Source organism: Rhinatrema bivittatum, chromosome 8 (assembly GCF_901001135.1).
Source record: "Rhinatrema bivittatum chromosome 8, aRhiBiv1.1, whole genome shotgun sequence".
NCBI classification, from domain to species: domain Eukaryota; kingdom Metazoa; phylum Chordata; class Amphibia; order Gymnophiona; family Rhinatrematidae; genus Rhinatrema; species Rhinatrema bivittatum.
Genome location: NC_042622.1, coordinates 225,968,609 through 226,040,697, shown reverse-complemented (window position 1 = coordinate 226,040,697; position 72,089 = coordinate 225,968,609). Strand labels below are relative to the sequence as shown.

Here is a 72,089-nt window from a genome sequence, read left to right as displayed (position 1 = left end):
CATCTTTCAAAAATGAAAGAGTTTTCTGGGGCTCTCCCCAGGCTGTAGGGCCACCCATCGGAATTGTTGCCGAAAATATTCTGCTCTCTGTAGTCTGGCGGCCCTGACATGCTTATAGGAAGCCCTCTCATCTGGATTAGCAGCCTGGAACGCCGCTTGACTTTTGCAGGTGAGAAAATTAGCCAAGTAAGTTGTCCAACTGGTCTCCGGCCAGGCCGAGAGGCAGGCAAGCCATTCAAAGTTCTTTAGAAAGACCTCTAGGTTCTCTCCTCCCTTCATCATAAACAGGATATGCAAAAGTGAACGTGCCTGAGGTATTCTGGACATAGCCATTCGCAGGGCCTCAGCTAGCTGAGTTAAGACTGCGCCTTGTTGCGTCAACTGGCCATGTAACCACTGTTGTTTATCTATTTGTGTTTGTACAGTGTTTTGCAGCTGTTGCTGTCCTGCGGCCAAGACTTGTATTAACTGCTCCATTTTATTTCCCTTTGGGGCTAGCTCCCAAATGGATAACTCATACAAGGTGGAGAAAACAAAAAACACCTGCTGGCTTGTCTGGCCCTAACTTACTACATGACTTCTGACTGCTCATGCTGGGATAGCCCCCTTGGCCTACTCTACTAGAAATTGAAGTCAGAAGACCCCAGAAAAAAACTCTGCAAGGAGGGTTTTTTTTCCTTCTTCATCTTGGAGGTTGTGGGTTTTTACTTGGGCTTTCCACTTAAGCAAAAAAAAAAAAATCCCTGAACTGACACCACATGCAGTGTATTCAGGCCTGCTGCGGCCACAGGAAGTGTTCAGAAATACAGTAAGACTGGACCAGCTTAGTTATGGTGCAGGTATTTATTTACAGTGCTTCAAAGATACAAGAATCAAAAGAATAGCTCACCTTGCATCAGGCAGAACTGACAGGTAAACATCCATTGACTGAGTATATCGTGAGGACCTACCAGCTCCCTGGGGTCTCTTGTAGGCCTGGACTCTTATGGCAGGGTGAAGGGACCTTCTGCCTTAAGGAGGCTTGGGTTAAAAGCCTGAACCGGGCTCCTTAAGGTAGAATGGGGGAATTGCGGGGGTACCCACAGATTGCGGGGGTACCCACAGATTGGAAACACGGAAAAGCTGGTAAAAGACCTGGGGGAGTCCAGGCCTCAAGAGACTGCCAATGGACAGTGGCAGAGGAGCGTCGAGAAGCTTTCTTACTTGTTACCAGCGGAGATCAGACAGTATAGATCCGGGAGATATGTTACCCCCTCAGAAAACTAGGCTACTGACATCAGTCCACACCTTTTCTGGGAGCTGAAGGAGTCAAGAAGGAAAAGCTCAGAGTGCCAGGGGGACCCAAAGCTTGAAATCAGGCTATGATGGGTCCTCTCCTCACCTTCACCAGTTTGGCATAGTTTTAAAAGGAGTGGACCTGCATTACATAGTAACATAGCGAATAACAGCAGATAAAGACCAAAATGGTCCATCCAATCTGCATAGCAATTTATTTATTTATCTTTTTTTATTAGTTTAATTTTAAGGTAGTAACAACTGCCACTCTGTGCAAGCCACTCCCAAGCCTTCTGTTAAGGGCAGTAGCAGATGCCGCTCCATGCAGACCACCCCCAAGCTTAAATGTAAACTATAGGTGTAGCCAGAGCCATAGTGTGCCTATGGCCAATATGGCCACAACCATAGGCGCCAAAAGGCGCCGCTACCGCTGCCATGTGCCGAGGAGAGCAGTGCGGCCGGCATGTACACAGCAAAAGAAAAAGCAGCGTGGCCCCATTGAAATCAATGGCGTGGTCGGCACGGCCTTGGTAAGTGTAAAAGTAGGGCTTCCCCGCTGGCAATGCTGCTGATTCTGGTGGGGCCGTGCTGATTTTCCACTTACTAATGCCCGCTTACCAATTCGTTGATTTTGGCAGGGCCGTGTTGCTAAGGAGGAGGAAGAGGAGCATACCCTGCTGGAAGTTAGTCCAATGCCCTGTGGCCGGAAATTGTTCACTTGGCCACAGGGCTGAAGAAGGAGACTGCTGCAGCCTGCTAAGTAAAGGAGGAAGTGAGAGAGAGAGCATGTGGGCTTGTGTGTGGGAGAATGAGAGTAAGAGCATGTGGGCTTGTGTGTGGAAAAGTGAGAGAGCATGTGTGCTTGTGTGAGAGAGAAAAAGAGATCATGTGTTCTTGTGTGTGGGAGAGTGAGAGAGCCTGTGTGCTTGTGTATGGGAAAAAAGAGAGCATGTGTGTTTGTGTGTGGGAGCGTGAGAGAGCCTGTGTGTTTGTGTGTGGGAGAAAAAGAGAGCATGTGTGTTTGTGAGTAGCAGAGTGAGAGAGAGCATGTGTGCTTGTGTGTGGGAGAAAAAGAGAGCATGTGTGTTTGTGTGTGGGAGAGTGAGAGAGAGCATGTGTGCTTGTTTGTGGGAATGTGAGAGAGCCTGTGTGGAGAGTGAGAGAGAGCATGTGTGCTTGTTTGTAGGAAAGTGAGAGAGCCTGAGTGTGTATGGGAGGGAGCATTTGTGTGCACAATTACCCCATTTCCTCTCTGCCTGCTAATTCATGACAATTTCAGGGCTTCTGGAAATCAAAAGTTCCAAGGTATGGATAACAGGGAATTTTTTAAAATCCTTATTTTAATTTTTGGGTGTTACTTGTTGTGTCTATTTTGAAATATTTTAATGATGTTTGGAAGATTTTTATATGAGTTTTTAATTATTGAATATTATTCTATTCATTAATTGTTTTGAATTATTCTTTTTATTGGTATGGTTTTATTAATTTTGTTTTATGAGGAATGGTAAATTTCTGTTTTTTACACTGGTGCAGTGCATACAGAATTTGGCTTATTGTGATTTCCAGTTCAGTTTTTGTCTGTCCATTTCTATTTGTACTGTATGGTCTCTTTATTCTATATATTATTTTAACTCTTTAAGAACAATTTTTCCCAACAATACAATGTGTGAAATCACATAATAATAAAGCATCCATCATATCACAACTGACAATGTGGTCATTACAGAATAAGAAAACCCCCTGCGCTTGCCGCCTAGTGTTCCCCTGAACAACTCCATTACCGCACCTCCCTCCACGTCCAATATACCCCCCAGAATGCCTCATATTTCTCTCTTTGATTTTGTAGAAAGAGGGTCAGCTTTTCCATAAGTGCAATGTCTAATAGCTTGGATTTCCAAAGGGTGATGGTGGTCGATCCTTTCCATTGATGAGCTACTGTGAGACATGCTGCATGTAACATTAGTCCTACCAGCTGTCTACATCCCCTCATTTCCCATCACGTAGACCATCTACCCAACAGAAAAAGTGCTGGGTCCACCCTCAATGTCTGATCACAAATCAATGAGATGAGGTCTGCCACCTGGTTCCAAAATCTTTGTGTTATAGGGCACTCCCACCACATATGATAAAAGATCCCTGAAGAGCCACATTCCCTCCAACAGGTATCATTGGCATTACTAAACTTAGTGTAACAATTAGGGGTGTGGTGGATTCTATTCAGCAGTTTATATTGCATCTCCTGTCTCTTATAACACAATGAAATATGACTTGAGGCTCTCCATATAGACTTCTACTCTTTGCTCTCCAGAGCCATGTTTAAATCTTCGTTTCATAACCGGATAAGCTTGGGAGTGGTAGCCTTTGCACATAGAGTAGCTCGGAAGGTCTTATATAAGACTCCTATGAAGTGGGATGGAGGCTTCCTACAACTCAATAGACCCTCTACCTCTCAGCTGCCTCAATTTCTGGCGTGTCTCGTGCTAAAACTGAGATATCTTTCCGTATACAAAAATATAGGCATCGGGTCAAAGGCGGAATATCAAAATCCTCCCTCAGTTCCGTAAAGGATTTGATACGACCGTCATCCACCAGCTGACCTAAAAACCTCAATCCCATCGAAGTCCAGGCGTGAATATCAGGAGAGAATGTGTGTAGCGAGAGGTGTGGATTGCATACCAATGAGATGAGATAGGACCAGTTAGTCGCTTGAGGACAGAGATTGTGAGTGGCCACCCTCCAGACCCTAAGAGTGTGAGCTATAATGGGATGTCGTCGGACTGCTCTTCTATAATGACCTGCTGATGCAGGCATATGCAATAGGGAGGCCAGGCTACACCCAGGTACACCATCTTCCTCTAAAGAGAGCCATGCCTTTGCTTCATCCGTACCTACCCAAATCCGGAGACAGGCTAGTCGACAGGCTCAATAATACCACATAAAATTTGGAAGTCCAAGCCCTCCCACCTCCTGCGGCTTTACCAACAAGTCATATTTTAAGCACGGTGGTCGCCCCTGCCAAATAAAATTGATCAAGTCCCCCCTTAACTGTTGGAAAGCCATGCTTGGCACATCACATGGGAGGTGCATAAAGGAATATATCAATCTCGACAAAATAGCCATCTTAATCGAATTAACTCTACCCACAAGGGACAGGGGGAGAGAGATCCAGCCTCTTAGATCCAACCTGATTCTTTTAAAGATAGGAATATAATTGTCTCCATTTAGGTTTGGGTAATCTTTTGATATCCTTACTCCTAAGAACCGAAACCCCGGTGAGCCTCCGGTGGCCGCCTACGTGTGGGACCCAAGAACATTAGTTCAGACTTTGATAAGATATCCCAAGAGATTACCAAAGCTAGTAATTAATCTCATCAGCACTGGAAGGGAGCGGGATAAGTTAGTGAGATACACCAAATCATCATCAGCAAATAATGAGATTTTATTCTGTATTTGAGGGTCTATCTGTGTTTTGCATGTGTGACTGGAGTGAGTTATTCCATTAGTGTGTAGTTTTTATGTAGGGATCTGTAGCAGCTTGGATTGTTCTGTTTTCCTAATAGGGGTTTTGTTTTTATTTTAGGCCTGGTGTAATTTTTATAGTATTAACTTTCTTAGGTAGGGTTGTTGCTCTTTGAATGGCTCTCTGAGGGTCATGCCCATGCCCAAGATGCATTACAGTAGTCCTAATACTATATAGATTCCATGCATCTCTTGCTTTTTTTTTTGGTTGGCACCTCAGCAGTGCATGTAAATATAATATACATATTGTAAGTGATATTTTTACCTCAGAAAACTGTGCTTTGAATGTTCTTTTTCATGTAAAATCTGTTATTATAAATGCATACATTTTAATTGTGTGTGAGGCGGGTGTGATGGGGTGGGGGGTGTAAGGCTGTAAAGTTTTCCTAGGGCACCTTGCACTGGCCATGGGCATTGCTGTATGAACATTGAACAGAGTCTCCCAACTCGTGGTGTCATGGGTTATGTAATGGGTCAAGGCGCCGTTTTTCACTTGGCCATAGGCGCCCAATTGCCTGGCTACAGCTCTGGGTGTAGCAGAAAAGTTATCCCGTTTCTTCATTTCCATTCTCAAGCCAGCTGTGTTTGTCCCTCGCCCTTTTGAATTTCATTACCATTCTCGTCTTCACTACCTCTTCCGGGAGAGCATTGCATGCATCCACCACCCTTTCCATGAAGAAATATTTCCTGACTTTGTTCATGAGTCTTTCCTCTTGGAGCTTCATATCATGATGACCTCTAGTTTTACAACTTCCTTTCCATGGGAAAAGATTTGTTTTTTTGTGCATCATTAATTCCTTTTAGGTATTTGAAGTCTGAGTCATTTCTCCCCTGTCTCTCCTGTCTTCCAGGGCATTTATTTATTTATTTATTTATTTATTTATTTATTTAGGGGTTTTATATACCATTATTCCAAAGCAAGATCACAGCAGTTTAGAAAAGCAGTATTCATATTTTTGGTTGACATTTGCATTCTGGTTCAACCTATTAAGCTCCTTCAGTCTCATCTCATATGGTTTTTCATGCAGGCCCCACACCATTTTGGTTGTCTTTTTCTGGACCACTTCCATTCTGTCCTTATCCTTTTTGAGATAAGGTCTCCAAAAGTGAACCCAGTACTCTAGATGAGACCTCACCAATGATCTTTACAGGGGCTGGTTATGACACTCTGTATGCAGCCCAGCATCTCTCTGGCCTTAGCCACTACCTTGTCACATTGCTTTGCTACCATAAACCATCAGATGCTATCATCCAAGGTTTCTCTCCCGGGATGTGCATGTCAGTCTTTTGCTGCCCCAAAACATATGTCTCCTTCAGATTGAATCCCATCTGACAAACCTTCTACCCCTTCTTGACCTTTCCTAAGTCACTTATCACAGACAAATGGGTCCTGGAGATTATTTGGCAGGGTCATGCCCTCATATTGACTGCCCCTATTCCAGAGGCTTATGTCCAGTCCCCTTGCAGACTCAAGAAAGCCATCCATTCAAGGGACGTTAGACTGACTGCTCCAGTTGGAGGCTATAGTGCCAGTTCCCGAGAGGGAGATCAAGAAAGGAAGATGCTCCATTTACTTTGTAGTTCTCAAGAAGGAGGGCACGTTTTAGCCAGTCTTGGACTTAAAGCATGTCAACAGGGCACGTTGAGTGTCCTGCTTTCGAATGGAAACTTTAATGCTAGCGGTAAGGAAAGAAAAGTTTCTTATCTCCTTAGATCTTTCCAAAGCATATCTTCGTGTCCTCATCAGGAAAGAATATCAGAGATTTTGAGGTTTGCAATATCGGGTAAGCACTATCAGTTCAGAGCAATGCCTGTGAACCTTTACTAAGGTGATGGTAATGGTGGCAGCATTCCTGCGCAAAGAGGGAATATTATTCCACCCTTATCTGGATGAATAGCTAATCAGAGCTAAGTTGAAGCAGGAGATTTGGAAGGCCACAAACAAAGTTCTTCAGCTCCTGCAAGCCCTAGGTTGAGTACTCAACAGAGAAAAAAGCCAGCTTCACCCAGCTCAGTCTATAGTTTACCTGGGAGCCCAGTTTGACAGGAGATTAGGGAAAGTAAGTATTTATGAAGCCTGAGAGAATAGCCAAGCTGCAGGCACGGGTGAAGGAGCTGTTGACCTTCAGGGCTCCTTGAATAAGACTGTATCTACAGGTATTAGGGTCAATGGCCATGGCCATAGATGTGGTTTTCTGGGTGAAGGCCCACTTGTACTCCCTGTAGAGACCTCTGCTCTTTCAGTGGTTCTCTTAAAGGCAGGACTATGAATGGACTCCCCATACCAAGAGAGGCCAAGAACAGTCTGCAATGCTGGCTGTTAAAGGCCAGTCTAACAAAAGGAGTGGATCTGGACCGCCCAGATTGAATCAAGGTAGTGACAAATGCCAACCTGGTAGGCTGGGAACCCATTGTGGGAGTCAGGTAGTACAGAGCCAATGGTCAACCTTTGAAGTCTCATGGATGATAATTTAAAGGTGACACAAAATTATTCAAATAGGTTAAAACACGAGCAGGTTGTGAGAAACTGCAGGGGAAACATGCAAGACTAGGTGTCTGGTTATCTAAATGGCAGGTGAAATTTCATGTAGAGAACTGCAAAATGATGCACATAGGGAAAAATACAGGTACATAATGCTGGAGTGACACAGGGATTGGTTTTGGAACTAATTCTATTCAATATTGTGATATTCATATAGTTAATCTAAATCCCGCAATCTATAAATCCCACTCCCAGTTACCCCTGGTTCACTCCCCCCCCCCCCTTAGCTATTGTTCATTGTAATCAATCCTGTTCCACTGTAAAGCAACTCTGCTGCCGTTATGTTTCAGTGTAAACTGATGTGATGTCGCCAACGAATGTCAGTATAGTAAAAACTTTAAATAAATAAATAAATAAACTATATTTGTGAGCGACCTGGCGGAAGAGATAGAAGGTAAGGTTTGTCTATTTGCAGATGATACTAAGATCTACAACAGAGTGGACACGCCTGAAGGTGTAGAGAGAATCAAAAGTGATTTAAGAAAACTTGAAGAGTGGTCGATGATTTGGCAGCTGGGATTCAAAGCCAAGAAGTGCAGATTCATTCAGAGTCATGCATCTGGGATGCAGCAATCCAAAAGAGTGGGGTGTGAAAGACTAATGCACATGGACTGGGAGAGGGACCTTGGTGTGATAGCGTCTGGCAATCTGAAGATGGTGAAGCAATGTGACAAGGCGATAGCCAAAGCCAGAAGAATGCTGGGCTGCATAAAGAGAGGAATAACTAGTAAGACAAAAGAGGTGATATTGCTTTGTACAGGTCCTTGGTGAGGCCTCACCTGGAGTACTGTGGTCAGTAAGGATATCCTCAGAAAGGATAAAGTGAGAAGAGAGGTGGTCCATAGAAGAACAACCAAAATGGTGAGAGGTCAGCATTGGAAGATTTATGAGAGAATGAAGAATCTGAATATGTACATCCTGGAAGAAAGGAGGTGCAGGGGAGATATGATACAGACCTTCAGATATCTGAAAGGTTTTAATGATACACAATCGTCAAACCAGGGAGGACAACTCAGAACCAATGTCAGGAAATATTTCTTCACAGAGAGAGTGGTGAAAGCCTGGAATGCTCTTCCGGAAGAGGTGGTGAAGACAAAAACAGTCAAGAAATTCAAAGGGGCATGGGATAAACACTGTGGATCCCTAAAGGCTAGAGGTTGGAAATAGAGAAAAGAGTGCTTGGGGTTAACTGGGATAACTTGCTGGTGTAGCAGTTGCTACCCGTAACAATTAAGCCTTGATACTGTTAATGCAACTCCATCACTGCTCTCTGCTTCAATGGCAGTGGGAAAAGGGGAATTGGATTCAGACAGCAACCAACGAGGGTCCTGCCTTTTACAGTTTGTGGAACAAATAAACATGGAGGTAAATAGCTGCTGCAGCGCATACCACCCTTAATCACTACACCTGATACTTTGCAACTCCAACATTGCTCTCTGCTTTCATGGCAACGGTTAAGGGAAATTGGATTCAAACAGCATCAGAGGGCCCTGACTAATTTAGGGTCTGGTAAACTGATAAGCATGGGGGTAGCCTGCACAGGGCACAGTCTGCCCAGCATAAGCTTGCTGGGCAGACTGGGTGGATCATTTGCTCCTGTTTCTGTGGTCATTTTCTATGTTTAATTTCAAACAGTAGTAGGATTAGTAGACACTCCATGAAACTAAATGGTAGCAGATTAGAAACAAATTGAAAAAAGTATTGTTTCAGTCAATGCTGAACAATCAAACTGTGGAAATTGTTGCCAGAGGATGTGGGGGGGGGGGGGGGAGATTAATAGTAGAGCTGGACATGTTTCTGGAAGACAGGTCCATTAACAATTATTTGCAAGGCAGATATAGAGGGAGGCCCACCTCTTAATTCTGGACATGAACAATAGGGAATTAATGCTCTTCCTGTTAGGATCTGCCAGGTACTTCCCTGACCGGGACAGGCCACTGTCCAAGGCAGGAAGCTGGGATCCATGCGCCTGCAGTCTGTTCCTTGCCGCCTCCCCTGGCAGGCGGGATGAGAGTTGCCCCTGACAGTTGTGTGCACCTCTGTGGCCCATTTTGGGTTATCTCTGTGTGCCTTGCAAAAGCGGAACTAGGGGGGGGGTCAGAGTTCAGTCTGAACTTTCACCAATTAAAATGTGTAATATTTCCACTCAGGAGAGTTTTGGATATGAGTAATTAGTCGTTCGTTGCATCTTGTCAAGAGTGTGGTGCTGGTGCGAACTTCAGTCAGGACTGTCCAAGCCTCCTTTTGTACAGTATTTCCATCTACCTGTCTTCAAGTGGCTAAGGGGAAGCTGAATTGGTTTGGGAGGGATTAGGCTGGTTAATGAAAGCCAGAGCTCGCTCGCCGGAGGAGTGGGAGTGAGGGGGGAGGCCGGGGGTATCCCTCACCCCAGGGCCAGGACGATCTGGGATCCTTACTAGTAGGGTGGAAGCCGTGGCTCCACTGTGGCCCGGGAGGGTTGTTTTGCTCCGTTTGCAGGTAACGTCCTCTCATTTTCCTGAGAACCTTTGCCTTGAACATTCCCGATAGCCCAAGTGGATAATCCCCGGGGGGGGGGGGGGGGGGAGGGAACACTGCACAGTGTAGAAAGTAATTGATGTGCAGGAGATGGTCTGCATGGATTTACAGCCCTTTCTGCCTGAGAGCTGGGGGCCATTGTTCTGGTAGGTAAGCAAGTGGTGACAGCTCGGTTCACCGCCTCATACCTAGCGGAAAGAGATCAGGTTTCAGCGCATGCCAAGCTGCTTGACACTTCCCTGTAAAAAAAAAAAAGCCCAGTATAAAAATAACCCGTGTAATTATCCCGGGGTGATGAGCCTCAGGAGGAGAAGGCGCTCTGCAGAGTCTCATAATCCCCATGTAATTTTGGCTGTCTGTCCTGACAACTCCCCATCCTCCCAGCAGGCTGGGAGTTTGCTGCACACTCCTACCCCAGATACTTGCATCGGCGTGCTGTGTGCCCTAGAAAAGGGGAAAGGGCAGGGCAGGGGAGCTGGAACCACAGCAGCCTTTTGGGAAGTGAAACTATTGTACAGTGGCAAGAATGACATTCAGTTGAGATGAAAGGTGAAAAGTAGCCAGGGCACTGCATTGTGGGGGATGATTTTTTTTTTTTTTTTTGGACCAGTGATAAGGTCGTGTCAAGATCTTAAAGACCAGAATTGGCCATCCCTGCCCTGCCCTGTCCAGGCCGTTCTCCATCCAGTCCTGGTTTCTGTTTCAGCTCCTTCCATTGCACCCTTTTCTTGCTAACGTTTTTTTCCCAACCCTGTCCTGGGGACCCCCCCAGCCAGTCGGGCTTTCAGGATATCCACAATGAATATGCATGAGAGAAAATTTGCATGCACCGCCTCCATAACATGCACATTTAGTAGAGAAGGACCGGAAGGCTCATCTGCATACTGCTCCCAGCATCCCCCGGGAGAGGAGTCCAGAGGTCACCGCAAGCCATCCAGGGATTGACTTCCACAGCCCCAGCTTCCAGAGGCCCCGCACCCTTTGCAGTAGAGGAGGACCGAAAGTGTGCGCTTAATGGCGCGCGAATCTCAAACCCTTCCATTAACTGAGTGAAGATTCCTTCAACGGTGGTTAAAGAGGATTGGTAAGATTAGCTCTCAGAAATTTTTGGGCTTATAAAATTTTGGTGAAAGGTGAAAGGTGAAATTAAGGGATATATTCTTTAGAGTTTGTGTGTGTCTGAGGTAATAAGCAAGCCAGAGATAGTTAATTCTAGTGTCTGTCTTTCCCACCTACTCAACCCTTAATTTTTAGGCACGAGACACTTTCTCATTAAAAATCAATCTGGGTCTTATCTAAATCATACTATTGTACCAGCCTTTATTGAAAATTTAATCATCCCCTTGTAGGATACTAGCTGATTAATTAGTAAATTCACCTGTAAATTTAAAGTACTCTTATTCCAACTCCCATAGGGGTAGATTTTCAGAGCCCTGCTCGCCTAAATCCGCCCAAAACCGGGCGGATTTAGGCGAGCAGGGCCCTGCGCGCCGGGAAGCCTATTTTACATAGGCCTCCCGGCGCGCGCAGAGCCCCGGGACTCGCGTACATCCCGGGGTTTTCGGAAGGGGGGCGTGTCGGGGGGCGGGCCCGGTCGACGCGGCGTTTCGGGGGCGTGTCGGCCGCGTTTTGGGGGCGGGTATGGGGCGTGGCTACGGCCCAGGGGCGTGGCCGCGCCCTCCGTACCCGCCCCCAGGTCGCGGCCCGGCGCGCAGCAGGCCCGCTGGCGCGCGGGGATTTACGTCTCCCTCCGGGAGGCGTAAATCCCCCGACAACGGTAAGGGGGGGGTGTAGACAGGGCCGGGTGGGTGGGTTAGGTAGGGGAAGGGAGGGTAAGGTGAGGGGAGGGCAAAGGAAAGTTCCCTCCGAGGCCGCTCCGATTTCGGAGCGGCCTTGGAGGGAACGGGGGGAGGCAGCGCGGCTCGGCGCGCGCAGGCTATACAAAATCGATAGCCTTGCGCGCGCCGATCCAGGATTTTAGTGGATACGCGCGGCTCCGCGCGTATCTACTAAAATCCAGCGTACTTTTGCTTGAGTCTGATGCGCAAGCAAAAGTAGGCTGTTCGCGCGCCTCTTAAAATCTACCCCTTAGTATCTTAAACTTAACTAGGAACTCAATAAAACTAAGATGAAGGCAGCAGTCCAGCAGCAAGAGGGGGACTTTCCAGTCTTTTGCATTGAGTGTCACATGTATGATTTTTTACCCGACGGTGAGAGCTTGTATGTGTGCACTTGGTGCAAAGAGCTCCTGGCTCTCGGGGAACGAGTCCAATCTCTGGAAGCTAGAGTAGCAGACTTGGAGGAGCTGAGGGAGACAGAGAGGTACATTGATGAGACCTTCAGGGACATAGTAGCCAAGTCCCAAATCCAGTCTGGCAGCCCCAGTGCTGCCTTGGATCAGAAAGGTCTCCCAGTAGGAAAACATCACCCTGGTGTAGCAGGAAGTGATCCTGTAGCAAGGACCTGCTCTCCAGGTGATGTATTGTCCTCTCGCACTGAGGACAAGTCTCCCAGGACTACTGCCCAGGAGGGAAGGGTTAGGCCGGCCATCATAGTTGGTGATTCAATTATTAGAAATGTAGCTAGCAGGGTGGCTGGTGCACGTGAGGACCGCCTGGTAACTTGCCTGCCTGGTGCGAAGGTGGCAGACCTCATGCGTCACCTAGATATGATTATAGACAGTGCTGGGGAGGAGCTGGCTGTCGTGGTACATGTGGGCACCAACGACATAGGAAAATGTGGGAGAGAGATTCTGGAAGCCAAATTTAGGCTCTTAGGTAGAAAGCTGAAATCCAGAAACTCCAGGGTGGCATTCTCTGAAATGCTTCCTGTTCCATTTGCAGGACCCCAGAGGCAGGCAGAGCTCCAGAGTTTCAATGCGTGGATGAGACGATGGTACAGGGAAGAGGGATTCAGTTTTCTAAGGAACTGGGGAAACTTTTGGGGAAGGGGGGAGACTTTTCTGAAAGGATCGGCTCCACCTTAACCAGAGTGGAACCAAGCTGCTGGCACTAACTTTCAAAAAGGTGATAGAGCAGCTTTTAAACTAGAACAAGGGGGAAAGCCGATAGTCACTCAGCAGTGCATGGTTCGGAGAAATGTATCCTTGAAGGATACTAATGAAACAGGAGAGTTAGGGCATCCCAACAGAGAGGTTCCATTAAAAGCAAACATAGTCCATATCCCTATATGTAAAAAATTACCAAAGCTAATGATTTCCGAATTATCCCAAACAACTAAAAAGCAGGTTGTTAAAACAAACAAAAAACACACTTTGAAATGTCTGTATGCCAATGCCAGAAGTCTAAGAAGTAAGATGGGAGAGTTAGAGTGTATAGCAGCAAATGATGAGATTGACATAATTGGCATCACAGAGACTTGGTGGAAGGAGGATAACCAATGGGACAGTGCTATATCAGGGTACAAATTATATCGCAATGATAGGGAGGATCAACTTGGTGGGGGTGTGGCACTTTATGTCCGGGAGGGTATAGAGTCCAACAGGATAAAGATCATACAAGAGACTAAATGATCAATAGAATCTATATGGGTAGAAATCCCATGTGTGTTGGGTAAGAGTATAGTGATAGGAGTATACTACAGTCCACCTGGACAAAATGGTCAGACAGATGATGAAATGCTAAGAGAAATCAGGGAAGCAAACCAATTTGGCAGTGCAATAATAATGGGAGATTTCAATTACCCCAATATTGACTGGGTAAATGTAACATCAGGACTTGCTAGAGACATAAATTTCCTGGATGTAATAAATGACTGTTTCATGGAGCAATTGGTTCAGGAACCAACAAGAGAGGGAGCTATTTTAGATTTAATTCTTAGTGGAACGCAGGATTTGGTGAGAGAGGTAACGGTGGTGGGGCCACTTGGCAACAGTGATCATAACATGATCAAATTTAAACTAATAAGTGGAAGGGGGACAATAAGTAAATCTGCAGCTCTAACACTAAACTTTCAAAAGGGAAACTTTGATAAAATAAGGAAAATTGTTAGAAAGAAACTGAAAGGTGCAGCTGCAAAGGTTAAAAGTGTTCAACATGCTTGGACATTGTTTAAAAATACAATCTTAGAGGCGCAGTCCATATGTATTCCACACATTAAGAGAGGTGGAAGGAAGCCAAAACGATTACCGTCATGGTTAGAAGGTGAGGTGAAAGAGGCTATTTTAACCAAAAAAACATCCTTCAAAAATTGGAAGAAGGATCCTTCTGAAGAAAATAGGATAAAACATAAGCATTGTCAAGTTAAGGGTAAAACATTGATAAGACAGGCGAAGACAGAATTTGAAATGAAGTTGGCCATAGAGGCAAAATTCATAATAAAAACTTTATAAAATATATCCAAAGCAAGAAACCTGTGTGGGAGTCGGTTGGACCATTAGATGACCGAGGGGTTAAAGGGGCTCTTAGGGAAGATAAGGCCATTGCAGAAAGACTAAATGAATTCTTTGCTTCCGTGTTTACTAATGAGGATGTTGGGGAGATACCAATTCTGGAGATGGTTTTCAGGGGTGATGAGTCAGATGAACTGAACGAAATCACTGTGAACCTGGAAGATGTAGTAGGCCAGATTGACAAACTAAAGAGTAGCAAATCACCTGGACCGGATGGTATGCATCCTAGGGTTCTGAAGGAACTCAAAAATGAAATTTCTGATCTATTAGTTAAAATTTGTAACCTATCATTAAAATCATCCATTGTACCTGAAGAGTGGAGGGTGGCCAGTGTAACCCCAATATTTAAAAAAGGCTCCAGAGGCGATCTGGGTAAATATAGACCAGTGAGCCTGAATTCAGTGCTGGGAAAAATAGTGGAAACTATTCTCAAGATGAAAATCGTAGAGCATATAGAAAGACATGATTTAATGGAACATAGTCAACATGGATTTACCCAAGGGAAGTCTTGCCTAACAAATCTGCTCCATTTTTTGAAGGGGTTAATAAACATGTGGATAAAGGTGAACTGGTAGATGTAGTGTATTTGGATTTTCAGAAGGCGTTTGACAAAATCCCTCATGAGAGGCTTCTATGAAAACTAAAAAGTCATGGGATAGGAGGCGATGTCCTTTCGTGGATTACAAACTGGTTAAAAAATAGGAAACAGAGAGTAGGATTAAATGGTCAATTTTCTCAGTAGAAAAGGGTAAACAGTGGAGTGCCTCAGGGATCTGTACTTGGACCGGTGCTTTTCAATATATATATATAAATGATCTGGAAAGGAATACGACGAGTGAGGTTATCAAATTTGTGGATGATATAAAATTATTCAGAGTAGTTAAATCACAAGCAGACTGTGATACATTACAGGAGGACCTTGCAAGACTGGAAGATTGGGCATCCAAATGGCAGATGAAATTTAATGTGGACAAGTGCAAGGTGTTGCATATAGGGAAAAATAACCCTTGCTGTAGATACACGATGTTAGGTTCCATATTAGGAGCTACCACCCAAGAAAAAGATCTAGGCATTATAGTGGATACTTTAAAATTGTCAGCTCAGTGTGCTGCAGCAGTTAAAAAAGCAAACAATGTTAGGAATTATTAGGAAGGGAATGGTTAATAGAACGGAAAATGTCATAATGCCTCTATATCGCTCCATGGTGAGACCACACCTTGAATACTGTGTACAATTCTGGTCGCCGCATCTCAAAAAAGATATAGTTGTGATGGAGAAGGTACAGAGAAGGGCGCCCAAAATGATAAAGGGGATGGAACAGCTCCCCTATGAGGAAAGGCTGAAGAGGTTAGGGCTGTTCAGGTTGGAGAAGAGACAGCCGAGGGGGGATATGATATAGGTCTTTAAGATCATGAGAGGTCTTGAACGAGTAGATGTGACTCGGTTATTTACATTTTCGAATTCTATGAAGTTAGCAAGTAGCACATTTAAGACTAATCAGAGAAATTTCTTTTTCACTCAACGCACAATAAAGCTCTGGAATTTGTTGCCAGAGGATGTGGTTAGTGCAGTTAGTGTAGCTGGGTTCAAAAAAGGTTTGGATAAGTTCTTGGAGAAGTCCATTAACGCTATTAATCAAGTTTACTTAGGGAAGAATCATTGCTATTAATTGCATCAGTAGCTTGGGATCTTCTTAGTGTTTGGTTAATTGCCAGGTTCTTGTGGCCTGGTTTGGCCTCTGTTGGAAACAGGATGCTGGGCTTGATGGACCCTTGGTCTTGACCCAGCATGGCAATTTTTTATGTTCATATTTTCTCTCATGCATATTCATTGTGGATATCCTGAAAATCCGACTGGCTGGGGATCCCCAGGACAGGGTTGGGAACCACTGTGCTAAACGGAAGCAAGGCTATAAATCCCCAAATAAAATGTGTGTGGAAGAGAAGGGTGAGGAAAAGGATCAGAGGATAGAGAGGTTTAAAAGAAAACCAGGAAGGGGGCCGTGTGCCATGGGTGGACTAACCCCAGTCCTTAAAGAGCTGCAAACAAGTCTATTTTTCAGGATATCCACAATGAATATGAATGAGATAGATTTGCATACAATTGCGGTAGTGCATGCAAATTTATCTCATGCATATTCATTGTGGATATAAAAAAAACAACCCCCCCCCCCCCAGATCTTTTCATAGATCTTGAGGAATGGAGTTGGCCACCTCTGATGTAACCCTTGGGTGGTGGGGCATGATCATAGGTATTGGTTGCACCCTTGGGAGGCAGGGTAATCCAAGGATCATGGCTGAGTCCTTGGCAGGCAGGATGTGGCACTGGGAGCTGAGGCCTTGGCAGGCAGGGCCTGGTCTGCAGCCTCTGCAGGTATTGCTTGAATCCTTGGGGGACAGAGTGTGGCTCAGGGGTGCTGAGAGGCAGGGTGTAGTCTTGGATTTATTGGTTCTACCATTTGGGAGACAGAGCATAGCCTGGGAGACAGAGCCCCAGGATCTCACGTCACTCTTACCCGCGTTTGAGGGGCCTGCAGTCTGCAGATCAACCCCAATCTCAAGTGCCCTGCTCCAGCTTCAGCCAATCAGAGGTCCCCTTTCATTCACACTCCCCACCCCCTCCCAATGTCCTGCAGCCCAGCGTTGCCAAGGAAACTGACAGTAAAGATGGAGCAGGAGCTGGAAAATGAAGCAAAATTGTGTCTGAGCGCAGCTTCCCCGCTCTCTGTGAGGACAGAAAAGCCCTTTCGACATGGATTTAATAGCTAAAACCTTTGATTAACAGTATTTTGCAGGGGTAAAATCCTTTCTTTCCCAGTTAATTATTTTGGGACTGAGCCGGTGAGCAGGAAGCTGCTGTTTTAGTTGAAGCCTTTCTTTGCTCTGTAGTTGCCCTGAAGGACCTGAAAGGGGGGGGGGTTCAGAGTTCTTGCAGGACAAGGGAGGGCAGGACATAGCCTGTGGTGTCAGCGGGGCATGAATCACATCCTGGCCCGCTTCTCCAGACCCACGGAAGATGGACCTGGCGATCAGTGGAGGTGTGTCAGGTAGGTGGCTGGGGGACCTTGCTGTGGAGGGACCACATTTCTGCTGTTTCCAAAAAAAAAAATAATAATAATAATAAAAAGGGGTGAGGAAGGAGTGCTACCTCAGCACTGATTTAATACCCCCCTCCCTCCTCGCTTTCTGCACTGTTGCCAACTCTGGGCAACAAAAAAAGACCCAAACAGGTCTGATTTTCAGGATTATCCACGATGACTGTGCATGAGATGGATCTGCATACACACTGCCTGAAAATCTCCCTCCTCATCCACAGTCACCGTGGATATCCTGAAAACCTGGTCTGTCTGTGCTTCCTGAGGACTGGAGTTGGCCAAACTTTGAGATCTCTGTAGGACAGCTCATGGAGACTCTTCAGCATGGTTTATCCAAGCAGACTCTGGAGTGAGCAGCTGACGCTGAGCCCCAAGCCTCCTGCTGTACCAGTGCTGTACGTTTCCCATTGCAGGTATGGCACAGGTGGAAGGAGGAGGAGGAGGTGATTTTTCCTTGCTAATGCACCTACAGCTAGACTGGGAAATGTCTCTGCAGATTAACAGGTACTCGGCTTTCAGGTTTCTTTTAGACCAAGGTCATCCTGTGAGAACTGGGAATCCACCTGCAGTCAGCAGCATCATTATAGCTACTAACAGCTTGAGCTGGCAAATAAGAGATGAAAGCCCCTCAATCATCCAGTCCTGGAGGTGACAGGCTCCATGTCCTTGCGCCCATCCCCTGAGCGCCCCCCAGGCCGTGTTTCCCCGTGCCTGTCCATGCCTCCTCGAGTCCTAGAGGCTCTGCATCCCTGGGCCTCTCCTCCGAGTCATCCAGTCCTTGAGGTGACAAGCTCTGTGCCCCGGCACTCATCTCCTGGGTTTCCACTTTTCTCATAATAACAAAATAAAACAAGAGTCAGCTGTGTTGACATGAACAGGTACTGATGCTTTCGGCAGAAAATTACTTTAATTACAGCTTTGCAGCCTGATGAAGTTGCATCAGACTGAGTAATGTCTCTAGTACTTATTTACAACAAAAGGCAAGAGGGAAGGAGCTGATGCTAAGAGCAGTCTCCTGGCAGATTTCATGGTTAGTTTTCTGTCTCAGTCCTCTCTTATAGCCTCCATGCAAGACCCTTGAACCCCCATGCAAAGCTTGGTTTGTCTTCTCATGGGCTGGAGAAGGTGGCGCGATTTGCTGCAGTAACGTTTTCTTTTTGAATGCAGTAATGTCTTTCCACCCCACGATTCTTCTTTTGCCATTATGAGATGGTTATAGTCCAGTGATTTTTAGCTAGTAAGAGGTTAGGTGGTGGTAAATGGAACTCACCCTGAGGAGGGGGAGGGGTAAGTGGAGAAAGTTGTAAATTTTTTTACACACATTTGATAGTCTGCTTTTTTTTTTTTCCAGGAATGGTCTCAAAGCGGATTACAATCAGTTTTAGTGCACTAACAAGTACATTGGACAATAACAATAGCTGTAGCATTGTGTGCGATTATAACAAACAGACTAAGGGAAGGCCTGGCTGAATGGCCATTGCCTTGCTTTTTTTTTTTTTTTTCTGGAAAATGAGGTACCTGAAGGACTGGGACCGGTTCTGGTCAATATCTTTCTGAGCAATTTTGGCAGAGGAGTGAAAGGGACAAGTTTGTCTTTGATCCAAATGACAGTAAGATTTTCAATGGTGTGGATACACCCCAAGCAGTAGAAAGAATTAAGAAGTCATCAGAGAAAGCTTAGGGAAGTGGCCGAATACTTGACAGCTAAGTTTCAATCGTTCAACAAACAGAAGTGAAGAAAGAATATTTAGAAAGAATAAGGTCAGCCTGGTCTCATAAACAAATATGGCTCTTCTGTTATCAAACTGGCCCCAAGCAAAATGGCTCTGTTTTTTGGTTGTTTGTTTTTTTTGATACTCTTTATTTTTTTAACAGGTTTTTTCAACAAGGCACATGCAGATAATCGCAGGGAAAACCAGCCAGCACAGAACAGGTACAGTCATCAAGACAGCAAAATAGATAACCAATGAGGCAGTAAAAGAGTTTTTAAGCAAGTATAGAGTCAGTCAATTATCTGCGGGTCTCCGTCAGGCCCAACAAGTAACATGGCTCTTTGTCAAATCAGTCTTTCAGACTTTGAGAGAACATGCCCGTTGGCATGATATCTGTCCCCTGATGGAAGGCATCGCCTCTGGTGTCAGTAGGCGAGGCGATACCGGCTGGCATTATTAGGCCGTGACTCGGATTGGATCGTAAAGCTTTTCAACGAGCTGTGCACTTTTCATGAATGAATTCTTCCTCTTCTGATGAACTGCAGGGACTTCTAAGTTTAAAACTTTAAGTACTGCAAACAATGTATCTATGTAATATACAATGAACAATTTACAGTAAGAACTTTTACATGCAACATGAAAAATTAAGGTCATGCCTGGCGTATGATTAGATTATTCTGGCTGATTTGACAACCTTAAGAGCCATTTTGCTTCTGGCCTGTTTGATATCAGAAGAGCCATATTGTTAGGCATTGGTAAAGCCTCCCCCGGACTACCGTGCTCATTCTGGAGGCCGTTATCTCAGAAAGGACATGGAAAGGCCAGAGACGGTCCAGAGAGAGGCAACCAAGATGAGGCACGGTTTGATTCAGAAGCCCTGTGAGACGAGACTGAAGGACTTCAATGTGTATACTCTAGAAGAGAGGGGAGTTGTGGGGAATAAGACAGAGACATTTAAATACCTGAAAGGTATTAATGCAAAACTGAGTGACTTCCTTATTCACAAAGGCAGGTAATAAATCCAAATAATAAATAAGAAGCAAATCTTTTTCAAAGGAAAAGAAGGCCTAGAACTAGGGGTCATCATGTTGAGCCCCAAGGGGATTGACTCAGGAACTATGCCAGGATATAATTTTTTCATGGAGAGGATAGTGGGTGCCTGGAACGCCTTCCCAGAGGATACAGAGGGGACAAAAACAGTAATGTATTTCAAAAAAGCATGGGATAAGCACAGAGGATCCCTAGTGGCAAGAGAATGGTAATGAAGCACTGGGGTAATCTGCACAGAGCAGCAGTGACATGACTGCATTGTGCTTCCTAGAAGTCATGGGGACAACCTACATGGAGCAGCAGCTGCAACCCTAAAAGACACACAGGGAGATCTGGAGGGGATGATGGATCCCAGATGGGAATTTGTGTGCACATCTACTCAAAGGGGACCAATGACCACTGAGCAGACTGAATGGGCCATTTTGGACTTTAGAACATCATAAGAAATGCCACGCCAGGTCAGAACAAGGTCCATCAAGCCGTACTCCAACAGTGGCCAATCCAGGACACAAGGCCCTGACAGCGATTTCTTGTTACTCTCAGGGATAGCAATGGCTTTCCCTAGTCTACCTGGCTAATAATCAGGCCGATGTAGTGTTGTGCGCTGGCTGCAGCACACAGCTCAACACATGGTTGGACGCGCGTTTTGGGCACACGGCCATAACTCCCGATGCAAAACGGGGTTAGCGCGTCCAAAACGCGCGCCCCACCGCCCGCGTAGACAACAGCGCTCATCACATGTAAATTCATGTTGATGAGCACTATTATGTATTCCCCTCAATGCAGATGAAAAAATGTGAGCCCAATCCGCACATTTGTAAGCTCAGAAATTAACGCCAGCACAGATCTGAGCGGCCAAAAAAGGCTGTTCCCAATTGGTCCTTTCGACTGACATTTGTCAGTGAAAAGGACCAATCCCCTTTCAGGACAGCGTTCTGAAAAGTGATCTGTCCTTTCACTGACATGTGGCAGTGAAGGGCCGAGTCCGCAATAAGTGAAGGAGTGAATAAATTAATATTAAGCGCCTGATAATAGGACGCTGCCTCCTATCCCATGACTTTTTCATTTCCCCAGGAACCACGCAAGGGGAATCTTCTCAAATGCCTTCTGAAAATCCAAATATACTCTATCAACCGGTTCATCCTTATCTCCAGGTTTATTTACACTTTCAAAAAAATCTGATAGATGGTCTTTGGTAGCCCCTGGTGTTGATCTAGGGGAACACAACACAGGGTACCAGATTTACGTTTCTGATAAATGTAGAGTAAAGAAGAAATGGAGAATCTGACAGGAGATAAAGATGATTCGTCCCATCCAGCTGCCCAGTTTTATTCCTGAGGTAATGCCACAAACCTCTGACTTCCCCCTCACGTCTTCACCATTAGGGATCCTCTCTGTCTATCCCAGGTTCTCTGCTTTTGCCTCCACCACTTCCCCAGGGAGTGCATTTCATGCACCCACCATCTTTTCTGTATTTTGTAATGTAACTCCCGAGTCTATCCACCCTTGGGACCATATTTGATAATCTCTTGTTCTAAAGCATGCTTTCCTCTGAAAAAAAAAAAAAAAAAAGAATATATATGAGATAAATTTGCATATGCTAGGTCTCCAGTGTATGCAAATGTATCTCAAGCATATTCCTAGTGGATATCCTGAAAACCCGACTGGTCGTGAGGTCACCAGGACAGGCTTGAGAAGCACAGGAGTAAATGGTCTTTGATTGGATGTAGAGCCAGCGTTGGGTTAGGGTGAGCTGCATGATTGCTGGTGGACGCCCTGGGCATACCAGCATCACTCATCCTGCCACAATGGAAGAGAGTCTCGCTGTGGCGGGATAAGAGAATCCTAGTATGGCCATGGCGGATCCCATCCCACTGCGGCAAACGCCAATCAGCTGCGGCCAAAAAGAGCCCCAGTGTGGCCATGGTGGATCCTCTCCCGCGCCCTACCCCCCTCCCCCCCAACTTACCTCAAAGAACACTCCCTGGTAGTAGTCTAGTGCCCCCCACCCTTTCCATTCCCCTGGATCCCCTACACCTCCTCTCCCCTGCTTACATAAAATAAGACTCCCTGGAAGTCTTATTTCAGCCTGGAGTGCCCCCTACCTCTGGGCTGGTTGAATCCATTTTCCAAAATGGCTCCAAACTAGGGGGCACTCGGGGCTGTCACTCGACTACCAAGAAGTCTCTTTTAGGTAAGAAGGGGCCAGTTGATCCAGGGGGGTGGGAGGGGGACCATAAAACTACCAAGGAATGCTGTGTATGTGTGCGGGGGAGAGGTCTGGGGGTTCATACTGGGGCTGTGGAGGGTCCTTGATTGGGGGGGGGTGTATTTAATGGGGGAGGGCAGTTAAAGAGAATCCCAGTATTGGGAGGGGGCACCATCAAGTGGGTGGGAGCACTTTTCGTCCAGGGCGCCATTTGCCCTGGAGCTGACCCTGACTGGGTGAGCAGACCTTATAGGGAGTTAATGACTATGTCTGAGGAGCACACTCAGGGAGGAGCTGGCCATTGATTGTACTGACAAAGGCCCTGATAACAGTCCCCGGAGGGGGGGTGGAGCTCCGGGAAGAGCGTGGGTTCCCAGCACCGACCTGGCAGTCCAGGCAAGGTATAGGCCAGAGCTTCCCAAAATGGGGTCACAAAACCTCCAGCCGGGGTCACAAAGGCCTCACAGGGCAGTCCTCTCCAGTCATCACCAGCAGCAGAAGTAGTGGAAACCAGCATGGGATCTTTGAGCTGGCGTGCACTCTCAGGTCCTGCAGTGGTCCCGCCCTCGCTTGAGTTTCCACGTTAACAGGAAGCCACGTGTGAGGAGGGACTGGGGCCACAGCAGGGCCTGTGAGCTTTTACTGCCTCACAGATCCTGTGCTGACTTTCATTACTGATGCTGCTGCCATTTGCAGATCAACATCAGGCATTGGACCAGCCATTGGGGAAGAGTGGGCAGAGTGTGCACAGGTCTGTGCAGATTGTCCCTTCTTCTCTATCCTCTCCCATCACTGAACTTACCTAAGAGAAAAATGTTGCCCTGTCATCATCAGCCTGCCCTCTCTTCCCACTAGCTGTCATCCACTTATCACCTGAGGCCCAAAGGAAAATGCTGCTGCTGATCCTAGTCAAGGGGATGTGTGGGATGGGGGCTGTTTGAAGGGAGGGATCAGATACAGGAACGGTTTGAGGGTTGGATCAGTGGGAGAGGGATTGGCTATGGAAGGTGAGGGGGGGGGGGGTGCAAGAGTGGAGCTAGGGGTGAGAGAATCAATTGGGGAGGTTTGTGAGAAAAGAGAGAGGGATGACAGATGATCAATTGGGGTTACAAAAATGGCTTGGAGGTGAGAGGTTCAGTGGGGAGGATGAGCGAGCGGCTAGGCTGGGAAGGGGAGAGGAACTGGGGGATGTAAGAGGGGATCAGCTGGAGGGGCAGAGGTTGAGAGAGGGGGGATCGGTTGGAGTGCAGGAATGGTGAGCGGGAGGGATTGTTGGAGGCGAACCCCCCCCCCCCCCCCCCCCCCACGGATTAGGCTTGGGCGTCCTCTGGGGGTCGTGTGAATTTTCAAGGGCTAAAGTGGGGTCAACATTGGCTAAACGTTTGGGAAGCCCTGGTACGGGATCCGTACTGAAGGCACTAATACAAGAAGGGGGTTTGCAGGATGGGTCTCGGGCGAGGAGAGCAGGGCTCCTTCAAGTGGCATTTATAGCCTTGCCCTTGTGCTCCCTCCTTGGCACCTCAGCTTCCCGTCACCCCAGGTGACCTCCTTCCCTTTCCCTTCCCTGAGGCCCAGCTGCAGACATGCGTGAAGCAGAGCTCCCCGGAAGGGATCAATACTGCCCTAATGAAGCAGCAGAACCGTCTCCTGCACCAGCCTGCAGAAAGGGGCGATTGATTCACGCGGCTGTACCGGTAATGCAGCTAATTACAAGCGCTTTGATTCTGAAAGGACCGCGGGACACGTGGGCACTTTCCATAATGGTGTTTGCCTGCGTTAGAACCTTTTTTTTTTTTTTTTTTTATAATAGAGTAGGTGGCACGGCTCTTTTGTCAGCACTGTGACCCAATGGCTAATGTGGGTGACCTGCGTGAAATGATTTCCCTCCAATTCAGATCACGGACGACACTAATGTGGCCACAGCTGGCACTAAGGGGCCGCTAGCAAAGGCACCAAAGACTGAATGCTTATGGGAAATGAATTAATTAACGTACAAAAAAAATAGTTTATCCAGCGAGGGAACAATATATGTGAAATTTCTGAAAAATGTTCCTTATTTCAATAAAGTTGTATTTTTATTATTGGGTTATATGTGTATAATGTTTGTCACAGTGAATTTAGGTGACTTGTTAACACAGAAATGACAGCAGAAAAGGAGCAAATGATCCACCCAGTCTGCCCAGCAAGCTTATGCCAGTATCTGCTGCCCTGTGCAGGCTACCCCCATGCTTATCAGTTTACCAGACCGTTAAAGTCAGGGCCGTCGGATGCTGTTTGAATCCAATTTCCCTTAACTGTTGCCGTGAAAGCAGAGAGCAATGTTGGAGTTGCATCAAAAGTATCAGGCTTAGTGATTAAGGGTAGTTGCCCCCGTGTTTATTTGTTTCCCAAACTGCAAACGTCAGGACCCTCGTTGGTTGCTGTCTGAATCAGATTCCCCTTTTCCCACTGCCGTTGAAGCAGAGAGCAATGATGGAGTTGCATTAACAGTATCAAGGCTTAATTGTTACAGGTAGCAACTGGCACACCATCTAGTTAGCAGTCATATACGATCCCAAACACCCCATATTTCTATATTCTCAAACTATTTCTCAGATTTTTGACACTGAACTTCATTTTAATTATAGAAAAAATGTTTTTGAAAATGTTTCTGAAATTTCACAATAAGTTTGGTTGCCTGTGCAGTTAACAGTCTAATCTTAAAAAAAAAAAAAAAAAAAGATGAGAACAGGAGCATTTTTTGCAAATTGTTGGGCTTCTTCTGTGACCCGTTTAAGCTTTGATTATGAAAAATGTCTTCCCGTTTTACTCTGGAGAAAGCTTCTGGGAAGGAAGGTTGGGAGGTGCTGGGGCGCTTTGAGTTGTGGCAAGTTTGCATTCCTTTATCTGTGTGTGTGCATGTGCACAGAGGTCTGCATATATATATATATATATATGTATATATCTGTGTCTGCATGTGTGTGTACACGAGTGTGTGTGCATGTGCACAGAGGTCTGCATATATATATATATGTATATATCTGTGTCTGCATGTGTGTGTGCACATGTGTGTGTGTGCGTGTGCACAGAGGTCTGCATATATATATATGTATATACCTGTGTCTGCATGTGTGTGTACACGAGTGTGTGTGCATGTGCACATAGGTCTGCATATATATATATGTATATATCTGTGTCTGCATGTGTGTGTGCACGTGTGTGTGTGCATGTGCACATAGGTCTGCATATATATATATGTATATATCTGTGTCTGCATGTGTGTGTGCACGTGTGTGTGTGCGTGTGCACATAGGTCTGCATATATATATATATATAGATATGTATATATCTGTGTCTGCATGTGTGTGTGCACATAGGTCTGCATATATATATATATATGTATATATCTGTGTCTGCATGTGTGTGTGCACGTGTATGTGTGCATGTGCACATAGGTCTGCATATATATATATATATATTTATATATCTGTGTCTGCATGTGTGTGTGCACATGTGTGTGTGTGCGTGTGCACATAGGTCTGCATATATAAGTATATATCTGTGTCTGCATGTGTGTGTGCACGTGTGTGTGTGTGCATGTGCACATAGGTCTGCATATATATATATGTATATATATGTGTCTGCATGTGAGTGTGCACGTGTGTGTGTGCGTGTGGAGATAGGTCTGCATATATATATATGTATATATCTGTGTCTGCATGTGTGTGTGCACGTGTGTGTGTGCTTGTGCACATAGGTCTGCATATATATATATATATATATTTATATATCTGTGTCTGCATGTGTGTGTGCACATGTGTGTGTGTGCGTGTGCACATAGGTCTGCATATATATATATATAGATATGTATATATCTGTGTCTGCATGTGTGTGTGCACATAGGTCTGCATATATATATATATGTATATATCTGTGTCTGCATGTGTGTGTGCACGTGTATGTGTGCATGTGCACATAGGTCTGCATATATATATATATATATTTATATATCTGTGTCTGCATGTGTGTGTGCACATGTGTGTGTGTGCGTGTGCACATAGGTCTGCATATATAAGTATATATCTGTGTCTGCATGTGTGTGTGCACGTGTGTGTGTGTGCATGTGCACATAGGTCTGCATATATATATATGTATATATATGTGTCTGCATGTGAGTGTGCACGTGTGTGTGTGCGTGTGGAGATAGGTCTGCATATATATATATGTATATATCTGTGTCTGCATGTGTGTGTGCACGTGTATGTGTGCATGTGCACATAGGTCTGCATATATATATATATATTTATATATCTGTGTCTGCATGTGTGTGTGCACATGTGTGTGTGTGCGTGTGCACATAGGTCTGCATATATAAGTATATATCTGTGTCTGCATGTGTGTGTGCACGTGTGTGTGTGTGCATGTGCACATAGGTCTGCATATATATATATGTATATATATGTGTCTGCATGTGAGTGTGCACGTGTGTGTGTGCGTGTGGAGATAGGTCTGCATATATATATATGTATATATCTGTGTCTGCATGTGTGTGTGCACGTGTGTGTGTGCTTGTGCACATAGGTCTGCATATATATATATATATGTATATATCTGTGTCTGCATGTGTGTGTGCACATGTGTGTGTGCGTGTGCACATAGGTCTGCATATATATATATATGTATATATCTGTGTCTGCATGTGTGTGTGCACGTGTGTGTGTGCATGTGCACATAGGTCTGCATATATATATATGTATATATCTGTGTCTGCATGTGTGTGCGCACATGTGTGTGTGTGCGTGTGCACATAGGTCAGCATATATAAGTATATATCTGTGTCTGCATGTGTGTTTGCACGTGTGTGCGTGTGCGTGCGTGTTTGCACATAGGTCTGCGTATATATATTTATATATCTGTCTGCATTTGTGTGTGCGTGTTTGTGTGTGTGCGCTTGCGTGTGTACATAGATCTGTGTATATATGTATGTATCTGTGTCTGCATGTGTGTGAGGGAGAGTGGGTGTCTGTGTTTGCTTAAAACAACTTATACCATAGTGCTAGCAGCTACACAGAGCACTGTATAGATACACACACATACAAGAGACAGTCTCTGCGCCCTGGAGCTTACAATCTAGTGAATACATACAAACAGGATAAATGAGATTTCGGGGAGACCAAGAATCAGGGTTGAAGATTTAAAAACAGCCTAAAAATGGGCTTTTAGGTGTCATTTAATTGAGGAGAGAAATCCTTTATGCAAGAATGTTGGTCCATGTTTCTCTATTAGAATCAGGAATTGGGGTGACGGGTGAGAGGGTGCGGGACCACTCTGCGGCCTCCCTTAGCAGTTTTTAATTTTGCCAGAACAAGCAGAGGACAGCTTTCTGAAATCCTTCTCTTTTCTTTAACAGTAACAACAAAACGTTGAATTAATTGGTTGCTAAAAAAAAACAAAAAAAAAACCCAGAAGCCCCTCGGTCCCTCTCCTTTCTCTTTTACTGGTCACCTGTTGGGTGTTTCCAAAGTGGTCGATAATGGGACACGGGGCACCGCAGATCCAGGGGTTAGTTTTTGTGCTACAGTTTAATGAAATGTTTTGTTGGTTCTTTAGTGGGATTGCTTTAAATATGCTGTCCTTGCTCTCTGCTTTAAGGGCTCTCTTGATGCCCCAGGACTGTGAAGGCAGGATTTGTGACTCAGGTCTGTGTTCAGTGACTCCTCTCTAATAAGTCCGTCCACGTAGCTTACCTTCTCATCCTTCCTTGCAGCTTGAGGGGCAGTTCAGGTTTGCGACCACTAGAGGGAAGCAAAGGATCAGGAACGACTTCCTACTTTTTTGTTTTGTGCCACCCAAAAAATAGCGTAAAAAAAAGTCCATCTTCAGATTACTTCATTGGCCTGACAATTTTGCATGTGGTGTGTTGCCAAAGTAATTTAAAATAATCCTGTTTTTTTCCCCCCCAGGACTATACAGAGTTTTTCCTGCTCTTTTTGTGGGGTGGATTTTTGGAAAATGTGAAGGGTGGGTTTCTCGTTATCCTCCTTAGATAGATTTTATGATTAATTTGCTTTCATTTTGCAAACGGGTAATAGCTGCTGACAGGATCACTTGATGTTTTTTTGGAGTATCCTTTTAAAACAAACTACATAAAAATATATTTAGTATTTTTGTTTTGTGTGATGTTTTGGTGCTCCTCCCCTTTGTAAAATCAAACGTAAGATGAGAGCCATGAGCTGAGGAGCCGAGGACGGTCTCTTCTTGCACTTTAAAGTGAGATTGAAAATCTGTAGAATATGAGGTGAGGGCTGGCCGTGGGATGACGTCCTACCACCTGAGCCCACTGAGGACACAAACCCGTACCCGGGCCCGTGTGGGCGGATGAAACCTCCCATGAAAGGTAAAGCATTGGCCCTCAGCAGACCCTTTGCACAGTGCATGATATTCAGGTTGGCTGATACCTGGACTTGCTTTCTTGCACAGAAAAACTTGCCCTAAGTTGCTAATAAGTACAGGGTAAACCGGGAAGGCTCATTCCCCAGATCTCTCCCAGCTGTCTCAAGTTTGGATTGCGCGCTTTTTATGTCTCATTCTGACCCTGTTATGCTGAGATTTCAGTTCAGTCCTGACTTTGCTGCAGGAGCTCTCGGAGGAGCAGAGCTCCCCTGGATGGGAACAGGGGCTGCTAATCCCGGGGAAGGGCCTGGGAGGTGTCGGTCTCTGTGCTTTGCCCGTCACCACTGCACTACTTTCACCTTCTTTGTTTTTCAATGTCTTTATTTTAGCGAAGGCAAATCTGTGATGCTGAGCCATGGCCTCCTCCTGAGCTGAGTTCAGAGTGATTAATCGGGGGTGGGGGAACGAGACACAGACGGGGGGGGTCACAGCCTCTTATACTGCCCAACATGTTTTCTTTCTCTAGGATGAGCGATTGCAGACGGCATCAAAATTGCTTTCTGAGAGGAACACATTGCCCATAGTGCCATGAGGTGGCCAGCTTGAGGCCTTCTTCTTGTCTCACTCTTATTTCCTTCCTGAAAAGGCAAATTAAAAGATTCAGAGGGGGAACTTCTTCGCCTCTCTTCTTCCATTAGACAGTGGCTGTGGTCTCACTTTTTATTCTGTTATCTCATGCTTTATAATCTGATGGACACCGTGAGATGCTCAGCACCTCCTGGATCCAATGCTTATCCTCAGCCCATAAATCCTTTTCCTCTTGCTTTCTAGCAAAGAAGAGGCAGAAGCCATTGAGAAGGAGTTACTGGAAGATTATCGCTTCGGGCGGCAGCAGCTAATAGAGATCTTCGGCCAGGCCTGTGCCGTGGCAGTGACAAAGGTGAGGAAACTACTGTGTGAAGGTTTTGGACAAGTAAATCCATCACTCCATGCCCTCCTAACTCTCTCCAACCCTTTGCACGTTGACTTTCAGTGCTTGCTTGGATACTCTGGTCAAAATGCTCCTGACAGGCTGATCTGCTCCTGGTTTTACCCCATGGCACGGTCTAAATCCTGATCTCCCTAAGAAAAGTGGGAGCTTGAAGACCAGGGAGACAAGGGGGAAAAGCTGGGACTGGCTCTTTTTTTGTCAGGGAAAGCTGAATCCAGCTGGTGACCCTACGTCTGGCCTAGACCAGAGCCAGAACAATATAGAAAGAGAGAAATCTTGAGTAGAGGAAGTGTCGGAATGAGGATTATTAACTTTTGAAAGCCCGCAGGTCCTGGGCTTCAGCTGCCCCCCTCTCTCTCTAGTAACAGAATTTGATGGCTGATAAGGACCGTAGGGCCCATCTAGCCTGCCCCAGTTCAGCTTCACTTTTGCACTCCCTTCTTCACAACTAGGGGGTCCTCTCTGCTTGTAACAGGCTTTGCTGAATTCTGCTACTCTTTTTTTCTCCGCTCCGAGGCCGTTCCATGCATCCAGTGAAGAAATATTTGCTGATATTACTCCTGACTCTCCCCCTTTGGAGCCTCATACAAAAGGTTTGCTTCTTGTACATTATTAATACCTTTGAGGCAGTGCCAGAATCACTTCTTATGGGTTCCTAGAAGCAGGCACGGGGAGAGGGGGGTCCCCCCTCAGAGGAAAGGGCGGATTCCCCTCCCCCCCTCCAAATATGCAACCCATTTGGTGGCCACTGCCACCTCTTCCATCCGCAGTGGCTTTTTCTCCTCTAGAACTGACCCCCCTTAAAGATGTTGGGCGCTCTCCAGACAGCAGGCACCCCTAGCAGGTGCTGCTTTACCTAATTGGCAATCCGGCCCCTCTTTGAGGTATTTGAATGTCTCGAGTGGCTCTGGGGATTGGGCAATACTTGCCCTCAGTGCATAAACACCGCAGCCAGATGCGCCTGGATTTCTGATTTATTCCAGACACATCCCTGCTCTTTCCCTGAAAGACATCCTGCCCCCGAAGGCGCAGGTTTAGCTGTAGCATGTGCTATTAATAACTCGAGCTTGCAGTGTTTTAATCATGCCTTCAGTGGCTAAGAGATCAAATTGAGCCTGGAGGAACTGGAGATGTGCACCGGCCCTGATTGCACTCTGTGCACTTGATGGGGCAAACACAATCTGGACTTCCGACCGGTGTTTGCCATTCAGCGCCTGGTGCATACGAAGTCTGTCTAGATAGCACAGGACAGGGCTGCCTTGGGTAAAAGTAACCTTGCAGGTTTGTCCTCCCACAGTTCCACTTCCTGGAACAGCCCAGGTGGGAAATGATGTTACAAATGGCATCTCGTACATTGGTATCTGATTGGCCAATGATTGGGAGTCTCTTGTGACATCATTTCCAGTTTGTGCCATATTTGCTAACACAGCTCATGCCAGGGGGGGGGGGGGCAGGAGGAGGTAGAGAGTCACTCCGCTAACAATTGACAGCTTCCAAAATAAAAATCAGATTATAGTTTCTCAGAGCTTTCCTACAATCTGTCGTGATGAGACATGAAGGAGAAACATGCATAATACTCCCCGTGAACTATTGTTTTGTGGTAGGAGCTTTATGGGGCCTCATAGATTTTGCAAGATTTAAGAGGCCCTGAGCAGCAGAGGAGGCTGCTGCAGGTATGAAGAACTCCATTTACTGGTTAGGGTGAAACAGGAAAGACAACTATAGATGGGGAGGGGAGTATCACAGATGTGAGCCCTTGGGCTGTGGTATGGTGGATGCAGCCTAGCAGATGTACCTGCTAGGCCCACGGTGACAGCTGCTGGACTTGCTCTCACTGGGACTGGAGCTGGGGCTTCACCCATACCAGCCTTATTCCCCATAGGTTGAGCCTTTGGGTTCCAGAGGCCAGCAGGATTTAGGTGAGGGTCCTGCAAGAAGTGATCAAGTGAAGTTGAGACATGGGCAGAGGTCAACGGTATCCGGTTCCAGGCCAAGATTGGGGCAGGCAGTTAGATGTCATGATGAGATGCTGCAGCAGGGCTTTCCCGCCATGGGGCTTTCATAAGTTGGTGCACCGAGAGACAGCAAAGGCGGGTGGAGGAAGGCAGCAACTGGCAGCATCCTTGCTATGCAGGAGGAAGCATGGTGTCGGGGTGGGCTACTGGCATCCTGGGGTGAGTGCAGCCGGTTGCGGGACATCCCCACGACCAGCCAAAAGTTATAGTACCCTCACTTCTAACCTCCTCCCCAGGCCTCTTGGCTTAGGCTTCTGGGGAAAGTGTCAAGGAAACTCCTTAGTGAGTCGGGGGCTTGGACATTGGAGGCGTGTTCCCAAGTGTTTTCTTCAGAGCTGAAGTCCTTTCATGATATAAAGTAGTGGAGTCTGCTCCGTATTTGCATGCAGTTGAGGATCTCCTGAATTCATACTCCGTGTTCTCCTCCAAAGTTACCTCCACAGGGTTGGGAGGACGTCAGGAGGGCCATGACAGGAATAGAGGTTTGAGACGCGAGACATGGTAAATGTGGACTTTGAGAGTAGGTGGTATTTTTAATTGATAAGACACTGGACCCTTTGACGAAGGATTGGGAATGGCCTAACGAAACACAGTGAAAACTTCGTAGAAGGATTCTTGTGCCGTAGGTTGTGGGTACTCAACCATACCAGGTTTGAGATGAGGTGCCGGCCGATGCCTTTTATCCACTTCTTTCTTGTATCTCTCAGCAGCTGCGGTAAGAAGTTGATGGATCTTTTGCTACAACTCTCGAAGGTTGTAGGTCATGGCATTGACTGTGGGGCATGGAGCTGTTACCAGAATAGGAAGTAGCACCCGTGGATGTCTGCTATATAGGATCTGGAATGGAGATGATCCCATGGGGTCCCCAACGTGGTCGTTATGGCAGAATTCTACCCAGGGGAGGAGAGGTGCCCAATCATCCTGCCATTTATTTATGTAGGCTCTCAGAATCCCTTAAGGATTTGGTTGGTTCTCTCCATCTGTCCATTATTTTGTAGGTAGTATGAGGATGAGAAGTCCAAAGAGATTCCAAACTTTTTGCACAGGTTTTTCAAGAAGCGATTTGTGAATTGTACTCGATCTAGGACAATGTGTTCAGGTAAGCCATGGAGTCAGAAGATATGCTGGAAAAAGAGACAAGCCAATTCTGACACTGATAGAAGTCTAGGGATAGGTATAAAATGAGCCATCTTGGAGAATCAGTCCACTACAACCCAAATGGAAGTACAGCCATTAGAGAGAGGTAAGTCAGTGATGAAGTCCATGGCCATATGGGTCCAGGGTTTCTTGGGGTCTGGCAATGGCTGTAACAGCTGCTAAAAGTGAGTGTGGGAGCTCTTATTTACTGCACAATTGGGATAGGACTTTCCGTAGTGTCACACATCACACCTTATGTGAGGCCATTGTTGTATTTTGGACATTGAGGTGTAGACCCATGGTCGCTGCAAGAGATGGCACCACCCACAGGGCGGAGCCCTGCAGGGACTTGCAGCAATAGGCTAGCTCCAAGCAGAGATGGACACAGAGAAAATTAGTCTTTATTATACTGCAAATTTGATGGTAGCCCGAGGAACGGGCAATGATCCCAGCCAGAAGAGGAGGTGTCTGATGGCAAAGTTCCGTCTGAAGGCTGCAGAGCAGTTACACAGTCTCACCAGGTCCCGAGAGGGAGATGGGTCCAGTAGTGGTCCGCGAAGCGGGGTAGGCCGAGAATCCAGGCCTAGATGGAAAGGCCAATGAGAGTAGATCTGGTAGTGGTCCACGATGCTGGGTAGGCGGAGGATCTAAGTAGAGAGAGATGAGACAATGCAGAGACAGAAATGGAGTGAGTACTACCACTCCATGTGGCACTACTGAAACCTCTCATCCTGTCTGAGTTTTCCAACAAAGCCCCAGAGCCAGCAACGCTTGATGCCGAAGAGGATATTGCGTATACCGTTGATGATATACTGGATGTACGCAAAAGAGATAAACGATGGGAGTACCTTATCTCCTGGAAGGGATACGGACCGGAGGAGAACTCCTGGGAGCCCATGGCCAATATCCTGGATAAAGACATGATCCGTTGCTTCCATCAGTCTCATCCTCATAAGCAAAAACCCCCTGGGCGGGGCCCTTGGAAGGGGGGTACTGTTGCGCCCATCGGTCGCAGACGGCTGCGCCCTATATTGCTCATTTCTGCCTGACTCAGTTCCTTTTGGGAAGATGGCTGCTTCCGCTTTTCTACGCCGACCCCTCCGGTGTCCCTGGTCCGGCATGGGCGATGGCGTTCGCCATCTTTCTCCCAGAGTCATCTAGGGCATGCACGCACAGCCCCGTCCTTTACGAGCGTCATGGCGGGAACCTCGGGGGCGTCCCCACCGCATGACATCATAAGCTCTGATATTTAAACTCCATTCACAATTCCTAATACGAGTTAGCAAGGAATCCTCCAAGCTGATCTCTGTATGTTACCAGACACCTCCACTCTGTGTATTCTTGCTCCAGGACGACTTAGGTACCCGCTCCTCGGGGGCCTTGCCTGCTTCTCTACACCCTCCAGGGTTACCAACTACCAACAAGGACGCCTAAGGTACCCACTCCTCGGGGACTTTGCCTTGCTCCTGTCTACCCCTTGGGGTTGTCTACCACCTATAAGGAAGCCTAAGGTACCCACTCCTCGGGGGCCTTATTTTGTCCCGGACCTCCGCTCCTCGGGGATTCTCTACTACTACTTCTGCCAGCATCAGAGTGACTCCGGGAGAAAGATGGCGAATGCAATCGCCCATGCCAGACCGGGGACGCTGGAGCGGTCAGCATGGAGAAGCGGAGGCAGCCATCTTCCCAAAGGGAACTGAGTCAGGCAGAAAAAAGGTGAGCAATAGAGGGCACAGCTGTCTGCGACCGACGGGCGCAACAGCCATCAGTAGGGGCGAAGAAACAGTTCCATAATTTTAGCGACCCCAGGATGGCAGACAGACTGGAATCATGGACCCATCTTAGTACTTTCTCCCACAGGCATTTGAGAACCACTGTCTTCCCAGGTGGGATAGGTACTGCTGGGGTGATCACGATTCTTGCTGGATCAATGATGTGGAGAGGAGGATCCATGGAATCCTCTGTTTTGAAGGACTGCGAAAGGGCATCAGCCTACTAGTTCTTCTTTGCTGGATGGTACCTGAATTTGAAATCGAAGCGGTTGAAGAATAAAAACCACCAGGCCTGACATGGGTTTAAGCACTGGGACTGTTGGAGATACTGAAAATATTTATGATCTGTGAAGATCGTGGTTGGGTGTCTAGCCCCCTCTAATAGATGGTGCCACTCCTCCAGAGCCAGTTTCACTGCTAGGAGCTCTCTGTCTCCAATGATATAATTCCTTTCCATGGGAGTGAATTTCTTAAAAAAGAAGAAGCAAGGTATGAGGGTTCCTTTATCATTGTGTTGAGTAAGGATAGCCCCTACCCCAGTGGCAGAGGCATCTACCTCCATGATAAAAGGTCTAGACAGATCCGGGTGTTGGAGACAAGGATATCTGAGGAGTGCTTGCTTGAAATGACGGAAGGCTTGAATCTCTTCTTCAGACCAATGTCAGGTGTTGGTTCCCTTCTTTGTAAGAGCAGTGAGAGGGGCAGACAGAGAGGAGTATCCATGCACAAACTGCCGGTAATAATTGGCAAAGCCAAGAAATCGTTGCAAGGCCTTGAACCTGATGGGTTGGGGCCAGTCTTGAATGGCCTTCACTTTCTCTGGGTCCATGTGCAGATTACACTAGGAGATAATATAGCCCAAGAATGGCAGTTCATGCAGCTGAAAAGTACACTTTATGAGTTTGGCATATAAGTGATTCTCTCGGCGTCTCTGCAGTACTTGTTTTACATGCGCACAATGCTGTGCCAGGAAACATGAAACAATGAGAATATCATCCAGATATACCTAGACATGAGAATAAAGGAGGTCCCTGAAGATCTCATTGACCATATGTTGGAAGATGGCAGGGGCATTGCAAAGACCAAATGGCATGACCAGATATTCATAATGGCCGTCACAAGTGTTGATTGTCGTCTTCCACTCATGCCCCTTCTATATCCAGTTGAGGCTGTAGGCCCTCTGACATCCAATTTTGTAAAGATTCATGCCCTACACAGGTGATCAAACAGTTCCATAATTAGGGGCAGTGGATATCTGTTTTTGCAAGTTGTAGCATTGAGGCCTCTATAATCAATGCATGGCTGGAGGGATAAAACCCTGCTTCAGGTTTTCCTGGATGTAATTGGACATAGCTGCTGTTTCAGGGGCAGATAGTGGGTAGACTCTGATCCTAGATGGCATTTTACCTGAGAGCAGGTTAGTCGGACAGTTGTAAGACCTGTGGGGTGGCAGTGTCTCCGTATACCTTTTACTAAAAACATCCGCAAATGCTTGGTACTGAGAAGGAAGACCAAGGAGGTCTGAGATCTGATTCCAAACTAGGGTTACTGGTGGGATGACCCAGGAGAGATATCGTTGCTGGCAGGACGGTCCCCAGTAGGCAATCTGCAGAGCTTCCCAATCTATGGACAGATTATGGAGCATGAGCCAAAGCAAGCCTTGAATAAAACATAGAAGGAGATAGTTTCCTTATATAGGAGCCCCGTTTGGGGCATGTTAGGTAGGGTGGCCAAGAACAGGCAACCGGGCAGAGGTTCACCATAAACCAAAGATATAGTAGCTGACTTATCCAGGGTTGCTGCAGGGAGATTGTATTGGTGAACCAAGACCTTGTCTATAAAGTTGCCTCCAGCTCCTGAATCCAAGAACACCTCAGTTTGCACCTCAGTAGTCTGAGAGAAGAAGTGAACTGACATGAGCAATTGAGGAGAGGGTGAGGGCCGACCTAAGGTTGCCTCTCTGACCTATCCTAGGTCAGAGAGGCAACAGCTGGCAAAGTGCTTCTGAGTTGCACAATAGAGATAGAGGCTAAGCCACTGCCACATCTGTTTCTCTTCATCAGTGATGTGGAATCTGCCAACTTACATTGGCTCTTCTTGAGGAGAAGTAGGTGAGGCATCTGTTATGATGACTAGAGGCCACTGAAACATGGGAGCCAGTCTGAAGTGCCAGCAGAATGCCTCCCTCTCTCGGACTCGCTCCTAGAAGTGGAGGTCCACATGTATGGCCAAGGCAATGAGGCCCGTAATGTGGACGGCAGGACCTGACCCACTAACTAATCTTTAATACACTCTGCCAGGCACTTCCAAAAGATGGCAGTCAGGATGTATTCACCCCAATGGAGTTCCAAGATCAGGATACAAAATTGGATGGTTTAGTTGCCCACGGTGCAACTGTCCTGTCTGATGCGGAGCAGCTGTGTAGCCGCGGATAAGGGCCCAACCAGGCTCATCAAATAAACCTGCTGAAATTGTTGCAGGAAGTTGTCCAAATTTTCCACCAGAGGGTCATTCTGTTCCCAGAGTGGTGATGCCCAAGCTAGAGCAGGCCCGGATAGTAGAGACAGCATAAAGGTCACTATAGTTCAATCTAAGGGGAAGCTGGTGGCCTGCAATTCAAAGTGCATTCTGCACTGGTTGACGAAACGCCAGCAGGCCCTAGGGTCCCTGACATACCTGGGCGGCGATGGAAGATGTGGCGCATAGGTTCCAGATGCTAGTGCCGGTGAAGGTGTACGAACCTGCAGGGATTCCAGTTGGGCCACCAGGTTTTGAAAGATGCAGGTTATATTGCTGAGCTGGTCTTCTGCTGCTGGACCTGGAGAGCCAACCCTGAGAGAACCAGAGCTGGGGGACCAATCCACTGAGCTCATGGATCAGCAAACTGTCCTGGATGTGAGCCCTTGTTGGGCCCATGCTGACAGCTGGTGGACTCGCTCTTGCTAGGACTGGAGCTGGGGCTTCACTTATACCAGCCCCATTCCCTGCAGGTCAAGCTTTTGGGTTCCAGGGGTCGTAGAAGAGGTCAGAACCAGGAGTCAGGCAGAGACAGACGGACACAACAAGACGAGGCGCAGGAGACTAAAACAAGGCGGGAACTGGCAGAGCTAGACAGGGCAAGGCACGGGGGGGACAAGACAAGGAACCACAGGCAAGGCAAGGAAGACAACAAGCAGGCCAAGGAGACAAAGAGCAAGGCAGGCACAGAAACAAGGAGACAAAGCACACAGAAAGCAACATTCACTGCAAGGCTGCAGGAGGACCTGTTGCTGAGGCACAGGGAAGTGCAGCTGGGGCTTAAGCACCCGGCCACATGATGTCATCAAGAGGCGCGGCAGCAGGGCTTTGCCAGCATGGGGCTTTTGTAGGTCGGCATGCAAGGTGCGCACACACACACTTAGAGGCAGCATCAGTGGGTAGAGGAAGGCGGCGAGTGGCGGTATCCTTGGCATGAGGGAGGAAGCATGGTGTCAGGGCGAGCTGGTGACGTCCTGGGGTGAGTGCGGCCAGTCGTGGGACGTTCCCGTGACTGGCCAAAGGTTACAGTGAGAGGAAGCTATCATGATTTGACTCTAGGGGCCTCCATTGCCCTGACAGTGGGGCTGGCTCTAGGCACCTGCTTGGCTCACTAGATACGCTGAAGGAGCGTTTTTCTCTTTAAGGAGACCCCTGTAACGCACCACGACACTTTGAAGTCTGGCCTTCAGTAGCAATGTGTGTTCGTTCAGTTCGGTTTTGGGGGTTTGTGAGTGTGAATTTTATACACATAAAATTTTATTTTATGCATGTTAAATGTAACTTATACACATACAATTCAACTGTGTGTGCAAAAATGGCATTTACATATAGCTTTCAAAAATAATTGAGACTTTCGGAGTGAAAGCCCCAAAATTTAGCTGACGCAAAAATGAACCAAATTGAAATTTTTTTGGCTGCACACCCCTTGTCTTCAGCTCTGAATGCTAAATTACATCTGCTTGTGTTTATGGCTATTCCTTTTTACTTCTCTGGGTGCTGCAGCGTGAAAATGGCTTACAGTGTATGGGATGTGTTCTTTACTTTCCTGCCATCACCACTCACAAAATTATTTAACACAGAGCTTCTTTCACTATGTCCTACAGGAGAAAAAAAAAGCATTTAGCAATAAGGCCTGCTTGGTCCGAAATGACCATCACAAACCCTACCTAATCTGTGGTTAAGACTAGATCTTCAGGAGTATATGCAGGCACCTCTGGGGTGGAAGTCGCTGGGGCTGATTTCAGTTCCTTGTTGGCAGCTGTTTCGGGTTCAGACTGACAGCCTAGGCTGATGGTTTGCTCCAGCTCTTAAACTGTAATGGGTCTCCCCCAGGGTTACCTGTGACACTAAGGGCTTACCGCCTCACCTATAGATCCCAAGCTCAGGAACCTAAAAACCCAAAGGGAAGTATCTACTTGTCACTATGACAAGGGCTTGCCCTACAAGCATACAGACAGCACATGGTTTATCCCTTGTAGGAGCTCACTGCAGCCTCCCTGCTCAGAGTGCTCTGCAGTGTATCCCTTAAATGAGGCCATGTAATTCACACCCACTGCAGCTATGGTGGATCTAACACACACACACACACAGACTGAGACTCAGTTCAGATCCAGGTGAATATTGATAATAGGGTTATTTATGAGTACATGTTGATCAGATAAAATAAAGGGCAAATAAGCAAATAATTAGTGATTGTCTTCTATCTACGATCTGCCATCAGGTGTACATTCTCTCAAAACCAGACTGAGTCTGATGCAAAACTGTGGTTTAGCTGCAGGCCTTCAGCAGGCTGGATACATCTGTGAGTACGGTACTTCCTTATTTCCCAGGCCTGCTTGTCCCTTAATTGTTCCTCTATCTATTCTGCACTTATGCAAGCAAAAGCAAAAACTACTCATATAACAACATGGGTTCACTGAGAGTTTGTCCTGAGGTCGACAGACCGGTCACTGTTAGCTCACCTGAGTGTGGCCAGTATTCAGGTAACCCCCATCACATCCATGAGCCCTTCTCCAAAGTTGTTTACCTTTCCAGCCTTTTAGAAATGTACTTCTGGCTGCATCATTCATTTCTAAACTGTTAGAGAAATGTTTGAGCTGAGGCGCCCCATGCGATCCCCAGGCCAGGAGGCCAGGCAGAGCCAGAGTTGATTTTGCCTCCCCTCTGGACAATAAGCCCATAGATTTGAATGGGACTAGCTCTGCCTGTGACCTGGAACCTGTTGTTATAACGCTCCCCGTGAGGCCCTGCCATTACAATGTTCACAGTGCCATTTACAGGACCGGAGAGCAAATCCCCTGAGATGGGTGGCAACTTCGGCCCCAGAGAACATGGTCCAGGAGAGGCCTGGGTGCAAAGCCCAGGGCTGACCCCTGAACGTGTCGCACAGAGGGCTGTGAAGTAAGGGGTGACTTCCTAAGTGGGAGGGGGCAGGCTGTGCGTGAGCCTCCTTGGAGTTAAAACGAGGCCAGTGCCCCTGAACACGAAGGACCACCTGAGTAAAGTGCATCAGAATGGATTTACTTTGGGTGATCACCGGGTCCATCTCGTCCAGCACCCTGTCCCTGGGCAGTGGGAAGCTGCAGGTCTGTGGTCTGTCCCCTCTCATACCCTTAGGTGGGAGGAAGAGAAGAGAGGCACGGAGATAGGGGGAGTTGCTTTGTCCGAGTGTGGGGCCAGTCTGATGTCACAGGAACTTGCTGTGACTCCATTTCTCACTTCGGGCTGCTCTCCCTGGATGATTTGACAGCGGTGGTGTAGAGGTAAACGAATCTGCCTGGAATCCCACCCCATCACGCCCGCCAGTCCCCCACTCTGTTTGGAAGCCTTCAGCTATGGCTCTTCAGGGTTTTGTTACATTTCAACAGGTCGTCTGTTTCTACGCTTGGTAAGCAGGTTCCCACTGGAGATCCAGTGACCAGTGGGGACTGGGAAGATGTGGGCTGCACTGATGGCTATTTTCTCCTTTTAGATGGCAGAAAGTGTGTTTAGACTCCTGCCTCTGGGTAGAGCTAAGTCCAGACTTTGGTTTAAAATGACTTTATTCCTTGCAGAGCAGCGTCTGCCGCTGGTGGCAGATTAGAGGAGTCATTTGTCAGGCAGCTAGGTTCTTGTCTGCGGTCCATCACTTGCACTTGGTGACAGAGAGCCGGCTTCAGTGACTTTGTGGGATTTTGTCTCAGTGGGATTTGGTTACTGCGTCCTGTGAAGGCTCCGTCACTCCGTTCAGAGCTGATTTCAGGATGGTGTGTTTGCAGAGTGCATGGCGCTGAGTGCAGAGAGGAGGCAGCTGGCAGCTAGGCCACAAGGAGACGCAGGTTCCAGTCCCAGCTCTGTCATCCAGCACACTGCCTGACCCCTCCCCCCGCCTCCATGTGCTCATCATTTTGCTTGACAGCCGGGAGAGCTGTGGCAGTTCTCTAGCAGTGGTCGTCGGGGAAGGAAGGAATTGTTGAGTTCTGAGGCAGAGCAGACTGCTCGCATATGGTGGCTTTGTTTCATCAGGCCAGAAAGCATAGACTGGCTGGTCATAAAATATGGTTAGAAAGCACTTTAGAATCCAAAGCTTTGAATTTTGATACAAGCTTGTCTGGTCCAACAAAATGGTCTATTTTTTTTGCAAGTGTGGGGGCACATGATTTATTTGTCTGTCTGTTTTAAATTTTGTAGACCCAGCGGTTTCCTTCTGGTTCTTTGAGCTTCCAGTTCAGCTGGGGATCGGTCTTCATTCACAATATCCAGGGACTTTTTCCTGGTTTTATATCTCTTCCCAACTCTCTTTGCTCCAGATGCAGTCCTCAGCCATTTCCCAGGAACCCCAAATCTGACCACTAGGTGTCACCATTGTAGAATGAATGGTATTCCCTATCCCTAGGGGCTACAAATCCCCAACCCCAGTTAACCTGGGGAATGGAGTCAAACCCAGGTCCTTTCTCATGAACCACAGAGCAGTGCCAGCCCTGGCATGTGATTGTGAACTGAAACGTGACAAGATTTTGTTCCTGGCCTCACTAGGTAAGAGGGGACCTTCCCAGCTGCTAGCCTAATCATCTTCTGCTTTGCAAACCCAGCTTCTTCCTTTCTGCACAGCTCTGCTGTTGGCATTCAGTGCTCACAAGACAGGACTTCCAAAGACCAGCTTTCAATGCACATGAGAGATGCCAAGGCATCTTACCATCTCTTGTAAACCAATGGACACCCACCACCTATTAAATATACAAGGAACAAAACTGCTACATCTTTAAATCAAAAATGTATTTGAAAGAGAATGGTGGTAGTTTCATATATACGCTGACTTTAATGTTTATTGATACCATCCAGGATACCCAGTGTTATTCTGCTCTAATCATTAACAAACCATCATCCTCCATTAAACGTTTTAAATTACACAGTGCCACCAATATAAAACATTTGAGAATGTTTTGCCTTTAACTATTTGCCTTCAGTTTCTTATATAAGTATATAAAATCTCCATTAAACGCCAGAAAAAAGAATCACTTCCCTCATTGATATACGCTTGATTACTTAGCTTAATTGAATGTTCGCTTGTTGTAATCCCGACTTGGCCAGGCTTCAGAAAGACTCCTTCGTCAGGGGAACAAGCTTGTAAGTTTCCTTTTCATCAGTACACCAGCTGAGTTATCCCAATCTTACTCTCATCTCTTCCGTAATTTAAAATGGCAAAATGCACTTCAAATAAACCTTCACTGTTTAAATGTGTTATCATGTGACTCAGAAGCGGCCAATCATGTACCACCTAAATTTAAACCAATGAAAGCCAATCCAACTCTTCATTCAACCCCTTCGGTGATTCCATTTGTAAAACATAAATCTAAAATTGTTCCCAGTAATTTAAACTTGCCCGGTAATTACCTCCCCGAATGGTCTGTTCGACTTTTTCAATCACTGTCCAACATAATTCACTGATTACGTGTTGCTTTTCTATGCAGTGTGCCAGTATAGGAGCAGTCTTTAAATGTGACCGATGTTCAGTCATTCGTGATCTAATAGCTCGGCTAATGCATCCCACATAAACTTTAGGACAAGGACATATTAGCACATAGATGACATTTTTTGATTCACAATTGGTGATAGATATTCTTCTAACCCTGTTACAGGATCAATCCAAACTTCTCCTTCAATCGTATTATCACATACATTGCATTGTTGATGTTTGTAATGAATGCCTGTTGGCTTATCGATATTAGAAGTGAGATATGAATGAGCTACTCGATCACGTATATTAGATCTTCATGATCTGGCTATCAGAGAAATTCTTAAAAAATGCCATGTAATGCTAACACTTGCCAATGTTTTCTCATTGACGCTATGATTGCTGAAGTCAAAGTGCTTTGTTGCATACACATACTAAGTGTTTGTTGTCTTTTTTGGATTTATATGTTAATAAATCCTGACGATCACTATATTTAGCACATTTGTAAGCATGTTTAATGACTGTGTGTGTTGCGGTCTCTACCGCTTCCCCTTCTTTAGCTCTGAACAGTGCTCACCTCCGCTGCTGGAAACGCCGCGTTCCGCATGCCCGGGACGCCTACGGCTCTGCCGGTTCCTCGTGGCGGCCGCCATTGCTTGCCCATCTCCCCGCTGCCTCGCGCGCGCGTGAGGACGCACACTATGTGCACACAGCTCCCGGAAGTCTGGCCCCGCCTGTGCTAATGACGCCACGCCCTAAGCCTGATATAACCGGCGTCCGGACGCCTTCTCTTTGCCTTGCAACGAGGTTCAGTACTGCCTAGTAGTTCTGAGTTGCGCTTCGTCTGTTCCTCGTTCCTGATTTGACCTTTGGATTGCCTTTGACTTCGCTTCAGCTTGCCGCCTGCCTCCGACCTTGGTCCATTCCCGACTCCGCTACAGCTTGCCGCCTGCCTCCGACCTTGGTCCGTTCCTGACTTCGCTTCAGCCTGCCGCCTGCCTCCGACCTTGGTCCATTCCCGACTCCGCTACAGCTTGCCGCCTGCCTCCGACCTTGGTCCGTTCCCGACTCCGCTACAGCCTGCTCTAATCCACAGCCAGCTACAGACTCCATTCCAGGCTACAGCCTGCGCCAGTTCACAGCCAGCTACAGACTCCGTTCCAGTCTACAGCCTGTTCCAGTCCACAGTCTGCTATCGATTCTACCTCAGCCTTCAGCCTGTTCCCGGTCCAGTATTCTACAAACCCTGCCTCACGGTCCGGCTTTCTACAGGTATCGCTGCCGCCCGCTGTCCTGTTATCAGCTGGCCCTCGACCTGCACTGCCGGCCTGCAGACTATCTTTCACTCTTTGGACTTTTCTTAATACACTCCCTGCCCAGGCTTTATCTGCTATTTGACTCTGAGCTGATATCCCAAGTCCCAAGGTTCCAGGACCCTACGGGCTCCTCCTGGGGGGTTCCTGGTTCCCGGGTGAACACCGCCAGCCTGTGGCTCCGCCTCCCGGCCTACCCGGTCACCCTGGGTAGACCGGCCCAAGGGTCCACTATCCTGCCTGCAGCACCCAACTGCAACAGTGTGTGGATATTCTCTCTCCTTAAACATTTGAAATAGGATGCGAGCTTGTATTTCAAATTCATCTATTGTGGAACAGATACGATGTATCGAAAAAATTGGCTGTTATGCTCAGGCTTGGGAACCCTTGGGCCGACAAGGGGATGTTACACCTTGCGGAGGATCCGTAGATTCTCTCGTCGGGTGGCGAGGCAGGACAGAGGAGGAGAGCAGCTGACTCTTGGCACTGAAGACAAAAGCTACTGTGGAGATGGACAAGAAGATGAGCAGATGAGCGATCTTCACCACTGGTGGTCTGCGGTCCCCCCGGGAGGAGCCCGTAGGGACCCGGGCCGCTGGGACTTAGGTGGGCCTTTGGAGACGGTAGTCTTGAAGGAGTCCTAGGTCAAGTGCCAGAGGGTCGACGCTAACCAGTCTGAAGTCGTGTACCAGGGAATCACCGCTTGCCAATCCGAAGTCAGGAACCAGAGAATCACCGTAAGCCAATCCGAAGTCAGGAGCCAGAGAATCACCGTAAGCCAATCCGAAGTCACGAACCAGGAACACCAAGATGAAACAGGAACCAGAGTCCGAGCACCAGGAACTCACCGAAGCAAGCAGACTAGACAGCGTTGGAGGACGTTGCCAAGTCGAGGAATGAGCAGAGGAAGCCTCCTTAAACACTTCCTCTGCTCTGGATCATTGGAAGCAGGTGAGTATCATTAAAGGGATCAGGTCCCTTTAAATCCAGCAGGGGGGCGCGGCCTCGCACCTAAAGATGGCGGCGGCCATCCTGGATTTCCTCCGAGGAAGGAAAGCCAGCAGAGCTCCGCGAGAGAGGCGCAGGGACGGCTCCCCAGTGGGCGGCCAGACTGCGGACCATCCCCGGGGTGATGGGCACCGGCCCCGGGGAGCGTTTCAGGAGTTGCCACGGCGGGTCGCCGCCGTGGTGGAGGTAGGGGGTCGCACCCGTGGATGGCCATGGGCGCGGAACACAACAGTACCCCCCCCTTTAGGGCGCCTTCCCGGAGGCCTGGGTTTATCTGGATGATCGCGGTGGAACTGCTCCAGCAATCCCCGATCCAGGATGTTGGCCAATGGTTCCCAGGAGTTCTCCTCTGGGCCGAAGCCTTCCCACGCTAGCAGATACTCCCATTTCTTTCGATGCTTCCTCACATCTAAAACCTCCCGGACCTGGTAGGTGAGATCATCCTCGGAGGCAACTGGTTGAGGAGTCGGCGGCGTGCTGGAAGGCCATGACAGTACTAAAGGCTTCAGGAGGGATACGTGAAAGGTGTTATATATCTTGAGGGACGGGGGAAGACGCAGTTGGTAAGAGACTGCACCCACCTGTCGGATGATGGGAAATGGCCCGATGAATCGCGGGGCTAGACACGCTGATGGTAGCTTCAGGCGGATGAATTGCATGCTTAACCAAACTTTTTGGACTGGGGGGAGAGGTGGGTACGGCCTTCTTCGTTGGTCAGCATACCTTTTTGCCGCCTGACTGGCCTTGATCAGGGCGCGTTGTGTGGATACCCACAGGCGGTGTAGTTCTTCTGCAGAGAGCTGGGCTACCGGGGATGGCACTGCGATGGGCACGGGCAGAGGCAGACGCAGCTGTTTTCCATACACTATTTGGAATGGGGAAGATCCGGTAGCCGAGGAGAGATGGGAGTTAAGAGCGAATTCAGCCCAAGGTAGCAAGCTAGCCCAGTCATCTTGCTTCTCATTAATGTAGATGCGGAGGATCTGCTTCAACGTCTGGTTGGTTCTCTCCATGAGACCATTGGTCTGAGGGTGATAGCCTGATGTATAATCCAAGTTGACGTCGAACTTTTGACAGAGGGCCCTCCAGAACTTAGCAGTGAATTGAGGCCCTCAGTCCGACAGAATGCTTTGAGGCAGGCCGTGCAGCCGGAAGATATGCTGGACAAACAGCTGGGCCAGCTGTGGCGCCGACGGCAATTCTAGCAATGGCACAAAATGTGCCATTTTGCTAAAACGGTCGACGACCACCCAGATCACGGTGTTGCCGCTGGATCGTGGCAGGGCCACCACGAAGTCGGTAGCCACATGAGTCTATGGTTCGGAGGGCGTAGGTAGCGGCTGAAGTAGGCCTGGGGTCGAACCGAAGATTATCTTATGGCGGGCGCAGGACTGACAGGATTCTACGTACGCTCGGACATCCTTGTTGACCTTTGGCCACCAGTAATAGCGGCGCAGGGTCTGTAGTGTCCGGGATTGCCCTGGGTGACCAGAACAGCGGGAATCGTGGGCCCATGCCAAGACTTGTTTCTGCAAGCCCAGGGGAACTAAGGTTTTCCCTGGAGGGATTGACGTGGTAGCAGACAAGAGGATGCGGGACGGCTCGATGATGTATCGCGGTTCCTCTGAGCCTTCCGTTGATTCGAATACCCGCGATAGGGCATCGGCCTTGACATTCTTCTCGGCCGGTCTGCAGCGGAGCAAGAAATTAAACCGGGTGAAAAACAGGGCCCACCTGGGTTGAGCCGTTGAGCCCGGTGTAGGTATTCGAGATTCTTGTGGTCCGTGTAAATCGTGAATGGATGCTGTGCTCCCTCCAGCCAGGGGCGCCATTCTTCAAGGGCGACCTTGATCGCTAGCAGCTCCTTATCTCCTATGGCGTAATTTCTCTCCGCCAGGGATAACTGGCGCAAGAGCAAGGCACAAGGCGCAAGAGGAAGTTTGTGATTATCGGACGTTTGACTCAAGACGGCGCCTATGCCTTCCGATGAGGCGTCCACTTCAACGATGAACGGGCGCTGTGGGTCTGGATGCCGAAGGCATGGTTGCTGCAGGAACGCCTCCTTGAGGCGACGAAAGGCAGCTTCCGCCCCAGGAGGCCACTTCTTGGGATCCGAGCCTTTCCGGGTCAGGGCCGTCATCGGAGCGACTATGGAGGCATAGTGGAGAATGAATGACCGATAATAATTCGCGAATCCCAGGAATCGTTGGAGTGCCTTCAATCCGGACAGCTGGGGCCATTCCCGAATGGCTTTCAGCTTTTGAGGATCCATACAGAACCCTTCACTGGAGATGATACAACTGGTGTTCTCGGAGCCGTTGCAATACATAGAAACATAGAAATGACGGCAGAAGAAGACCAAACGGCCCATCCAGTCTGCCCAGCAAGCTTCACACTTCTTTTTTCTCATACTTATCTTTTCTCTTGGCTCTTAGTAACCTTTGGTTCTATTTCCCTTCCACCCCACCATTAATGCAGAGAGCAGTGATGGAGCTGCATCCAAGTGAAATATCAAGCTTGATTAGTTAGGGGTAGTAACTGCCGCAATAAGCAAGCCACACCCATGCTTATTTGTTTTACCCAGACTATGTTATTCAGCCCTTATTGGTTGTTTTTCTTCTCCCCTGCCGTTGAAGCAGAGAGCTATGCTGGAAATGCGTGAAGTATCAGTTTTTCTTCTCCCCTGCCGTTGAAGCAGAGAGCTATGCTGGATATTTATTTATTTTATTTATTTATTTCAGATTTTTATATACCGGCATTCGAGACAGCAGTCACATCATGCTGGTTCACATAAAACAGGGGTGCATAGTAAACATAACTATAACAATGGTGCTGAAAAGGCAGTTACATATAACAAGGTGATAAGAACTTGGCTGAGAAGGAAGAGAAAGGACAGGTTATTAATTCACACAGGTAAACGATAGAAGATATGGTTAACCAAGGTGTAGTTGGAGATTAGTTGACCATGTTGGCGTCCGGGAAAGCTTGTATGAATATCCAGGTCTTTAGTCTTTTTTTGAAGGTTGAGATGCATGGTTCTGTTCTGAGATTTGAGGGGATGGAGTTCCATAACGGTGGAATGGCTGTAGAGAAAGCCCGGTCTCTTAGTGTGCAGTGTCTGGTAGATTTGGACGGTGGTACCTGTAGCGATCCCTTGTATGCATCTCTTGTCGGTCTTGACGAATTGTGTAGTCGGAGAGGGATATGCGTGAAGTATCAGTTTTTCTTCTCCCCTGCCGTTGAAGCAGAGAGCTATGCTGGATATGCGTGAAGTATCAGTTTTTCTTCTCCCCTGCCGTTGAAGCAGAGAGCTATGCTGGATGACGTGCTGATGGTGCGCGGTCAGGGAATCTGAGAATACTAAAATGTCATCCAGATATACCACCATGCATTTGTATAGGAGATCACGGAAGATCTCATTCATGGTGTTCTGGAACACCGCAGGAGCGTTACAGAGCCCGAACGGCATTACTAGATACTAAGAACATAAGAACATAAGAACATGAGTCTTCCACTCTTCACCTTCCTTGATTCGGATGAGGCTGTAGGCCCCTCGGAGGTCCAACTTGGAAAAGATCCTCGCCCCTTGGAGCCAGTCAAAGAGCTCTGAGATGAGGGGCAAGGGGTAGCGATCCTTGACTGTAATAGCATTTAAGCCCCGGTAGTCAATACAGGACAGGAGACAGGAACCACGGATTGGAAGCAGTTGTCGTGACATTTCGGCCCCCAGCGAGACAGCTGCAAAGTCTTCCAGTTAAACTGAGGTTCGTGTTCCTGCAGCCAGGGAAGGCCCAGGACAATCGGGTGTATGGAGTATTCCAGAACAAACAATGGCATGAGCTCCTGTTGGAGGATTCCAACCCTCAGTGGGACAGGAACCGTGGTGGGTGTCACGCGCTCCGGGAGAGGTTTCCCTTGAATGGAGGAGATGACCAAGGGCGCTGGAAGGCGAACTTGTGGTAACTCCAAATGCTCTGCCAGACTTTTCATGATGAAGTTACCCCTGACGCCGGAGTCCACCAAGGCCAAAGTGTGGAACTCGCCGCCAGTGAAGGTTAACGCAACTGGTAGAGGTACTGGAGAAGCACGGCCCAGGATGAGACCTCCTTTCGGTCCTAGGCCCGAGCGTTTCCCGGCCGAGTCGGGCATACCGCTATCTGATGGTCTCACTGATGACAGATTAACTATTGATGACTCTTGTTTGTTGACAGGTAATCGTCCCCGGCTGGTCTTGGTACGTATTCCAGCAATGTCCTCTTTGGGAGTATTTTTGACCCCATGCCATGGCATTACCTACCATGAAATGACCCAATTGCGATCTTTCCTCAGTAAATTATCTTGTTTGTCCTCCTGATCATCCAATCCACTAGAGCTATCACTTGAAGCGAAAGTAAAACGAATGCACTCTGGGTCTTCTCTTGTTGGTTTTTTTATCAGTGCATAGATACACTCGATTAGCTGCATAATCTGATCACATTTCAACTTTTTCATCTTACCCTCTCTAATTGTGTTCTGGAATTGATCAAGCATATTTTTAAACTCAGATAATTTACTGTCAAAATCTCTTATGTCTTTTACCAATTCCAACCCTTCCTGTATTTGATCTTTTAAATCTTCTGTGTATTTTTTCACTTGATTCTCAATCAATAACTTTAATCTAACGAACACAGTCATCATCCTATTACTTTCAAAAGAGGCTTACCAGTAAGCCAATTTTTTGGATATGTCATATCTGTTCCACAATGGATGAATTTGAAATACAAGCTCGCATCCTATTTCAAATGTTTAAGGAGAGAGGATATCTATGCACAGTCATTAAACATGCTTACAAACACGCTAATTATAGTGATCATCAGGATTTATTAATAAATAAATCAAAAAAATACAACAAACGTTTAGTATGTGTATTGCAACAAAGCACTTTGATTTCAGCAATCATAGCGTCAATGAGAAAACATTGGCAAGAGTTAGCATTGCATGGCATTTTTGAAGAATTTCCTCTGATAGCCAGATCACGAGGATCTAATATATGCGATTGAGTAGTATGTTCATATCTCTCTTCTAATATCTATAAGCCAACAAGCATTCATTACAAATGTCAACAATGCAGTGTATGTAATAATACGATCAAAGGAGAAATTTGGATTGATTCTGTAACAGGCTACCAGGTTAGAAGAAAATCTATCACCAACTGTGAATCAAAAAATGTCAACTATGTGCTAATATGTCTATGTCCTAAAGTTTATGTGGGATGCACTAGCCGAGCTATTAGATCACGAATGACCGAACATTGGTCACGTTTAAAGATGGCGACTTTCACAGCTCCTGTAGTGGCACACTGCATAGAAAAGCAACATGTATTCAGTGAATTACATTGGACAGTGATTGAAAAAGTCGAACAGACCATTCGGGGAGGTAATTACCGGGCAAGTTTAAATTACTGGGAACAATTTTAGATTTATGTTTTACAAATTGAATCACCGAAGGGGTTGAATGAAGAGTTGGATTGGCTTTCATTGGTTTAAATTTAGGTGGTACATGATTGGTCACTTCTGAGTCACATGATAACATATTTAAACAGTGAAGGTTTATTTGAAGTGCATTTCACCATTTTAAATCATGGAAGAGGTGCGAGTAAGATTGGGATAACACAGCCGATATACTGATGAGAAGGAAACATACTGTTATGTTTTGGTATGGATGTGAACCCTGGACCGAGGTGAGAGATGTCTACGCCCACAGGGAGGAGCCCTGTGGCCTCACCGTCAGTAGGCGCGGTCTCAGTGGCTTAGGACACAGCTGTAAGAGAGACTTTATTATGGAGGAGAAAGAGCAGAACCCATGGAGCAGAAAATGCAATTAAAGTACAGTTCTTAAGCAGAGGTGTATACCCTGGGTGATACTTCAGATGTGAAGAGCCGGTAGTGGTCTGCAGAGCGGGGTATGCCTGGAATTCTTCTCAGAAGTGTAGATATACCTCAGACGTGTAGATACGGTAGTGGCCCTCAGAGCGGGGTATGCCAAAGAGGTGCCTCTGGAGAGATGATGAGAAGATAGTCTGGGGTGCCGGAACCCCAAAGAGGGTCCCGTAGAGTGGTGCAGTACCAACCTGCAGCGCAGGGTATACCGGAGGTTCCTACAGTGAGGCTTGGTATAATAGGAATCCGAAGTAGAAAGGAAGTCACCTGAGGTGGTTCTGGGAGGGATCCCGGAAAGCAGGACAGGTCTGTAGGAAGCAGGAAGGAAGTTTAAATATCCCTGCCAATGGTGATGTCATGAAGGTGATGTCATGAAGGGGGCTGACCCAGGGTCCCCGCCCTGGGCCCTTTAAATATATCCTGGAGGCGTGCGCGCACCTATGGAGGCCTGCAGGGTAAAGCCCAAGCCAGCGGAGCAGACCATGGAGAAGGGTGGTGCACTGCGAGGCAAGGCCCTCAGCGCAAGTGGGAGTCGGCTCAGCAGCGAGGTAAGCAAGGTCGGCCGTGGACACACGGCCGACTGGCGTAACACATACAAGCTTGTTCCCCTGATGAAGGAGTTTTTCCGAAGCCTGGCCAAGTCGGGATTACAACAAGCGAACATTAAATTAAGCTAAGTAATCAAGCGTATATCAATGAGAGAAGTGATTCTTTTTTGTGGCATTTAATGAGGATTTTGATATACTTATATAAGAAACTGAAGGTAAATAGTTAAAAGCAAAAAATTCTCAAACATTTTGTATTGGTGGCACTGTGTAATTTAAAACGTTTAATGGAGGATGGTGGTTTGTTAATGATTATAGCAGAATAACACTGGGTATCCTGGATGGTACCAATAAACATTAAAGTCAGCGTATATATGAAACTACCACCATTCTCTTTCAAATAATGTTTTGATTTAAAGATGTAGCAGTTTTATTCCATGTATTTTTATTTATTTATTTATTTATTTTTATAAACGGTTTTTATTAGAAAATTGAAACATATTCCAGAGTTACATTGATCATGCCAAATGTTTGCTAACATATCATCATTAATCCTGTAATACGTACATTTCTAGATCCAACATGTATCATAAATGGTTTGGTACTTCTTATGTTGACTTATTTATCATATAGAAAATAAACTATTACAACAATAAAATGTGAAACATTACTTTTTTAACCATCTAGTGTTGGTCTGAGTGTTTCCAATGAATCCCATCCCCCCCCCAGGGTTAGCCCATAGAATATAAATCTGCGAGATGATCACTGTTACCATTGTTATATCATTAAGCCCTGTCGTGTAGCTTCCTTAACTAAGAGTGCAATACATGCATTACAGTTAAACCTGTTTTAAAGCCCAATGTTCGTAGGCGGCCCAAATCTGATTAAATCTCTGTATACGTTTTTGTTTATATGCAGTGATTTTCCCCAAAGTGTACATAGTATGAACCCGTGCTTGTATGTCCTGTAATGATGGGACCCCAGCATCTTTCCATAACTTGGCAAGTACACCAAACTTAATGAATCTCCGGTTCTCTCTCTTATCCCTCCCCCGATTTCCAAGTTTAGAAGTGCTTGTGGTGCTATGAGTCTAACTGGTTCTTGAAAGTATTTCTCCCATCCATGCAAAGACCTGGGACCACCACAATTTGAATCTTAGAGCACTTCCACCACATATGTAGAAAGGTACCCGTGTCTCCGCATAATTTCCAACACTGATTAGATACATTGGGAAACATATGATGTAGTCTGATCGGAGTAATATGCCAACGATAGAGCAATTTATAAACATTCTTTATACGCCCTGCAGATATAAGGCCCTTACTAATAGTTCGGAAAATATCTGTCCAGGATGCCTCTGAGAAAACCTCTGGTAAGTCCTGTTTCCATGCTCTCAAATGAGAATATCTATAATTAGTTCGTCCAATAAGCATAAGATATATTTTAGAGATAATTTTTCCGACTTGTCAGCGTGTCTACACAGATTTTCAAAGTCCGAAATACCTTGGGCCAAATCATCACCCACTGCCCAGCTAATGAGAAAATGCCTAATCTGCAAATAGGAAAACACCTTCCTGTTGTTGCGTCCGTCACTGCTAGACAGCTTCGCCCCGTTTGCCTCACCTTGTTCACGGCTCCTCCTGCATCCCTAGGGAAAATGGCTGCCGCTCGTCTACAAGCCAACCTTTCCGGCGTCCCCGGAATGGCTATGGTGCTTCCTCCCGCCATGCTCTTCCCAAGGGCCTACTAGGGTGCGCACGTGCACGCCACCCTCGCCTTTATTCCAGCAATGGCGCGAACCTCGGGGGCATTCCCCTCTACTGATGTCACGCCATCCGGGTATATAGCCTGTACTATGTTGCTAGCTCGTTGAGTTAGCAAGGACTTGGTCTCGGCCGGTCTAAGCTACTCTGCCACTTCCGTGCTGCCTCTGGAAGCTCTCTCTATCTGCCCTTCGGGGTAATTGCTAACCTAGGTACCCGCTCCTCAGGGGCCCTCTACTTTATTTCAGGTGCCTTACAGGGATCAGGTACTCACTCCTTGAGGGCCTGCTCTCCCTGCCTGTACCATCTTCTTCAACCTGGTGGAATCGCATACCTACAGCAGCCATCTAGTGAGTAATCTAACTCTCAGTCTATCTCATCCACAGTACTGCCTTACTGGGAAACCTAGACCGGAATTCCCCTATGCCAATGGGGTGAGAAGGGTCCCCTCTGCCGAGGGTCCTAAGACTGCTACATCCAGATTATCTCACTACTGCCATCTCTGTTGGTATACTTCAAGCTGTATAATAAAGAACTAACTCTGTGTTTGTGCGTCCTGCGTCTAGCCCAGTACTGTGGCACCTCACGGGGCTCCTCCCCGTGGGCGTGGTCATCTGCCACAGTACCCGAGAATCCACCCAAACACCGCTTAACCATAACAGATTGCTAACTCCATGGATTCAGCTTAGCTCACCGCATTGCAGGCCATTCCAGGCCTGGCCCAGTGAATCTCCGAACAGCAGAGTGCACTGGAGAGTTTGACTACTGCATTCAACTTACTACACACACAGATGAATTTACCCACCACCACAGATAAAGAAGCTACACCACCAGAAGTGACAGTCAAGACTATTGTACCTCTATCTGCTCCTACACGCTTCTCGGGGGAAGTTTGGAGGTGCAGAGGTATTATTAATCACTGCTGCATGCACTTTTCCCTGCAACCTAGCCATTTCCCCACAGCTTATGCCAAGACCACTATATCTTGGTTTATCTGGACGGAAGAGTGTTGACTTGGGCCTCTTCGCTGTGGGAAAGCGAGGATCCTATTCTACAAGATATTGAAGGATTCCTCGAGCTGTTCAAACCAGTTTTTGATGAGCCGTCCTGCTATACCACTGCAGGATCTTCTTTGGTTCACCTGAAGCAAGGTGATAAATCTTTAGCTGATGTCACTATCAAATTCAAGACACTGGTGTCTGAATTACACTGGGACCCTAAATGCCTGAGGACCCTCTTCTTTGAAGGATTGAACTCTCGTTTGAAGGATGAGCTTGCTGCTTGTGAAATGCCTGAGACCTTGGCTGAACTAGTGAAATTGGCAACAAGGGTTGATCGCCGACTTAGTGACAAGGTTCAAGAGACCAAGACTCCCAGAAGACCCTTTCAGGGTGAAAATCGAGTTAAGTCCTCACCCAGGCCTGTTCCCCCGGTTCCAGTTGCTGGCGAAGAAGAACCAATGCAATTAGGCTGCAGCCATCTGACAGCTAAAGAGAGAAGAAAACGAAAGAAACTGGGGCTGTGTATGTACTGTGGACAAGCTGGCCATGCTGTTCAGACATGCCCTATATGTCCGGGAAACTGGCAGACCTAAGTCCTGCGGGAGGACTCTTCTTAGGTCTTACTGCCCCCTCTCCTCCGCTCTCTCTTCTTGTATCCTTGATCTGCGGACCCTTAGAGTATCAGACTCTTGCCCTAGTAGACTCAGGGGCAGGAGGTAATTTCATTCTTCAACGATTAGTGGAGCACTTGCAGATTCCCATTACCAATCATGGAAGAACTGCATGTATGACCAATGTCTGGATATGCACTCCCAAATCTTTAACTCTTCCCTGCCGAGAGGCCATGATTCTATGCCTCCCCAATTGCTGACATTAAACATAGCAATCTCTACTACTCCTATCTTCAATTCATGGAGAGCCCTTGCCGGGCGAAGTAACCCAGCTCACCGAACCAGTATGTCTGCGAACTGGTGCTCTCCATTCTGAAACTATCTCCTTCTTTGTTTTAGAGAAGGCCATGCACCCTATAGTACTGGGGTTACTGTGGCTGCAGCAGCATATGCCTCAGTTCAATTGGGCTACTCTGGAGCTTTCAATATGGGGTTCAGACTGTCATGGTAAATGCCTGATGGAGGTCACTCCTATACCCTGCATGCCAACTACCCCAGTGATGCCGGGGTTGCCGCCTCAATATGCATCATTCCAAGATGTTTTTTCTAAAGAAGCTGCAGACGTACTACCTCCTCACAGATCCTATGACTGCACTATTAATCTGAAGCTGAACACTGAACCACCCAAGGGTTGGGTGTACCCTCTCTCCATGGCAGAGAATAAAGCCATGTCTGAATATATTCAGGAAAACCTTCAGAAAGGCTTCATAAGACCCTCCAAGTCTCCTGTTGGCGCAGGCTTCTTCTTTGTGGGGAAGAAGGACAGAACATTATGTCTGTGTATAGATTACAGAGGTCTCAACGAGATAACTGTGAAAGATCATTATCCACTACCTCTCATCTCAGAGCTATTTGACAGACTACAAGGAGCCAAGATCTTCTTCAAGCTTGATCTTAAAGGAGCCTACAACTTACTTCGCATTCGCTCAGGCGATGAATGGAAGATGACCTTCAATACTCGGGACGGTCACTTTGAATATTTAGTGATGCCCTTTGGTCTGTGCAACGCCTCGGCAGTCTTTCAAAATTTAATGAACGACATCTTCACGGATCTCCTCTACAAATGTGTTGTCATTTACTTAGATGGCATCTTGATATTCTCACAAGACATGACCACTCATCTGGAGGATGTCAAAAGAGTGCTGCAAAGACTCCGTGAGAATCATCTATACGCTAAGTTGTCTAAGTGCGAATTCCACAAGGAATCAGTGCCTTTCTTGGGCTACATTGTTTCCAACCAAGGTTTCCAAATGGATCCACAGAAGCTGGAGAACATAAAGAATTGAGCTCAACCCACTGGTCTGAAGGATCTCAGACGTTTCTTAGGTTTCACCAACTATTACAGGACTTTCATCAAGAACTACTCCTCACTCACTGTTCCACTTACAGCTATGACAAAGAAAGGTGCCAATGTTGCTAATTGGTCTACGGAGGCAATATCTGCATTCCAGAAACTAAAAGACGCCTTCTCGAGCAAGCCATGTCTCCGACACCCGGACCCCACTAAGCCCTTCATCGTTGAGGTCGATGCCTCAGACGTCGGTGTAGGGGCCGTACTAAGCCAGGCCGGTGATTCCAAGGCCTTACACCCATGCTCATTCTTCTCTCGTCGCTTCTCTCCAGCAGAGAAAAATTACGGAATAGGAGATAAAGAGCTCCTGGCAATAAAGATGGCATTCGAGGAATGGCACCCTTGACTCAAAGGAGCGCAACATCAAGTCACAGTCTTTACAGACCATAAGAATTTAGAGTACCTCTGCCACGCACAGCGCCTAAACCATAGGCAAGCGAGATGGTCTCTGTTTTTCAACAGATTCAACTTTGTTCTGAAATACCGCCCTGGAGATAAAAACATCAGAGCAGATGCCTTATCTCGCTCATTCCTCTCTGAAGATATCCCAAAGGAACTGCAACACATCATCAACCCGAAAAGAGTCATTTTGGCAGCTACTCACTCTGTACCTGCAGGTAAAACCATCATACCCAAGAACCTCAGGAAAAAGCTGTTAGCATGGGCTCACGACTCCAAACTGGCTGGACAGCCTGGACAACGCAGAACTCTGTCTAAACTGCAAAAGTTTTACTGGTGGCCCACCATGAAGGAAGACACATTCTCCTATATTGCTTCCTGCGCAAATTGTGCAGACAGAAGACGCCACCCGGTCGTCCTTAGGATCTACTCCAACCCTTACCAGTACCAGATGAGCCATGGACACACATTGCTACAGACTTTGTGGTGGACTTACCACTCTCAGGAGGAAACAACACGATTTGGGTAACTGTTGATCGGTTCTCAAAGATGGCTCACTTCGTGGCTCTCCCTGGTTTACCCACAGCTATGAAACTTGCCCAGCTCTTCATGACGCACATCTTCCGCCTACACAGCATGCCCAAGCACATAGTCTCCGATCGCACAGTCCAATTCACAGCTAAATTCTGGAAGGCATTTTGCAAGAAGTTTGACATTTCTCTCGACTTCACCTCAGCATATCATCCTCAATCTAACGGACAAACAGAGAGGATGAACAGGACACTCAAGCAGTTCATTCATGCCTCTGTGAACACTCGGCAGAATGATTGGGCAGAACTGTTGCCCTGGGCTGAATTTGCCATCAACTCTCATCCAGCAACATCCACTGGATCAACACTATTCGAAGTGGTTTATGGACGACTACCATTATCACCACTGCTACTTCCTCTGTCCATGTCGTCCCTGGCAGCTCAATCAACTGCCAAAGATATTCAACAACTCTGGACTCAGACAAAAGAGATGCTTCTCAAAGCAGAACTTCGAGCTAAGAAAGGATACGATGCTCACCACTGCAAGGCTCCAGATTTCCAGTCTGGTGACAAAGTCTAGCTATCCACTAAGCACTTAAGACTTAAAATACCTTCAGCTCGCTTCATTGCATGCTTCGTTGGACCATTTCCCAGTCTCCGATGATAAGGCAATCTCACCTATATTCTGAAGCTACCATCTACATTGAAGATTCATAATGCGTTCCACGTCTCACTATTGAAGCCATTGATTCTTAGTGAGTTCTCTAACAAGACACCTGAACCTACACCAATAGATGCAGAAGAAAGACATCGAGTACAAGGTAGATGCTGCCTTGACGTAAGAAAAAGAGGCAGAGTATGGGAATATCTCCTGTCATGGTAAGGTTATGGACCTGAAGATAATTCTTGGACACTTTTGGCTAATATACTGGATAAAGAGATGCTACAAGATTTCCACAAGATGCATCCTCAGAAACCAAGACCAGGTAGGAAGTCCAGAGGACGCCCTTTGAAGGGGGGGGGGTACTGTTGCGTCCGTCGGTGCTAGACGGCTTCGCCCCCTTTGCCTCACCTTGTTCACGGCTCCTCCCGCATCCCTAGGGAAAATGGCTGCTGCCGCGTCTACAAGCCGACCTCTCCGGCATCCCCGGAACGGCTATGGTGCTGCCTCCCACCATGCTCTTCCCAAGGGCCTACTAGGGTGCGCATGCCACCCACATCTTTATTCCAGTAATGGCGCAAATCTCGGGGGCGTTCCCCTCTACTGACGACATGCCATCCGGGTATATAGCCTGTACTATGTTGCTAACTCGTTGAGTTAGTAAGGACGTGGTCTCGGCCAGTCTAAGCTACTCTGCCGCTTCCATGCTACCGCTGGAAGCTCTCTCTCTGCCCTTCGAGGTAATTGCTAACCTGAGTACCCTGCTCCTTGGGGGCCCTCTGCTTTATTTCAGGTGCCTTACAGAGATCAGGTACTCGCTCCTCGAGGGCCTGCTCTCCCTGCCTCGGTGCCTGTACCATCTTCTGGTGGAATCGCATACCTACAGCAGCCATCTAGTGAGTAATCTAACTCTCAGTCTATCTCATCCACAGTACTGCCTTACTGGGAAACCTACACCAGAATTCTCCTATGCCAACGGGGTGAGAAGGGTCCCCTCTGCCGAGGGTCCTGAGACTGCTACATCCAGACTATCTCACTACTGCCACCTCTGGTGGTATATTTCAAGCTGTATAATAAAGAACTGACTCTGTGTTTGTGTGTCCTGTGTCTAGCCCAGTACTGTGGTGCCTCACGGGGCTCCTTCCCATGGGCGTGGTCATCTGCCTCAGTACCCGAGAATCCACCCAAACACCGCTTAACCGTAACACCTGTTGGACAGTTGGAATCTATGTCGCAGCGTATCAAAGGGAATCAAACCCCCTGGTTCCCACAGGTGTTCAAATTTGAATATTCCCTTGTTTTGCCAGCTGCGAAAAGCGGACGGGTGTTGACAGTGTCTAAAGAGATTGTTATAGAATAAATGGGAGCTGTGATAATAGTCCCTGGTACCCACTAATAGCTTTTTCCAGTGGGTCCACATGTTATAAGTGGTCTGAACTGTATCAGGTGTGGTTGCTACCGAGTGCCAGGAATGTTTTGGTTTCCACACCAAGGCCGATAGTGGCAAGGCACCAACTATGGCTTGTTCCAATTTCACCCATAGTGGTTGTTTACTCTGCTTATGCCAATCAACAACCGCTTTGAGATGTGCTGCAGCATGATACCAATATAAATTGGGAACTCCTAGACCACCCTGTTTTTTAAGTAGAAACAATACTTTTTTTTGCCATTCTCGGGTCTTCCCTTTCCAAATAAATTTGAGGAGTCGTTTCTGCCATTTTTCTATCATTTTGGACAGGAGGGCTATGGGGAGTGTTTGAAACAACGATCCCCATAGCCACAAAGGATCCAAGGCAACATATTCATTTTGATTACTGCAATTCGACCCACCCAGAAAATATGATAGCGATCCCACTCTTCTAGATTTTTGTAGATTTTTTCCATTAGAGGTGGATAGTTTAATTGGAACAAGTCGTCCTGGTAGCCAATATAGATCCCCAGATACTTAATCTTAGAGGTGGCCCATTGAAAGGGATGATTCCTTTTAAGGCACTCTACCGTGTCAGCCGGTGCTGAAATATTGAGGCGTTTCGACTTGTCCCAATTTATTTTAAAACCAGAAACTTGACTAAAATCCGTTATCTCTTGACTGATAGTTGGCAAAGAACTGAGAGGATCTGTTATGGTGAATAAAATATCGTCTGCGAAAAGCATTAATTTAGAGGAAAAATCTTCCACCTGGATGCCAGCTATCTGATCGTTGTGTCAAATCCTGTGCGTGAATGATTCAAAAAAAAGTGCAAAAAGGAGAGGAGATAGAGGGCATCCCTGTCTTGTGCCTCTACCTATGGAAAAAGTGTTGGAATAACCCCCATTAACTTTTAAGCAGGCCAAAGGTACTTCATAAAGTTTCTTTATCCAGCCAATAAAATAGTCTCCTATCTTTATGGACTGCAGTGTTAAGAAGAGAAAAGGCCAGTGGACATAGTCAAATGCATTTTCTGCATCAACCGCTAATAGTAGGCATGGGACGCCACGATATCTGGACCACCAAATGGAGTTTACTGTTTTGCGGACGTCGTTCGACGCCATGCGACCTGGTATGAATCCAGATTGATCAGGATGTATTAACCCTGGTAAAATGGAATTCAATCTGTTTGCTAATATCTTTGCTAGAATTTTCATATCCAAATTTATTAAAGAGATTGGCCTATTTGATCCACATATCATAGGGGCTCGACCCGGTTTTGCCAATATTGTTATGTCTGCTGTGTTGGTAACTGATGATATGGACCCTGTGGTCCTCAATGAATTAAATACTCGGACTAGGATAGGTATCAATTGGTCAGCGTATTTTTTGTAGAATATATCCGTAAGGCCATCTAGGATACCCATTTTTAAACTTTTGATAGCCCAGGCTACTTCGGCCCTGTTGATTTCTTTGTCTAACATTGCCTGTTGTGATTGTGATATCTGAGGTAGGGAAGCACTGAGTAAATATTTTTTGATCCGTTCATTATTTATAGCTGTATCAGTTGCATAAAGATCCTTATAAAATTGCAGAAAACGTTGTCTAATATCGCTGTTAGTCGTCAGTAATTTACCCTGCTCATCTTTAATTTTGACTATGTTATTAATGGAAAGCTGAACCTTTAGTTTGCGGGCTAGTTGCTTCCCAGTCTTGTTGCCTCCTTCATAGTGGCTTTGTTTTATTAACTCTAAGCGATGTGCAATCGCTGCTGCCTCTAATTCTTCCCATTGTCGGCTACATCGATCCAGACTTGCCAAAATTCTAGTGGAGCCTGTGCGTTTATGCATTTCTATCAATTGCTTAATCTGGGTCATTAATTGTTTCTTTTCTGCTTCCTTCTTTTTTTTTTTTACATGTGTTGCCCTAGCTATCAGTTTACCCCTAAGCACCGCTTTTAAACAATCCCATAGGGTCATTGGTGGGACCTCACTGTTATCATTATGTACCATGTATTCCATTATTATCCTTCTTAACTGCCAATGAAAAGGCCTCGTCCTCAAGTAGGCTGTCATTAAGTTTCCAATATTGTGTTCCTTGATCATAATGGACCAATTTTAAAGTGAGTCCTATAGGGGCATGGTCTGACCAGGTGATAGAGTCTATGTAGGGGTTAACCACACACACTGTTTATGTTAGGTTTATCCACTAGAAAGAAATCCATTCTAGAGTATGATTGATGCGCCCTTGAAAAGTATATATAGTTCTTAGATGTGGGGTTTCGCACCCTCCAGAAATCGAGTAGCCCCTGTCTAACAAGAAAGGTTTTGAAGATCTTTCTGTCCTTACTCGAAGTTTGTTCCATGTATTGTTAGTAGGTGGTGGGTGTACATTGGTTTACAAAAGACTGAATTTGTCCTGCCGAGTGGAGATTTGTTTCTAATTTAAGGATTCTTACCATGGCAGGACCTCAAATGGTGGCCCCTGAACCCTCTCCAGGAATAAACTGACATATGCATGATTAGGAGTACATGGGGGTAAAGTGTCTTGCTCAGGAGTTGATAGCAAAACTGGGATTGGAACATATAAGTTCCCCCAGTGCTTATGGAAAACCCTGCGAATGAATGTCCTCGAGGTAAAGAATGACCCCATCAAGAAGAGGTATCTTCACAATAAAATAAAATTAAACAGAAAATGCCAACAACAGCACCCCCCACCCCCAGGCCCTGCATTGCCATGAGCCTGCTGGTTCTGGGGATGAGATTTTATGATGCTCTCATTCATAGTTTGGATCTTCTGTCTGCCTGCCAGGTTTTCCCTTTGAGCTCTTTGCCAAAGAAGCAGCCGACCGTGTTGGTGATCTGTGGTCCTGAGCAGAATGGGGCCATCGGGCTGGTGTGTGCCCGGCACCTGCGGGTGTATGTAAGTATCCAGAAACCTGAGCTTTTCTTTGTGACCCCCAGGAGTCATTTCCACCTTTGGGAGGGTTCAAGTTTGGGCAAGCAAGTGCACATGCTCACCATCCCCCAGAGGTCTATCTCTGTGGGTTGGGTGAGTGGAGAGGGGTGGAGGTTGTGTGTGGGTGAATCTCTGGGGTTGTGTATGTACATCACTGTGAGGAGGTGTGGGTATCCCTGTGGATTTGGTGGCAAGGGTTACTGCTGGATGTGTGTGTTACTACGAGTGTATTTATCATTATGAGGATGTGTGTGTGGGGGGGTGCGCTTATGTCTGTGGGTTATGTGTGTGCATATTGCTGTGAAGGGGGTCTGTGTCTGTGTGGGGCTGTAATTCTGTGGGCTGGGTGTGGAGGGGGTCACTGTGTGGTTCACTGAATGTCTGTGGGTTGTGTATCTGTGAGGGATGAGTAGGTCTGGGTTGTGTGTGTCTATGTGTAGATATATTTTGTATGTATTGCTGTAGGTATATGTGGTTGTGGGTGAGTGTATTTTTGTGGGGATTGTGTATGTGCAACTCTGTGTGTGTGTGAAGGGGGGAAGTGTATGAGTGCGTTTTGGTGGCTGTGTCTCCAAATGGGTCTGTTTTGCATGGCAGGAAGGAAGCCAGAGCATGTTAGATACAGTCTCCATCTCTCAGGTTTACTGCTAACGCCTTTCTTAATACGTGCATTGTGCCAAAGTGAGTCTCCTTCTGGAATTCATGAAGTGTAATGTATGCAGGTAACATAATCAAAGTGTGCTTAGAAGTTCTTTTTAATCAGGCCAGTGACCCCCAATTTAACTGGGTCTATTTCTGTATCTTTCTGCCAAAGAAGAGTCACTTGGTACTGTCAGCAGTGTCAGAGGTTGCAGCCTTAGCAGCCACCTGATTGCTCATGTAATGATGACATCTGACGTTGCATGGACACCCAAGGCATGGGGCTTTTTTGGAATCATTTCAGTCCACGTGGCGATGCCCAGGACTGCCCGTGATCAATGGGGCATCTAGCCTGGGAAACTGTCCACAGCCCCACCATCTCTTATTGCGGCAGCTAAGTATCTCCAAGCAGAAGCCGGGAGGGGCTGGTGGAGGCGAGGACGGGGAAACTTCATGAGATACCAGAAGCTGAAGAGCGTGATGACCTTCAACGTCTTTTTTTTTTTTTTTTTTTAATGATGCGGTGGAGGGGGGGTCAGCAGAGGGATAAGAGCACTGCTAGAGAGACTCTGCCACATTTCACCAGGTTTATTTCCTCCTGTCCAGGACTATGAACCCACTATCTTCTACCCCAAGAGATCCCCAAACTCCCTGTACCAGGACTTCACCACCCAGTGCGAGAAGATGGATATTCCCTTCCTGTCCTACCTTCCTACAGAGGTACGTGGCTGGCTTTCTAGTGCCCCCGAAGGGGTGCGCGCTGGGCAGTGCATGCTGGTACACCCCTGGCTGTGAGGTTAAAGATCAAGCACTCCCCTGCCCCGCCTGCTCCTTTCAAGCCAGGACACAGAACTGTGTGCAGAGGACAAGCTTCTCATTAAGCAGCATGTGCCTAGAAGGAGGCGATAAAGCAACCCTCAGGGCAGAGGTATAAACCGAGAAGAAAAACATCTCCTAGCACAGAGCCAGCTGCTTGGGGCTAGCTGCTGAGTTTCGGTGCTCTCGTATTAATGCTTTAAAAAGTTTAACCAAACGTTGAAATTCCAGCTGGCCTTGCCTTTTTTTTTTTTTTTGCTTTTTTTAAATCCCTTTGCATGTGGCGGTGGGGGGGGGGGGGGGGCAGGGTAATAAGCAGGTCCTATTCCCCCCCTCCCCCCTGTTGTCAGCCACTTGATCAGTGTAGAATTGCTTTTGCCATCAGAAGCAGACAAAGGAACGCCCAAGTATTACCAGAATTAAACATGGAATAATAGAGAAATCTAATCCAGGGCCGCTGGGTGGGGAGAGGAAAGCAAAGGTCTTCTGAACTTAATGGAAAGCTCTAACACACTATCATGAGTCTAATTACCATTAAGAAGTGCTTTTGGGGAATTACATTTGGTTTTGCTTAGTACTTTTTCCCTGGTTTTTTTTTTTTGTTTGTTTTTTTTCACTTCGTGCCTGGCTGTTGCAAGCAAGGACTTGCTCCCTTTCATTTCCTGACATTTCTCTGCCCAGAAGGAATACCAGGGCTCACAGACACATCAAAGCAACATCTTTAGGTTTTATGGCTTATATAATATTTAATATGTGAAGTCTGCAATTTACGCTCCATAAGGACAACATAAGAGAGGGAATGTTACCGGAATGACAAGAGTCGCTCTTTGAAACTCTGTCGGGGTCCCTGTTCCTGAGCTTTGTATTTCTGAAAAGGTTTGTAAGTAACGTGGTGCGGTTTTCCCTTTTCAATTACGCATTTTAATAAAAGTATTCACGCCAATTTAAAGTTTAATTTCAAAATGATGAGGTGGCCCCAGCGGCTCAGTGTCACTGCCGTGTGGAGGGACCTGGGTTGCATTCCCAACTTTATCTTCTCCTTGGGTGGGCCAAGGTTGGGGTCGCTGCCGAGGTGGCTCGAGCCACCTCGGCAGCCTCAGTCGTTGCAAAATGGCGACACCTAGTGGTCAGATTGAGGGCCCACGATTGGAGGTTCTGGAAGGAGTTCTGGTGGGTGGCCGAGGCCTGTTCGCTGCTGGGGAGGGGATAGAAAACAGGGGGGGGGGGGGGGAGGGAAATCCTCACTTAAGGCTGATCCCAGACCTGGTTGCGACTGAGCTGAAAAGAGCAGGAAGAGCTGCCGATGCAGGAGTTAATCTCAGCTGTTAGAAGTCAACAATTTTGTCTCTCTCCAAAGTGCTCTCATGGTTCTGGCACTTGCAAATTGAGGCTTAAAATACTTGTTCCACTGTGATATCAAGTCTCCAGACACCCCTCCCTTTATAAAACTTAAATCACCTACAGTTAGTGTGATGGTGTGCAGTACACACATCAAGCTACCAGAAATAAAGCTCATTTAAGCTCATAGATTCCACTTCAGGATTTTTGACCCCCTTTTTTTTTTTTCTTCACAGTGGAAAACGTTGAGGTGTTGAAACGTCCCTGCTTTAGAGCCGCTGCTGACTCTCTCTCTCTCTCTCTCCCTCTCCTCGCTCTGCCCAGGTGCAGCTCATCAACGATGCTTACAATGTGGTGGTGGATGCCATCCTTGGCTTGGAGACTGACCCCGTCGCAGTGAAGGAACCCTATGCCGGTATCTTAACAACTCTGAAGCAGATCAAAGTCCCTATTGTCAGTCTGGACATCCCATCAGGTAGGGACTGGCGCAGGATCCTGCAGGTCCTGTCCACCAAGCACGTTACCCACCTCGCCCAGCTGCAACACAAGCCAAGAACCAGGGCAGAGGATGGCAGGACTCTCAAAACCTTGCCTGAGCTCAGTTTTCCCGCTGGTTCTTTTCCTTCTTGCATGGCCTGTGCCACGGGTGCTGTGTTTAGTCTCCTGCAATACACAGAGAAAGGTAGCAGACAGACTGCCCCCCTGACGCTCTGGCATGTTGAGGGGGGAGGGGGGGGAGATAGGCCAGGCATATCCTCTCTGCATTAACTTCCAAATCTTTTTTTTTCATCTTTAAAGCCTGGTATAATGGGGTGTGGCCTGGTGTCCTGTCCCCCCCCCGTCCCCCCCGTCCCCCCCTTGCCACCTGAGGATGTGGGTGAGCAAGAGAGAGGAGCATTGGGTGGGAATCCTCCGAGAAAGGTAGCACAGCTTCCTTCGAATCTCTGGTAAACGAGTTTTGTACATTTTAGGGGCCCCTCTCTAATGGTCTCCCCTATTTTTTTTTCTCTCTCTCTCTATGAGAGGATTCGATCCCAGCAATTCCATTTCACCCAAGCCTGGGAGCCATGGTCCTGACACCTGACAAATCAATAGGAGAAAAATGACTTTCTCAGCCGGATTAAGTCGTTCAACCCGCCTTTCAGCTGCCCTGCTTCAGGTTTTAGCGGGTTTCACCTGCCTGGCGCGGTGAGGTGGCTGCTTTCTTGTGAAGATGCGTGCATGTCCTTCCCGCTGCTCTGCAGAATATGTGAGACATGATGTAATTTAAAAACACATCAGTGTCTGCTGAGTGCCGTCTGCTATTGCCATTTAACTACCTTCAAAAACCGGGGAATTCGTCAAATGGAAGAATAAACACAGGCCTCCAGATGTAAATCTCTAATTTTGCACCAACCTGAACGTTGGTTGCTGCCAGTGACCCTGCAGTTAGTACCACAGCAGCCCTGGCAGGGCCTGAGCTTTCCTTGGGTGGCATTTGACGCCATCTGAACGGAGAACCTGATCATTTTAGAGCATCAGAGCTCAGAGGTTTTGTAGGCTTGCTAGGTTTCTCCTCAGTTCATTTCTGTTTGGAGTAGAACAGCGTTGCTAATAACGGTACACTGAATTCGGGACGGACAGTGCCACCGCCGTGGCTGGGCTGGGGGGGGATAAAGACTGTAGCCCATGCAGTCGGCTCCAGCTGAGCTGGAAATCCAGAGGAGCAAGAGAAAACTGCCCAAAAATGGGAAAAATGTGATTTCATAGCTTTAAAATGAGACCTGAGCAGTAAATACAAAAAAAAAAAGGCTCTTCTCACTCTCTCCGTCCTTGCCAATGAAAGAGCTTGGACTGTGTTGAAATATTATGATTGTAACACAAAGCTTTTTATCCTTAAGTCCTAGGATTACTTTGATCTGTTTTTATTATGACTTCATCTGAACTGCTGCAGTTTGGAGCAATTTTCTTTTAATCCCTGGTGATCTTTGCTCTGATTTGTGGACATGTAATCTGATCAGGGAGTTAACAGGAGGGAAAGCACTGACACCACATCACAGCTTAACAGCAGCACATGCGTGCAGCGGCCCCCAGCTCCAGTGGCAGACTGGATGAGCCAATTGTTTTATTTTACATTTAGCTCATACCTTTTCAGTTGTAGCTCAAGGTGAGTTACATTCAGGGAGGAGAAGTATTTCCCTTTCTCCAGAGAGCTTACAGTCTAAGGGTCTGATTTTTTTTCCCCCATAGACATAACAAGTCTTACGGGCCGATACAGTAAAAATCGTGGGAGAGCGGGCGCGCGCACAGGCCACTCTCCTGTGCGTGCGATTCAGTAAGTTATTTAAATAAGGGCCCGCGGTAAAAAGAGGCGCTAGGGACACTAGCGCGTCCCTAGCGCCTCTTTTTTGACAGGAACGGCGGAGGTCAGCGAGTTTGACTGCCGACACTCAATTTTGCCGGCGTCGGTTCTCAAACCCACTGACAGCCACGGGCTCGGAAACCGGACGCCGGCAAAATTGAGCATCCGGTTTTCAACCCGCGAGCCGCAGGCCCATTTAAAATTTTTTTTTAAATTATTTTTAACTTTTTTTAACTTTTGGGACCTCAGACTTAATATCGCCATGATACTAAGTTGGAGGGTGCACAGGAAAGCACTAAAAACTGCTTTTCTGTGCACTTCCCTGGCGCCGGCAGAAATTAACACCTACCTTTGGGTAGGCGCTAATTTCTTAAAGTAAAATGTGCGGCTTGGCTGCACATTTTACTTACTGTATCTCGCAGGAATGACCAATAGCGCCCTCAACATGCATTTGCATGTTGAGGGCGCTATTAGTCTCGGGGGGGTTGGATGCACGTTTTCGACGCACTATTACCCCTTACTGAATAAGGGGTAATAGCGCGTCCAAATGCTGGTTAATAGTGCGCTCCGCTGGAGCGCACTGTACTGTATTGGCCTGTTAGTGAGGCTGGCTCTACGTTTGCACCTGAGGCAACGGAAACTGAAGGGACTTGCCCAAGGTCACAAGGAGCGACAGCAGGATTTGAATGCTGGCTTCCCTGGTTCAGAACCTGCTTCTCTAGCCATTAGGGCTATTCCTCCACTCTTTACGGAGAGAGAGTCAAGGATGCCCTAACCTTGCCAGCAGCAGAGGTGGTGAGAAGCAGAACCAGGACAGACTCTTTGGACAGATACAGAGGACAGTATGGATGGTGTGGGAGGGAGATGACTGTAAGTTGAGCAGACACAGTAGTCAGGAGGGAATCAGAGCAGACTGAGTGGGCCAAGAGGTTTCTTATTTGCTGACTGCTGCTATGTTACTGTGACCTTGCCACATTCCCCATGCATTTTTTTTGTATTCTTTCTTTTGGCTTTCGTTCCTGCTCTAGGGTGGGATGCGGAAACGGGGCACTCTGAAGGAATTGCACCAGACGTTCTCGTCTCCTTGGCCGCGCCGAAGAAGTGTGCCACGCAGTTCCTGGGAAAACACCATTTTGTAGCTGGCCGCTTTCTACCCTACGACATACAGAAGAAGTACGAGCTCAACCTGCCGGTGTATACTGGGGCCGAGTGTGTCATCCAGCTCTAGGAGGGGAAGCAAAAAAAAAAAGCAGCTTTCAATAACAATAATTATTAGAAAAGCAGAATGTGTACGTTTGTGTTTTTTAATGGTCTGCTGAAGACGGCGTGGACACTTACCTACCAAATTCACTTAAGAGCACGGAGGAAACCCTGTAGAAGAGACCAGGAGGAAATCCTATGCCCTGGGTGTGCAGGGGGAGTGTGGATGTACGTGTGATGGGGGGGTTGGACAGGCCTTCTCAGACATCCAGAGAGACCTGGGCCACTTCCAGGCATAATAACAATTCAAAACAGAATAAGGCAACCGAAAAAAGCTTTTCAGGCCCAGACTAACTGGCCGTTTAGGCCCTTCCTCTGGTGGGAGCTGAGGACAGTGGAGTTTAGGTTAATTTATTTATTCTTCAATCACAAAGTCAATCCAAGCTTTTCAAAGCAGTTTGTGTGTAAACCAAAAAGCAGAAACAATACAAATAGCACAAGTATGAATACTAAAATTAACCTAAGTAATTTATAAAACATTAATTAAACTAATTCACTTAAAAAAAGGCAACATAAAGGTAAAAGCTAAAATAATAATACCAAAATGATCATCTGGTGGTTAGAGCAGTGAGCTGCACGCCAGCAAAGCCAGCGTTTCAAATCCCACTGCAGCTCCTTAGGACCATGGGTACTTACTCTGCACTGCCTCAAGTGTAAAGTTAGAGTGTGAGCCTCCTGCGGACAAAGACCTATCTGCGGTACCTGAATATAATCCACTTTGAAGCGCCTGAAAAAAGTGGAAAATAAATCAATAAACCAATACAAAATCAACAACAGTCATGATATTTACAGGAAATAAACAACAGCCATAAATAATCCCTGAAATCAATAAAACCTAGAAGGATCAGCATGGCATCCAAAACCAGCGCAAATAAAAATGGCAAAAAATGCAAACAGTAAAGAATGAGGGGTGAAAATATGCTGGCGCGCCCGAATCATCACCAGGGTCTCTGTACCAATTCTAGTGATCCAAAAATCATAAAAGTCCTACAATGTAAAACCAACTAAGTGGCTACCAAATGCTTTCACAAATAGCCAAGCCTTCACTTGCTTCCTAAACTTGTCCAGGTTCCAGCAGTAATGTGCTCCATGGTACAGTGCGTTGTGGCTGAATGTAGATGGGATAAGTTTCCTTCAACCAAACAACAGAGGGTGGAGGCATAGCCAACAGTTCTTGCTGGGAGGATCACAGTAAACAAGAAGGTGAGGAGGTGATGAGAAGATCAGCAAGATTTAAAGGATGGCCTTATGCATGCACTGGGGTTTAAAGAGCCGTGTGCTGGGCTGGGGGGAGTTTTGCTTGCTCTGCTTAGGTCTGTTGGCCCCAGGCATTCTGGCTGCAATGAGAAAGGGAAAAGGTTGTAAAATTGGGAAAAGTCCTTCTCCTTTGAATGGAGCAGAGGCCAGTTCTGACTGAGCTGCAAGACGAGAGGAGCAGAATGAAACTGTCAGGCCAAAAAATCCCAAATCTTTCTCCTATCCAGTGTAATACAGACACTTAAAAGGCACCCCCCCCTCCATCCTGTGTACTACAGGCACTTTCACAGCACCCCCTATCCTGTGTAATACAGGCACTTACACCCCCTATCCTGTGTAATACAGGCACTTACATCCCCTATCCTGGGTAATACAGGTACTTACATCGCATATCCTGTGTAATACAGGCAATTACATCCCATATCCTGTGTAATACAGGTACTTACATCCCCTATCCTGTGTAATACAGGTACTAACATCCCCTATCCTGTGTAATACAGGTACTTACATCCCATATCCTGTGTAATACAGGCATTTACATCCCATATCCTGGGTAATACAGGCACTTACATCCCCTATCCTGGGTAATACAGGCACTTACATCCCATATCCTGTGTAATACAGGCACTTACATCCCATATCCTGGGTAATACAGGCAATTACATCCCATATCCTGTGTAATACAGGTACTTACATCCCATATCCTGGGTAATACAGGCACTTACATCCCCTATCCTGTGTAATACAGGCACTTACATCCCCTATCCTGTGTAATACAGGTACTAACATCCCCTATCCTGTGTTTTGCTTGCTCTGCTTAGGTCTGTTGGCCCCAGGCATTCTGGCTGCAATGAGAAAGGGAAAAGGTTGTAAAATTGGGAAAAGTCCTTCTCCTTTGAATGGAGCAGAGGCCAGTTCTGACTGAGCTGCAAGACGAGAGGAGCAGAATGAAACTGTCAGGCCAAAAAATCCCAAATCTTTCTCCTATCCAGTGTAATACAGACACTTAAAAGGCACCCCCCCCCCTCCATCCTGTGTACTACAGGCACTTTCACAGCACCCCCTATCCTGTGTAATACAGGCACTTACACCCCCTATCCTGGGTAATACAGGTACTTACATCGCATATCCTGTGTAATACAGGCAATTACATCCCATATCCTGTGTAATACAGGCACTTACATCCCATATCCTGGGTAATACAGGCACTTACATCCCATATCCTGTGTAATACAGGCACTTACATCCCATATCCTGGGTAATACAGGCACTTACATCCCCTATCCTGTGTAATACAGGCACTTACATCCCATATCCTGGGTAATATAGGTACTTACATCCCCTATCCTGTGTAATACAGGCACTTACACCCCCTATCCTGTGTAATACAGGCCCTTACATCTCATAGTACTTTCATCCCATATCCTGTGTAATACCGGTACTTACATCCCCTATCCTGGGTAATACAGGCACTTACATCCCATATCCTGTGTAATACAGGCACTTACACCCCATATCCTGGGTAATACAGGTACTTACATCCCATATCCTGGGTAATACAGGCACTTACATCCCATATCCTGTGTAATACAGGCACTTACATCCCCTATCCTGGGTAATACAGGTACTTACATCCCATATCCTGGGTAATACAGGCACTTACATCCCATATCCTGGGTAATATAGGTACTTACATCCATATCCTGTGTACTACAGGCACTTATGTAGAACCCCCTCTATCCTGTGTATTACAGGCACTTATGTAGAACCCCCTCTATTCTGTGTATTACAGGCACTTACATCCCCTATCCTGGGTAATACAGGCCCTTACATCCCCTATCCTGGGTAATACAGGCACTTACATCCCATATCCTGGGTAATACAGGCACTTACATCCCCTATCCTGGGTAATACAGGTACTTACATCCCCTATCCTGGGTAATACAGGCACTTACATCCCATATCCTGTGTAATACAGGCCCTTACATCCCCTATCCTGGGTAATACAGGCACTTACATCCCCTATCCTGGGTAATACAGGCCCTTACATCCCCTATCCTGGGTAATACAGGCACTTACATCCCATATCCTGGGTAATACAGGCACTTACATCCCCTATCCTGGGTAATACAGGTACTTACATCCCCTATCCTGGGTAATACAGGCACTTACATCCCATATCCTGGGTAATACAGGCACTTACATCCCATATCCTGGGTAATATAGGTACTTACATCCATATCCTGTGTACTACAGGCACTTATGTAGCACCCCTCTATCCTGTGTATTACAGGCACTTATGTAGAACCCCCTCTATTCTGTGTATTACAGGCACTTACATCCCC

General features: G+C 46.9%; 1 protein-coding gene across 1 annotated transcript; it reads left to right on the top strand.

The window, feature by feature from the left end:
* The first annotated feature begins 17,213 nt into the window (after positions 1–17,213).
* Positions 17,214–68,476, top strand: YJEFN3 (YjeF N-terminal domain containing 3). Its single transcript, XM_029614129.1, has 7 exons — positions 17,214–17,310; positions 19,234–19,291; positions 29,533–29,641; positions 61,947–62,057; positions 63,339–63,452; positions 65,211–65,361; positions 68,256–68,476. The coding sequence occupies exons 1-7, from the start codon at positions 17,280–17,282 to the stop codon at positions 68,453–68,455; spliced, it is 774 nt and encodes a 257-aa protein (XP_029469989.1). The 5' UTR covers positions 17,214–17,279; the 3' UTR covers positions 68,456–68,476.
* The last annotated feature ends 3,613 nt before the right edge of the window (positions 68,477–72,089 follow it).

What these genes read in the sequence shown, in the direction of transcription:
- YJEFN3 (XM_029614129.1), top strand. Translation starts at nt 17,280, where the DNA reads ATGGACCTGGCGATCAGTGGAGGTGTGTCAG. An exon ending in AACCAGCCAGCACAGAACAG is followed by an intron (nt 19,292 to 29,532) that starts GTACAGTCATCA and finishes CTTGCTTTCTAG; the next exon opens with CAAAGAAGAGGCAGAAGCCA. An exon ending in CAGTCTGGACATCCCATCAG is followed by an intron (nt 65,362 to 68,255) that starts GTAGGGACTGGC and finishes TTCCTGCTCTAG; the next exon opens with GGTGGGATGCGGAAACGGGG.